This window comes from Cryptomeria japonica, chromosome 3 (assembly GCF_030272615.1).
Source record: "Cryptomeria japonica chromosome 3, Sugi_1.0, whole genome shotgun sequence".
NCBI classification, from domain to species: domain Eukaryota; kingdom Viridiplantae; phylum Streptophyta; class Pinopsida; order Cupressales; family Cupressaceae; genus Cryptomeria; species Cryptomeria japonica.
The window spans coordinates 754,119,039-754,191,127 of record NC_081407.1 but is presented as its reverse complement, the minus strand read 5'-3'; positions in this window follow the sequence as shown (position 1 = coordinate 754,191,127).

The window sequence follows — 72,089 nt, the reverse complement described above, 5'->3', positions numbered from 1 at the left end:
GCCCTTCGATATTTATAATCCCAACTTCCTGCTGAGTAGCTATCTCAAGAGATGAGTCCCTATGCGAGGAACTGTCTCCTATCACATCAGCAAATTTATTTACCTTACTCCATTCCTGCTTGAAATGCTCATCTAGGTGTGCATTCCCAAGGCTAGCTCTAAGCTGATTTACTTCCTAACGATAGACCCAAAAATTTTCCCTTTTCTTTCTGGGCCAGGATAAGGTTTTCATGCCCTCCAACAAAACCCGAGGAATAGGCTTCGTGGGGTTTAACCATTGTACTAGGGTATAAAATTTTAACCACGAGGAGTGATCCAAAATAGAAAAATCATCAGGACCCACATATTTGCTTGGGTCATCAACCCGAGGGTTTGGACATTCTGCCCATGAGTCTCAAGGCTCATGCCTCACAACATTTTTCCTTTTGCTTAAGCAGCCATCAGGGTCATAACTCCAAGAGTCATCAATTACCACGAAACCTAGTTGCACCATCTTTAAAGTTAGGGTTTCCTCAGCTGCTTTCCTTTTTATTAGGGTAATTGGGCCAATGGCCTTGTTATCCTCTATAATGGAGGTATCGTGCTTCCTAGCACCAATCACTTGCTCGACTCTCGCCAGCTACCTTGCCATTTCCAAAGCTAGGGTTCTTTCAGTCATGTAAGTAGGTAGTCAGAACATCTCCTTAGAGAAACCATGCATGTGGATGAAAGAGAAATCAGGGCCCATGAACTAGTCACAAGGAGTGCATTCATTCTGCATCCAGTTCATTTGAACTTGTGAGAAATAGGCTAGAGGTTCATTAGAAATCACTTCAAGATCCTTGAGCATGGGAGCCAAGAACAAATCTGAAAACTAGTAGGAATCATAAGAGGCAAACAATAGAGGCATCCAACAAGACACCAACATTACATTTCCTACCTCATCAAAAGTGGCCAAGCACATGAACTGTGCGAAGAAAGCTTCATTTTGATACAGAAGCAGATGCAGCAATATTGAAAAGAACCTGAAACATTGCAACTGTTGAAACTCGGATAACTGCTTGACCATGGCCTTAGCGATAGTCATGGAGAAGTCAAAGTGGAAAGGTTCCCTTTACTTCCTCCATTTAAAAAGAAAGCCCATCATGGAAGCTGTGATATCCTGGTCATTATCATGACCCCACAACCATGCCAAGGTAGACAAGATATCTCTGAGGTCATCTTGCTTCAGATCACTATAAGACAAAGGGAACTTTGGAAGCCCTGCTGACAAACATCGGTTGAGAGCATTTTGACATAAAGTTAACGCATCTCTCCTAGTGCTTTAGAATTTCTCCATGGACTTTTTTCGAGAAAACCTCAATGTTTTTAAAGATTGGGGAGCATAGCATTTCCCTAATGGCCTCTGGAGATATGATCAATTTCAGGTGTGAGCCACTAACAGAAAATGAGGTGGGATCAAAAACCTCTGCATAGGCGGCCATGAGCTTAGGATAGTAGGGAACTGAGGGGACCAAAGATTGGGGAGCACCACTCTTCTAGAAACACACCACGACAAAATGAGGATCATTTCTATGATGCAACATCCTTGAACAAGTAGGCTCTCTAAGGTTTTGGGGCTAGTTTCAGACCTCAGGGTCATAGATATTTTCTAAGGAATCCAGAACAACCAACAAGTTCCAGGTCATCATTTTCCTTTTGGATTTCATCTTTCGATACTCCTTCTTTGGTGGAATGGCATGAGAGGAGTAAGATAGTTCCTCAAAAATATTAACCTAGAAACCTCTGGGAGTAGCTTTTGCGGATGAAGCCTCAGAATTCATCAAGGCAGACAATCATCCTTTCCTGTTTTGCTAGTATACCAAAGATAAGAGATGGAAACCTGCATGTCTTCCTCTGGCCTTACTCTTCAGCAACAAAATGAATAGATTGATGACCTGGAGAACCATTGAACTTTTAAATGCATGACATGCCTTGTTTTTCATGAAAGCTAAGGCTCGGCTTACATGTGCACCAACTCAAAATACTACAGCGATCAACGTCCATGAATGAGGGGAGCCGTCATTCCCACTTTCCTAAAAATCTACTTGGTTGGTTTGGCATTCCTCAGGAAAAGTTCCTTAGGCAAAATCTTTCTTTAATCAAGAGGATCAGTTAGGAATAATGGTCGCATGAGCTAAAACAGGCTAGTAGAGCTTTCGCATTTAAGGATGACGTACCTAAAAGTATGTATGGCTCTTTGTTTCCATCCATTCCTCTTTTCGAGGTGACTGACGAGACATCAATATCTTGGAAATAATGCCATTCGCATGACATGAATTAATAGAGGTGTGATAGAGACATTGAAATGGAAAAAGGGTAAGCTCAAGTTGCCGATTTCTTACCTGCCAAGATTTTTGCTATAAATATGTCTTTTCACACATTCTTTCATCACAATGCAAGCTATAACAGTGAAGTTTCTAAAGAAATGGATACTCCAGTTTGGCTTGTCAGCAAAAGGGTGCAAGTCACTTTCTTGGGGAGCATATTACACTAGAGGCTGCAAGGGATGATGTGAAGGAAGAATACATTAATAATTGCTATCATCAAATGGATACTTGGGGAAGATTTCATCAGCAATCCAAACCGATACCAAGTGAATAGGGATATTTGCTCATGCTTCGTGGCTTCTCTACTGGATTACGGCTAGTCTAGGTTACTAACAACATAGCTGACTCAAGCACTCTTTCCTTTAGACTACCTGGGAGGCCTTGAAGATGTAGTCGCATATCATGTACCTTTCCTAGGACTCCTTGTGGCATCTGACTTAGAGCATTTCATCTTAAAGAATGAAGTAAAGTGGCATCCACTTATCAATGGCTTGAAAACCATGTCATTGTCTTCCCATAGGTACCGCGCTAAGCTAGCTGCAGAGTTTCTCTTGCAAGTACATATGATGGTCCCCATTTCAGAAGGCATGGACTGGTATACTGGGTTCAAGGACTATATCTTCCCAAGAGTCCTAATGCCAGATCAGCCTCCTAACCTAGTGGTTATATTCATGCATAGAGAGCCTGAGAGTTCTTCTGATTTGGAATGACCACGAGAAGAAGGGGACTCTGACACTGAGGAGGAAGATACTGAAGCTAGCCTCTGAAAAGAGTGGCAAAGCATGACTTGCACTTGAAACTACAAGATGTAAACAAGAGAGAGGCTGAGGGCCAACACATTTTGTAACAACATACGAGAAAGACTTAATATAATGATTTTACTTTTCTCTTTATCTAGTCTCTCTTTCTTAATGCTTCCTGAGCTGGAAATAATTAAAATAAATACACACCATACATATGCACATAGTATACACTATTTACATGGAAAAGGGGAAGGGACCCTTAATAATAGGGCTTAAGATGAAAACTGTTAACTGGGATGGAGAGGGAGCCTCCATTCCTATCCTCTAACTCAAAAGCATTGAAACCCTTACATCCTATCATGTGGAAAAGACCATCCCATAGGCAGTCAAACTTGGTGTGCTGACCTGGCTTCGCCATCCTTTCGTTGTACTTCAGAACAAGGTCTCCGAGGGTGAATATCACATCAGAACTCTTTTTACCATCAAACCACCTTTTTATGACTTCTTGCCTGTCCTGGAGAGCTATGAAGGTAGCCTCCCTTTCTTCTTCTAACTCCATAATCTCTACTAGCCTTATGGCCATTGGGCCATTTTCAGCGATATCCATAGATTTTAGCAACTGTAACGCCAAAATTTCTAGTGACAGAGGAAAAAATGCATCTTTCCCATATACCAGCTTGTATGGGGAGGTTTTGAGAATCTACTTGGGTGTTATGCAGTCAGCCCATAATGCACTCCTTAGGTGATGGTGCCACTCCCTCTTATATTCTGCACCTATCCTCTTGATAAGTCAGATCAGGTTCTTGTTGGTAGATTCTGCTAGGTCGTTCCCTTGGGGGTAGTAGTTAGAGGAGGTTTAGAGATAAATACCTCTGCTAAGAGCGAACTATGTGATTCGTGAGCCCATGAAGGCACACGCGTTATCTGATATAATGGTTTTTGGGGGGCCGTACCGACAAGTCAGTTCTTCTAGGAAAGCTAGCACTTCGTTTTTAGATAAACTCCACAGGGGAACGACTTCAGACCATTTGGTGAAATAGTCGGTGGCGGTCAAGATCCATTTATGTCCAGTTGAACTTGGAGGATTGATCATCCTAACAAAATCAAGGCCCCATTGAGCAAAGGGCTCTTCCACTAACACAGGCCTGAACGGCATGGCTGCTTTCTAACCCCTCCCCATATAATATTGACATTCTTTACATCCTCTTACTAGAGCATTTACATCTTTGAACATGGACGGCCAAAAGTATCCAGCTTGAGTACTTTTGATCGTGATTGTAGGTGTGGAGAAATGGCCTCCTAAGGGGTCGTAGTGAAATTTTTGGAGAATTTTAACAACTTGGCCTCGGTCCACACATCAAAGTAGAACTCCATCAAAATTTCTTTTAAAAAAAATTTCATTTATGAGGTGAAAACCATTGTTTTGGAGTCGATAGAATCTCCTTTTGGCTAGGGCAAGATTTTCGGGAAAGGTTCTTGTCTTCATGAAATTTTTCCTTTTGTCAATCCAACTTTCGCTAGGGGTGTTAGGCATAAACATAACTGTTTCTTCTGAGATGGCTTCAAAACCATGGGGTTCACTGTCCTGCGCTATATACTCACATAAACCTCTCCCACGGACCAACTTTGTGGGCTTGATGTCAACATCATATTCTATGATCTTGGTGATCCAATTCGCTCTTTTTTCTATGATGTCGCCCTCCTTGATGTCCTCTCTTACTACGGGATGAGCTACATACATTGTGGTCTTGTTGTAGGCAATGAAATGTCTGAATTTCTTCAGTCCTGTTACGGTAGCTAAGGGTTGCTTTTCTACAAAGTTATAGCGGAGCTCATAATCTTTGAGATTTTTTGAATGGAAAGCTATAGGGTGCTCTCCTCCCTCTTTGGTGTCCTTTTGAGTTAGCACCATGGTGATACTATGCCAACCAAAATAGACATACATTATGAAATCCTTCAACATGTCTGGATTAGATAACACTGGAGCTGAATAGATGGCATGCTTTATTTGGTCGAAGGCATTTTTGGCTTCAGCAGTCCATTAATATGGATATCTTTCTTAAGCATGAGGGTGATAGGTCTTATTATCCCAACAAAGTCAGAGATGAAATGACTGACAAAATTGACCTTTCCCAAGAAAGATTGCACTCCCTTTTTGTTGACTAGAAGGGGGAGCTCTTTAATAGCCTTGACCCGGTTAGGGTTGATAGAGACACCTTCTTTAGAAACTATATGCCCCAGCAACTTCCCTTGAGGAACCCCAAAAATACATTTTTGTAGGACTAACTCAAGATGATCAAAACGATTCTCCCGATGCTTAGAGAACATGGTTAGGTCATCTAAATATATCAAGATAATCTTATTTATTAGCTCTTTGAAAGCCAAATCCATGGCCCTTTGGAAAGTGGCCCCAGCGTTTGACAAACTGAAAGGCATCTTTTGATATGCAAATGTTCCCCACTTGGTGGTGAAAGTGGTCCTATGTTGATTCTCCATTTTGACACTTACCTATTATATCCTGAGAAAACATCAAGCATAGAGAACATTTCTGATCCAGCTACGGTGCTTAATAATTGCTCCATTGACGGCAAGGGATAATGATCTTTGAGCAATGCTCGACTCAGGTCCCGAAAGTCCACACAGAGTTGAATATCTCCATTCTTTTTCCTCATAGGGACCAAATTTGACACCCATTTACTGTGCTTTATAGGGTATATAATCCTTGACTCAATCAGTTTCTTCAACTCCTGAGCCATGAGGGATTTGATTTTGGGATTAATAGGTCTCTATTTTTGTCGGACTGGCTTAGCTTCATTTGTGAGCTTGATGGTATGCTAAATGATTTTAGGATCGTAACCTTTTAAATCATCATAAGACCAAGCCATGACACCTTCATACTTAACACCATATCAAACCAATTTCTCCCTCTCTTTGAAGGAAATGCCTTTGCCCACTTTGAGGATTCTTCCACTTCTGACTGACATTTCAGCATAATCTCCTTTATCTGTTGTGAGCTTCCACTTATCCTTCTTAACATCCTCATGATCAAACAAATTCTCTAAGGTGATAAAACCATTAGGGAGCTTGTTGGATTTTAACTGAATAATTTGGTTTCTGTAAGCTTCTTTAACCGTGGGTTGTAGGTGGTTGGCAAACTCTTTCGAGCTTTGAATAAATAGAGCAATCTGCTCATCACTTTAAAAAAACCTGCCAATATGTATCATTATCAGGAATAGCCAAATGGACCACCATACTGACTATTGGGTGGCTGACTAAGAGGTCTACAACTGGATCAAAATGAGATCCTATGGTTGCCATATGATCTGCTTCTGTATTTAGTGTCCGGGGAATACTTGTGATATTGAAAGCATCAAAACTTTCTATTAAATCCTAGACTCTAGAGCAGTAGGATCTCATATGGACTTGCTTGGCACTGGATATCCCTCAAACTTGGTGTACTACTAATTCAGAATTACTGAAGAGTTTAAGCTTCTTGATGCCCATTTTTTCTGCCATGTTCAGACCTTGAATTAGCCCTTCATACTCTGCTTCATTATTCGAACACATGAACTACAATCGGAAAGACCTTTGTATTTGATCACCTATGGGAGGGGTGAGACAAACTCTAGCTTTGGAGCCCATTTTGCGTTTGGCACTATCGAAGTGTAGGGTTCATAGCGTCGAAGATGGCTGATCTTTGGAGAATGAATCCTTGGTGAGTTTTGGGATTAGTTGATCCTCTTCAAAAATGCAACAAGTTCCTAGACTGGTGGCATGGTAACTAGAGAAGGGATTAGAGTCTATGAACTCATTTAGGAAAGCTTCTTGTTCATGTGGTATTTCCCTAGTTACTTCTTCATCTTCTAAAAGTTCAACCACCTTTTTCTCATCATGGGTTATAGAGGTGTGAGTAGGCTCGAAATTGATCAAGACTTGGTTAGCTATATGCTTGTCGTGAAGAGGTTCTGAAAGGATTTTCATCTTAGTGCCATGTCAGGTACGAAGGATTAGGTGGGACCAATCCAGGGACATATATCCTCCTATTTTAGTGGTGAAGTCTCGGGATAGACTAAGCCCAAAGATGGGAGGGATGTCAATGACCACTACTTCTTGGGATACTGTTATACTTGGTCATGCAAATAAAGTCAAAGGGAGGCTTTTGATGAGACCTATCATCTAGAGTTTATTCCCATCGAGCAACATTACCCTCTTACTTAAAGGGTCATACTGAATGTTTAATACTTTAGCAATTTGCTTGGGCATGACCGTGGTACTAGCACCAGAATCTATCATGGAGTTATGCAAAAGTTTATTTCCAACTATAAGGGTAAGGTAAAAAGGATTCATCTTAGGTTTACCTTCTCCTTGTGCAATGGAAGGTGAGCCTTCATTCATCAAAGTAGCAGGGGGACATGCCTTGCCAACTACTGGGTGATGATCCATTCCATTCGTCTAAGAGAGCGGCAGAGCTACCACGCCTGTATCCTTTTGATCATGGGACAATGCCTCCCTTAGCTGGCTTTTCTATTCTGGAATACTCAGGAGGTCCCAGAGAGAGACATGAGCTGGAGCTTTCTTCAACTACTCTACTACATCCAGCATTGGGGGCATGAAAACCTTAGGCTCTTTCAGTTTGTAAGGGATGAACTCCTTCCTGGGATAGGCGAAACTGATGAATAGTGTTTCCGGGGGGCTATTCACGGGTACTAACCTTATATTGCTGGCATCCTCCCTGGTCAAACACATTTTAGAGAAAAGGTTGTAGTTTGAATGCACCATAGGGGCTCCATCTTTCTGGGTTCCTCCATCAATAGTTATCACTGTATCGTCATCCTCCATCCATGAAAAAAGTGCGTGATCAGGGGTGATTTTTGCTTCTTGTTGTAATGACATTCCTTTCATCTGAGCAACAAAAGCCGCATTATCCATGCCTAGGGATGTATACACGGATTCATCTGGTATTATACCTAAGTTCCTTTGATCCATGACCTTTTGTTGCATTTTCCCCCTTGGGCAATTCCTTGGGCATGAGCATTGTTGCATGGAAAACACCAAGAATTGGTATCGCCTGCCAAATTATTCTGACCTACAGTCAATTCTCTACCACCATTTGGGTGGATGGCCTGTAATGGATTAGGGATGGGGACTATTTGGCCATTCAGCGGGGGATTTTTCTCAGCCCGATAATTAGGATGTTGATAGGGAGGCTGGTTTCCTTGGAAGTTTTGCTGAAAAGGAAGCTTGGTAGGAGAGACTTGGGCCCTTTTTAGGTTGACAATTTCATTGGAGAAGGATCTTAAGAGATTTTTCATATCATTGACCTCAGCAGCCAGAGAGGCAGTTTGGGGAGTAGCTTGAGGAGTGGGGAACAAATACATAGACTATGGAGTAGAGGTGCTCAGCGTGGCTTCCTCCATTACTTGGGTAGATATTTCGGGGAACACTAGCATTGTAGGGCGAGGTGCGAGCTTTCCAGCATCGATAAGGTTATTTTCAGCCTGAACTGCTAAGTCAAAAGCTTGCGGAAGAGTGTTACCCCCTAAGGATTGAATCATTACTGATATGTCAGAATTGAAAACTTTTAGATAAAATATGAAAGCCATATCTTCCGGGGGGTGAGCAGACAAAGGTATCCTTTGCCAGGTTTGCTGGAATCTTAGGTTGAAATCAGTTAATGCCTCTATAGGAGCTCTTTTGATCATAATGAGTTGGTGCATTAGCGATGATCTATCAGCTTTGTCTGAGAATCTCTGAAACAAGCAGTCTCCCAACTAATCCCAGTCCCCTATAGTACTAGGGCCTAGAGACCTAAACCAATCCAAATATTTTCCTTTGAAAAATGCTACGAGCAACCATAAAGCCACATTCTTCTCAGTGATGCCATGTATAGTACAAACAATAGCCACGTCCTGCAGATGTTCTCTAGGGGTTTTATGACACTCTCCCTTGAATTTGGGAATGACCTTTAGTGCAGCTATCGGAATGGCTCCCCAAACTATGGGTGGAGCTGGAGGAATGAGAGGGCTACCATTATCCCATGTCATGAAATTTTGGGGAGGGACTTGTGCCATTGCAGCGTGTATGATAGTGGGGAGACCCTGTGGGGGCGAAACTGAGGTGGAATGGACGGTCACCAATGGAGGAAAAATAAGATCAGGATGTAGGGTTGTTTGACTCCTGGTGACAGGCCTATGACTCATAAACTAGCTGGGATGTGATTTTTTAAAGTAATGGTCCCACCGGGCATGCCAGAAAAAGAACTGTTGACTCTAAATTTATCTTTGGAAACAAACAGCCTAATGGGAAATTCAGTGTTGGGGGACCAATTTGCGCAGGAGACACTGAATGACCACCAGGATTAAGAAGTCAGCTCTTCTTTAGGTTTTGAGGAAAGGGGAAGGAAACAAATACCTTTTAAAAGTGATGCTAAAATACTTAGGTGATACACCAGATCATTAAGAGACAATGAACTAACAGAAATTAAGAAACATCTAACTTCTAGAAGTCCATTCAACAATCTACAAGTTCTGATCCAGAACATAATCAAAAGCTACAACCAAATTTACTTGAACACATAAGGAAAACATTCATCAGGCATTCACTACATAACAAGTATAGAAACATAGTTTAATCAGTGAAATCTTGGATAAAATATTCCCAAAGTTTATCAGAATTTCCAACAACAATAGCACAGAAAACACTATTAATAGTAGGCCAAAAGAGACATCATAAAGGCTGCAGACACAATCTAAACAATCTTCTCATAGAAAGACCAAAATAGTTTTTTAAGGTTGGAAACAAAAGAAAACTCCTACTTAGCAAACTGGACTATTCTTTTCTTTTCTGTGTTCTCAAAAAATCTTTTTGGTGGAAAATAACGCCGCATTTAAATAGGCCACTACCCCTAAAAACAGCTTCCCAAAATGCCAAAATGGCACAACCTCCTTTGAACAGAAAACATGGTGTGTCTTTATAGAGGCCACACCCAACAAAACAAACCCTTCAACTCAACTTTTCACCCACAACGAATTGGAGGTTACCAAGAACTAAAAAAGATTATGCCAAAAGAGAATGGCCTATGGAAAAGGGGACAGCAGTAAGAAACCACTCGCATACTGCGCTAATGAGTGGGCCCACCAAGAAGAACAGTCAGCAAGCATTACCATTTGTTACCCCCACATTGCTTCAAAAACTAGATGCCAAAGACAAAACGAGGGAGCAACACCGAGCCACCAAGTGTCCCACGCACTCTACCCTGGTGGCAAAAAGGGTGATCACAACCGATCCCGCTGAAAAACTTAAATCAGGGGAAAAATAAAGGTGAACAGTAATTTCATCTATAATTTCAGCACAAGTCTTAGGTAGAATAATTGTTACATTAATAGTCTCTGGTGCCAAATCAATCCCACTCTTTTTCCTCCTCCTAGAAGTACCGGATGTAGCTAATGGTGTGGCCTTAGGTGCCTGCTTCTGTGATGGTAATTTGATGGTAACCTTCCTAATTGGTTGTTTCTTTGCTTCCACTTTAAGTTCTTTTGGTTTCTTCCTCACAACTCTTTTGAATGCTAATGGTGTGTCATCTGCAGGTTCAATGTGGACTACCAGATCCTTTCAATTTCTCCCTTTCTCTAGGAAAGCATCAATGAGTGTCTTAATGTCCTTTGAAACTTCCTGTAAAAACTTGCTTGCCTTACCTTCTTATTTTTCCCTCTTCTTTCAGTTGAAATCAGTTTCAACCTCAAGAGTCTTTTGTTGTGTTGTTCCACAAGGTTTTTTTGCTTCATCTATATCTGCATCAAGTAGAATTTTTGAATATGCATCAAGAATTAATGCATCCAACTCATAGCCCATTTCAGCTATCCAAATCTTTTGGGGCTTGACTGCCTCCATGAGGGTCTCATCTTTCTTGACCATGAAACATATGTTGGTAGATTATTTCTCTACTATATGCTCAAGTACTCTTATTCTAGACCTCATATATTTTTGAAAAGCCTTGAAGTAACCCCATACCTTATCATCTCTAAGACTTCCCAATACAGCAATTGATTGCTTTAGTAGTCTTCCTACCAAGATGTTAAAATCCCATTGCTTCCTTCATAAACTAGGAGTATCATTCAAAAAGTATAACAATAAGAAGACAAATAGATTTCCATAACGAAAGGTGCCCTTCTGACCTTTAATCTTTCCTAAATTGATCAATAACTCCTCAAGCATCCAGTCACAAAGATCTAACTTGATATTTTCTCTCATCATCCTATATGCAACTAAAATATATGAACTGGAAACTGAATTCAGTCTGTTAGAATGAGTTACCTTGTAGCCTATGATCATGTTGCCAAACTTGATATTGGTGTCGGTGATGGTTCCTACCTTCATCGATCTCTTGTCTAATGTGGCACCAATGATCTTCCTTACAAAGTTAATTGATACTTTCTTATCTGGATGTTGCCCTTGTTGGTATTTTGGTATGGTTTTTTCATTGATGTCAACACCTACTAATACACCTACTTTGAAGATCTAGCAACATTCACCAGCAAGCAAGTAAACTGTGCAACAGTTACTAGTATATGGTTCACCGGCAAGATATATTATTCACCGGTACTTGGAATGATATGGAAGACACTTGGTAACGTCAAAGACATCATGTGGACACTTTGTTTTGAAGAAATAATCATTGGTATATTCATAATTACATATTTTCTTTTACCAGCAAATAGGTCTAGGTTATCTAGGGTTACACCGACAGGTTTATCTTTTCCAGATCAGCATGGCACGCTATGGAGATGATTTATTATTGTTATGATTGATTGAAAAATAGGTTTTAAGGACCTGAAACCTTTACAACATAGAAAGAAAGATAGCAGGAAAAGGAATTAAAGTCCGCAAATAAAATGACTGGCCAAAAGACCAGCGAACAGAAAGAAGAACAAACCAACAAAACACAGCAAAGAGACCAAGGAGATACTACATAGCAATTTTCTTTAGCAGATCCACGACCTTTATCACTAGCTCATCATAGGTCACCCTGACTGCTTTTAGCTCCTCTAGCTCCTTATTCACTTTCTTTTCCTTCCTCTTGCCTTTGGTGTGGGTTCTGGGACCCTGGGCTTCCCCTATTCCTTTAGTGTCTAGGTCAATTTCTTGGATTTCCTTGTCGTCATCAAGCTTGCTGATGAGGGTATGGGTATTATTGGCCAAGATTTTCAGAATGCTAAGGCTCTGGTCCACAATATTCTTAAGGCACTTCTCAATTTTTTCCACTTTGATGACTATGTCCGAGAGTGTTTTTTCACTCGTTTCCAGTAGGGTTTTTTTGTCCAGCATCTCCTTTTCAATCTTTTCAAACCTAGGATTAAAAGCATCTCTGATGTCTTCCACTTTAGAAATAGTGTTTTTCAGATCCTTGATATAATTGGCCATTGTATTCCCCTCTCCAATGTTAATGGTCTCTAGAATCAAGACTCTATTGTAAAGTTTTTTATACTCATTTGCAGCTTTCTTATGCCCATCAATAAGCCATTCAATAGTTTTCATAAAACCATTCAAGGCCTCGGGAGGAGGGCTAGAAGAGGGAGTCACTTTCCTAGGGGTTACCTATTTTTTTTTAGGAATATGGAGGGCGAAAATAGTGTCGGCAGCCTTGAGAGTCTCCTTCATTATCTCCATGTCCAAGCTATGCTCGGCTTCCAGGGTCCTAGTTTTCTTGTCATCTTCTGGTTCCTTACCAGTCTCCTCTAGTTCCTTGCCAGTCTCCTCTATTTTCTTATTCTTTTTCTGGGTCTGGGCTTGGTTTTCACTTTTCTTCTTCAGCAACCCCTTAGGGTTCTTCTTCTCCTTAGAAAAATCAGAGTACTCTTCTTCCGAAGAGATACTGATCAAGGGTTTGCTTTGATGTTTTTTGCTCTGAGAAGAAGAGGGTCTTGATCTCCTCTTCTTACTACTCTCATACTCTGAATCATCAGAGCTATCCTCATTATCAGTCAAGGAATCATTGTCTGAATCCTCTTCCTCTAAAAATTTAGAATCAGACATATCTTCCTCAGAGTCCATAGGGAGCTGCATCGATTGATTTGACTGGCCTTTAAATGGTCATAAATGAGGACCATAAGACCTTGGTGCATTGCGGTATCACCCCGAGGATTTTCTTTGTAGGCTTTTAGGGAGGCATTCATTGAGCAGAGCAAGAAGTAAGGAAAATTCACCTGATCATTATGCCTAAAATGGTTTAACAGAACAAAATGATACCCATAGACTTTCGTAAACCTACCATCTAGAGTTATATACCGCATTAAAATAAAGAGAATTTCTTGCCAGGGTTTTGCAAAAGCCCTAGGCGGGTAATAGGGTTTTTTCTCTTTCTCTGTAACCAGGTACCTTTCAATGGCTTCCCTGCTGACCTTCCTGTCTCTATAGAAGTTGCAGCCCTCCCTGTTGAGACCCGTAGCTTTAGCTATTAAGTCTTCATCAATTTCCACCATTTGGTCACCCATTTTTAGCATGCCCTTCTTCCAATTTTTGCAGAAGAGGCTAGTAATCATTCCATCATGGTCGTGGAGTCTCTCTATGAATATCGAAAGACCACCCTTCTACAAAATTTCCCAAACCTCTTCTTTCTATTTCCACTCCTTGCAATTACTTGGCTCATATCGTCTCCTATTTCTGCCCATGGTGTCATTCTTCGTAGCCAAATTTTGAAATTTATAGAACTGGTAAAACAAAGTGCTTTTCGGAGCTAAAACAAATACCCAAAAAGTGTGTGTGACCTTAAAGATCTAATAGATTATAAAACAAGTTTTGTTGGCTTTGATGTTATAATGAGTGATTTTCTCATTATACAAGTGACTCGAAGTGCTTACATCAGTACTTTTCATAATTACCCTGTCAATCAAGAGTCTTTGGGGTACTTTGATATCTTTCATCAATTATGATTTGTCTGACATCTTCGAGAGATGATTTATTATTGTTGTAAATGCATTAAGTTGACATATTCAATCGTTTATTGCATCGGATATTATATTGTTTGTAAAATGTTTTTATTGTAATATTTTGTAGAGCCGACCTACTAAAATTGGTCTTAGGGTATGGTATAAATGTAAGATCTTATTTGTAAGATCAAGTGTGGAATGCAAAAAAGAATTAAGTGAAGGTATATACGAGATCAAGTAGGGATATACACGAAGACATCATTTGAAGGTGAAGTCAGGTTTTTGTAGAAGCATATCAGCATTACACTGGTACTGAATCCAACATATGAAGATGCTATTTTGTGTAGTAAATTCTTATTGGATTTAACCATCCAACTGTAGTCAATGTGACTCCCATTTTGTGATTGAGCAGTGAGCTCTAGGCTATTGGCCTTTATGCATGTGTAGACCCCATTTATGTACACTTACTATCTGTAGTAGTATCATCTGATTGTGGGTAAGGTTTCACACCGTGGTTTTTCCCCTTACATGGTTTCCACATACAAATATTGGTGTTATGTGTTGTGGATGAATTTATGTTTATGTTTCATGCATTGATCCTTACCGGTATAGCAATTTACTATTAACACTGTTTACTGACATAATTAACTGGTTTACCGGTATTAAGCATTAAGTTGGTTAATTACTTTTTGGTTTGAATTTATTTGACAACTGATTCACCCCCCCCACCCCTCTCAGTTGTCTCCGGGACCTAACAGCCCTACCGATGGCAAACTAGTAATTTCTCATATGGCTTCCTTAGTGATTTTGTAGGGTCTATCTAGCCATATGAATTCCCTATGTACTCTACTTAGTACATATCTGACTATTTCATCCTTGAATTCCAGAATATCCAAAATATCCAAAATATCAATGAACCCTAGATCTTTGATGTGTTGATATGCGAGTTTTATTTTACTAGATTCTCCCATGAGTTCATTCATATACATCCCCTTGATCTCTAAAGTGCCTAAGTCCTCTATATGGGAATGAATATAGGCCCTAACATCTTCTACATATACAACTCCCTCCAAGACATGAGGAAACACTCCAACCGAATCTTCCTTGGTAACCACATGTGGATACGATTTGAAAATTGGCCTAGGGCGGTCCTCAACTTCTACTATAGGAAGAGAGAGAGAGAGAGAGAGAGAGAGAGAGAGAGAGAGAGAGAGAGAGAGAGAGAGATGGTAGGAAGAGAGGGATATAATAGGATAAGGAGAGGGGGAAGGAGAGAGAGTTAGAGATAGAGAGAGAAGGGGATAGGAAGAGAGGGAGAGAGATAAAGAAAGAAATAAAATGGAAAGAGGGTGAGAATATGATTAAGAGAGTGAGAGAGAGAGAGAGAGAGAGAGAGAGAGAGAGAGAAGGGGGTAGGAAGAGAGTGATATAATAGTATAAGGAGAGGGATAGGGAGAGAGTTAGAGACACAGAGAGAAGGGGATAGGAAGAGGGAGAGAGCAAGAGAGAGAGAGAGAGAGAGAGAGAGAGAGAGAGAGAGAGAACAAGATAGGGAGAGGGGGATGGAGAGATAGTTAGAGAGAGAGAGAGTAGGGGGTAGGAAGTGAGGGATAAAATAGGATAAGGAGAGTGAGAGGGAGAGAGAGTTAGAGACAAAGAGAGAAGGGGTTAGGAAGAGAGATAAGGAAAGAAAGAGAAGGGAGAGAGGGTGAGAATAGGATTAAGAGAGAGAGAGAGAGGAGGAGAGAGAATATGATAAGATAACGAGAGGGGGAGGGAGAGGGGGGAGATAGAGAGGTAGGGGGATAGAAAGAGAGAAAAGGGGGAGAGGGTGATTGTTGGCTTGATGATGATTGTAATGTATTCATCACTTGTTGTAATTGATGAAACACTCTCACACACACATATGATTACATTGACTACTGGTGTAACTTTAATTGGTTTACACTATCAACTGTTATGTTTAAGGTTTATCTCTAACTAATACTCTTTATCAACTGGTATGTGCTTAAGAGATAAGTTGTGGCTACACTAAGTTGGAATCAAAATGAAGATGAAGATGAAGATGGAGATCAAGTAGAAGATTCTATGAAAATGGATCACATGTTTTGTTCCAGCTGGTATTTGATTTTGTGATGAGTTACCAGCACCATTTTCTTGGTGGTCATTTTTGTGATGAGTTATGATTATTTGTCTAGATACACTACACCTAGGAAATTGTGTTTTGATTTCCTTAGGCCGATATAAGATTTGAATGTCTATATTAAGAAATCTTAGTGAATCATTTGAAACTGATATTGATAGTGAATGATGTTATGTGAATATTGATGTAGACGTCTACAAATGGTCAACGCTTGTGGAGTCATACTTTAACATTTGCGCATTGTCTAATTTTAGGGTTCTTGCATTGCATTAACATTTCTTCTATGTTGCGGACTTGGTCTTTATCATTTGCAAGCATCGAGTCCTTCTTCTACATTCCTTATTTTTATTGCTTTAAAATTAGGTCTTGTCGATAGCAATCTTAAGTCATGATTTTGGTCGATCTTATCCTATCGCATCATGGTGCGTGCTCATTTATCATCATTTTGGACATCGTCAATCCTAATCGATGATAGAATTAGGGTTTTGTCATCTTGTCAATCTTTCAATCATCTTTAGCTCATTAGTAATCATTTGCGATTATCAACTTGTCAATCTCATCATTTTGCGATTGATTCGTCATCGATCCTTGTCCTTGTCAGCCTTGTCATTTTGTGATCGATTCGTCATCAATCCTTGTCCTTGTCAATCTTGTCATTTTGCGATCGATTCATCATTGATCCTTGTCCTTTTCAATCATGTTAATTTGGATTGATTAGTCATTGTTCGTCATCAATTGGTGCCTATCAATTTGATCTCCTTGTCAATCTTGGTCAGTTTGTCATTGATTTTTGTCAACCAATCTCAATCATTTATCAACATTGGTCTTTTGTCAATTAGAATCATGATCAAACCTACATTAATTTCTTGTTGTCTTGACCTAATTCCTTGTCCTCTTATTTCCAGGGTTTTATGATTTGTTCATTTAATCCTTTTCTTCTTCTTTGTGGGTTAAATATATCTATTTATTTAGTCCTAGGTCTCTTTCATGAATTAATTAATGGATGAAAACCTATTAATTAATTCACCTAATTTCTATCTCATCTTTTTCCTTAATTTTCTAATTTGCTAATTTCTCCTAATTCCTAATTTCTATTTCTCCTATTTTCTTAATTTCTTCTAATATTTCCCCTAATTTCATTCCCTCATTTTCTCCAATGTTTATGCTTCCATTTGTTGCAATCATGGAGGCTAATTTATCTCTTCCCTTTTGTCATGGGAATGGCATTTCAATCTTGTCATAATTTGTCATACATCTTGCATAGCAGCTTGTCATAATTTGTTCATAATTTGTCATACACCTTGCATAGAAAATGTGACACATTTGTCATAATTTTGCCACTCTTGATTTGAATTTCCTTTCAAATATCTTCATGCTAATCTTGTCCTCTCTCCAATTTGTCTATAACTTGGATGATTTTCTTCAATGAAAAGGGGAATCAATCACATTTTCAAGTAACCTTATGCTGCAAATTTCATCTCTCAACAACTTGCTTTCCACTTGCATTTTGCACTTGTAGGTGAGATCCACATCAACTTTGAAGGTGAAAGAAGAACAATGGAGCCACATGAAGGAGATATCTATGTCATTTTGCTTCGATGTCATTTGATTTGAATATCTTGTCTTTATGTCTTCATTGATTGGATTTAGGATTGCTTTCATAGCAGCTTTAGGTTTTGTGGTTGTCCTAATTGCTATTGTTTTGATGATTTTCAATTTCCTGATCTACAACTGATATACATAAAGAGTAAAATTTTTTGTTGAAGAGCGATAAGTGTTAAGATGAAGAGTAGTGTTGAATGTACTTACAATGATCTGATCAAGCAAATATTGTGCTACTCAGTACAGATCAAACCATTCTTGTTGTTTTCTAATCATTACAACAGAATCAAATCCCCTAATCAGGTAAGCTCTAACAAGATTCATTGTACAAATCCTCTAACAAGGTGATCCATTAATTTAGATTCTCAAATCCTCTAGCGAGCTTACTCCTAATAGGGTATAAGCTTCTAATCAGGCTTGGGATCTCTAACAAGATTCGCTCCTAGTAGAGCAATTTGTAAGACCTTAATTGGTCAGTGATCTATTACTGCAGTTCCATCACACCATGGTTTTTACCTATTTGGGTTTTCCACATATAAACACTTGTGTTATGGTGGATTGTTTACTTTTTGTGGATATTGTTATATCATTTTGGATAGCATCTATTTTTTCTAAATGCTTGATTAAATTCATCTACCGATTAGTGTTTGAAGTAGTGTTTTATTTGGTGTCACTAATTCACCTCCCCCTCTCAGTGCTTTTCAAGTCCATCAATTGGTATTAGAGCCTAACTTCTTTCAAGCCTAACCACTTAGAAGTGAGTCTTGAAACTACCATGGGAGACACAAGCTACTTCAAGATGGCTAGACAACTAGAAGCTAGTAGAAATGAAGTTGAATCCCTTAGGGGCAAACTAAAAGCTTCTCAAGTCAAAAGGATAGAGCTATCTAAAAAATGTTAGAAATATCTGATAATAGTTCTTCAGATGAAACCAATATTGAACCTTTAGTAGATGAAGTTGAAAAGGTGAATGACGAGAAACTGAATCTAAGGAGAGAGCTAGAAGGTCTCACTATCTGCATGAGTCGGGAACTTGAAGCCAAAAGAGCTGTTGAAGATCTTATCAAGGTAAGAGATCAAGAGATTATAAAGATCAAATGGGAAAAAGACTGTTGGCATATGCACACTCCAATAAGACATTGAAGGTGATTGAAGGTTTTCTCATTGATGGCAACCTTACAAACCTATGGCACTGGCAAGGCATTACACCACCATCAGTAGATTAGACTCTACACTAGCACTTAGACCATCGACACTAGTAGAGAAAGGAAGCATACTGGCACAAAGGTCAACAGGATTTTTGTTATATTATATTTTGTTTATTATTGTAAAAAATTTGTAAGCTGACTTGGTATCATTGTAGGACATTTGATAAGAGGTGGTAGAATGTAATTAGGTGAAATAAGGCAGACCTATTATGCAAATTATAGGATAAGGGTTTATTTAAGAAGCAGAGCAAAAACCGGTACTGGATCTAGCATTATAGATGCTATTCTGAAGCAGTACAAGATACTGGATTTGTATACTCCATCATTGTAAGTTAGTGAGACTTCCCATTGAGCAGTGAGCTCTAGGCACTTGGCCTTCCTGCATGTGCAGGCCCCTCTTATAATTAATATTCTCTTATCGGCTAGTAAGTGAATATTGTTGGTTACAAATCCCACCGAGGTTTTTCCCACACTGAGTTTCCTTGTTAAAATATTGTGTTATGGTGTGTTTCTTATGTGGTTGCTTTCATTTCTGTTTATTGTATTATTTCTTGCATACCGGTACATTGTTATAATATGCTCTACATGTTTTAAGTTAAGAAATTTAATTCACCGGTTAGATACTAATTCACCCCCCCCTCTCAGTATCTGTGCGAATCCTAATAATTGGTATCAGAGCCTAGTCTTCTATTTTTAGAAGCCTAACAACTTGAGGAAGATCTTGACACCAGTAGAGATGGAAAATTTGATGAAGCAACTAGAAGCAACTCTCTTAGACTATGATATAGATAAATTGAAAAACATAAAACTTGAAGATGATCTAAAGGCAGCTCAAGATATTATTTAGGCACTTCAAGAAAATCTCACCATTGCAAGAAACAATAGAAGAGAACTTTGTGAAAAGATTCAATTTGAGAATGATGAAAAGGAAACTCTTAATCATATGATAGGCAAGCTGAAGCAAGAGAACATGACAACAAATAATGAAATGTAGGATATGACAATGAGATTTTGCAAGGAAATTGAATTTAGAAAGAAGAATGAATCTTATCCTGTACCACCCTAGCAAGTGCGTACAATTTACGACGCTACAACTTTCAAATTAGGTCTTGTCGATAGCAATCTTCAGTCATGATTTTGGTCGATCTTATCCTGTCGCATCATGGTGGATGCTCATTTATCATCATTTTGGACATTATCAATCCTAATCGATGATAGAATTAGGGTTTTGTCCTCTTGTCAATCTTTCAATCATCTTTAGCTTGTTAGTAATCATTTGTGATTATCAACTTGTCAATCTCGTCATTTTGTGATCGATTCATCATCGATCCTTGTCCTTGTCAGCCTTGTCATTTTGTGATCAATCTTATCATTTTGTGATCGATTCATCATCGATCCTTGTCCTTTTCATTCATATCAATTTGGATCAATTAGTCATTGTTCCTCGTCAATTGGTGCCTATCAATTTGATCTCCTTGTCAATCTTGGTCAATTTGTCATTGATTTTTGTCAACCAATCTCAATCATTTATCAACATTGGTCTTTTGTCAATTAGAATCATGATTGAACCTACATTAATTCCTTGTTGTCTTGACCTAATTCCTTGTCCTCTTATTTCTAGGGTTTTATGATTTGTTCATTTAATCCTTTTCTTCTTCTTTGTGGGTTAAATAAATCTATTTATTTAGTCCTAGGTCTCTTTCATGAATTAATTAATGGATGAAAACCTATTAATTAATTCACCTAATTTCTATTTCATCTTTTTCCTCAATTTTGTAATTTGCTAATTTCTACTAATTCCTAATTTCTATTTCTCCTATTTTCTTAATTTTTTCTAATATTTCCCCTAATTTCATTCCCTCATTTTCTCCTATGTTTATGCTTCCATTTGTTGCAATCATGGAGGCTAATTTCTCTCTTCCCTTTTGTCATGGGAATGGCATTTCAATCTTGTCATAATTTGTCATACAAGATTTGTCATACACCTTGCATAGAAAATGTGACACATTTGTCATAATTTTGCCACTCTTGATTTGAATTTCCTTTCAAATATCTTCATGCTAATCTTGTCCTCTCTCCAATTTGTCTATAAATTGGATGATTTTCTTTAATGAAAAGGGGAATCAATCACATTTTTAAGTAACCTTATGCTACGAATTTCATCTCTCAACAACTTGCTTTCCACTTGCATTTTGCACTTGTAGGTGAGATCCACATCAAATTTGAAGGTGAAAGAAGAACAATGGAGCCACATGAAGGAGATATCTGTGTCGGTTTTCTTTGATTTCATTTGATTTGTATATCTTGTCTTTATGTCTTCATTGATTGGATTTAGGATTGCTTTCATAGAAACTTTAGGTTTTATGGTTGTCCTAATTCCTATTGTTTTGATGATTTTCAATTTCCTGATCTACATTTTCTAGTGAACCCGATGTGAACTAACCCCTTAACCATGTTTTGAGTGCTTTTGAGCTGTTTGTAGGTGAAAAAGTCAAGAAATAGGGTGACTCGGAGCTCTCTGGACACTTCTGCGCCTGTATTTGAGTTTTCAGCACTGGTGTTGAAGTTTTCTGTGCCTATGTTAATAATTCTGCACCTGTGTTGAAATTTTATGCGCCTGTGTTGATTGGTTCTACGCCTCTATTGAGGCATTCTACCACTGTGCAAGGCCAAAAACAAAGGTGAAATCAATTGTTTTTACTTGCAAATTTGTTTGTTTTCATTCTATTTCTTGCATTCTGGTTTTTCTTTGGTACTAATTCTTTGTGCAGAATCTTGGCATTATGTGTGACAAAGACTAAAAATGCAACTACTAACGAATCTTATGCAGGACGCGGTCAAAGGCTCTCATTAAAACATCTTGCTTGCAATTTTTAAAGTAGTTTCACATTTCATTTCTTAAAGGTTAATGAACACCATGCATGCTTTGTCTATTTTTAATTTGATTACATGTTTTAACCCTTAGAACTGGGCTTGCCTCTCGATTTGTCTGGCACTTCGCACAGGCATTGGTGAGAGGGAACAACCCAAAGTGGTGATGGGCTAAAGCCAAACTCTTTCAAACCACTCTAAATAACTGTGGATGCAACAAAAGTTGTAGACAACGAGTGCTGGAATGGTATTGCAATGATTTATTTGCCAGATCAATACCCACCCAAATGGATGCCCTTACTGGAATCTCTTGTTTTTAGATGCCAAAATCCTTCTATCTGTTGGCTTAGGCATTGTGATACACACATGCCAAAGACACCTCTCATGTACTCCTCAGTTAGAGATAGCAAGTTCTTGGGAAGTGATGCCCCTTGAACTTGAAGCTTGGTATGCCCGAGAAGTGAGTGCACTATAAGGGGGAGCCAGTGCTACCAAGTGTCTAGCTATCTGGTTGAGTGTTGTATTTTATGGTTAGAGGATTCAATAGATATTGCCCTTGCCAACCATAGGATTTGTTGTGAATGTGCTTGATTGTCTTGAGTCAAAGTCAAACAAACATTTTGTCTTCCGTGATTGTCAAAGGTTAAATCAAAAACAAACTTTCAAAAGTGCTCATAATCAACTTGGGTTTTCAAAATCAACAACCTTCAATTCAAAACAAAATCCAAACAAAAGTCCAAATTTGTCCAAGTATTCATCCAACATTTGAACATGGCTTGTCAAAACATTGAATATCTTTGTTTCAAAATTCATGTCACTTTAGGCTAGGTTTTGCATAGTCCAACTTAGGTCCTAGGGCATATTGTCATCTTCCTTCATTTTAGTCTTTTTCATTGCAAGCGTCCTCATTTTGCACTTAGGTTCAAAATCATTTCCCTAAGTTTGCATTTCATTGTCATATCAAAGCTAGATTTCCATTTAGGTGACATTCATGCATTATCCTTGTCATGCTAAAATTAGGTCTTGCCTAGGTTGCATTTTGCATATTCCAAGTCATTGGTCTTTGCATATCCTTATCATTGTATTGTCATCTTGTCTTGCCTTCATCTTGTCATATCATATCCTTAGATCATTTTCATGTTATATCCTAAGTCATTGTCATAATCATTGCCTTCTTGCATTTAGTCTCAACAATTTGGTTTGTCAAACTTGAAAAATCAAAACTTTGGATGATACCCTAAGTTGTTGTTAGGGAGTCTTGACCTTGTCTAAAATTTGTCCTTTCATTAATATCATTTTTGTCAAACCTATCTTAGTATCCAAGCATATAGGTGAGACATTGTCAATTTGTCCTATTGTCATTTGGCCCTTTGTCCTTTAAGGTCTTGGCTTCATTTCAACTTCCCAAGGTTGAGTCTTTAGGTTTGCATTCCAAAAAGTTTGTCCAAATCTTGAAAAACAACAAAAACATAGGTTGCATTCTTCCCATAGATTGCATTTTCATCTATTTAGGTTGCATTTAGTTGCATATCATACATCATCCTTTTAAAATCAAAAAAATCCCAAAAATATTGCATTTGCATAGTGACATGCCTGTTGAAACAAGGTCAAAATCTAAGAAGATGGGCGAACCAACATATCAACCCATTGACAATGTATCAAACTCACAGTTTCAACCTAGTCAAACATTACAAATTGAAGGTTTGTCAAACACATCATTACCACAATATGGAATGGTTCAACTTGGACCACCTCCATTATATGAGCCAGTGTTTGTACCCATGAAACCGGGATATGGGAGTGTTCCACCAATGCCAAGGGAAGATGCACCTTTTGACTAGAATCAACTAAACCTGTAGCATGAAATTCAAACTCAAACATTACATGAGGAACAAACTCTTTCACAAGGATTTGGTTCAAATCAAGGTATTCAACAAGAAATAAATCCAAACGTTTTACCAGATTCTTCATTAGATTCTGATGCTTCCGATGATGTTGATATGCTCCTTAAAGATCCGAAGTTGACAAAAAGGATGGATAAATTCTTGAACAAGCTCTTTAAGATGTTTCCACAATAATATCTTGATATGATGAGTAATGTGACCTCCTCAAATGAGCAAACTAATGTGCAAAAACAACAAGGTAGTGATCTGTTAAGTTTCTCTCCACATCCAAACAAAGAAAATGTGCAACAAGAACCTCAACACATGTTGTTGAGTAAGCATGCTTCAAAAACTTTGATAGTAACTATTCCACAAAAGTCAACATTCGAAACAATAAACAATCCATTGTTTAATGCAATACCTTTAACACAAGATCAAATGATGGCCACAAAAATGTTGACAGGTGTCCCTCAACAAGAAGTGATTCCTCAAATACCTAAAAGTGGATCCAAATCTAAGATGCAAGAAAGCTTTACGACTGGAATGCCTGATCTTATGAATGTTCAAAACAATTCTACAATGCAACAAAATTCATATGTCCCATCAAGTTCAATACGTTTGCCAAATACTCAAGTACCCGTTATGCAAAATATTGTGATAGATCCTTCGATAGTGGCAACACAAAGAGCCACAAATAGTGGTGTGCACCAACAACAAGTGTTGCAACAATTGAGGAATGCACAAAAGGCACAATTGAATGCACAAACAAGCAATGCACAACAACAACAATATCGCATTCAACAACAAGTTGCAATGTCTTCTGCACCATTACAAGTAAATTCAAACTTGCAACCACCACAGCAAGCCAATGCAAGTGCCATACCCCATTTAAAGGAGAAACAATAGGAACCTCCCAAACAAAGTTTTTTGCAAATGATGGGATTTACATCAGGACAACAACAATTGGCACAAAGTTAGCAAATTCTGATTCATCAACATCAATAGCAACATGTGCCTCAAAATGTGCTAGGAAAAACAAGCTATCATACATCACAACCACAACTGATGTCCATGCAATATCAACAACACCCTCAATTGCAATATCAACCAAGGCTACAAATGATGATCCCATCACAAGAAGCACAACAAAAGGGTCAATCTCAAGGCATGGCACAACCACAACAACAAGAGCTATATCAAGAACTTTATATGCCAGAGACACCAAAGACAACAATTTTAGAGCATCAACAGCCAATGGGGAGCACAATGTATCGACAAAGAGTACACCCAAGAATGAATGATGAACTTCCAAAATCTTCGCTATCTGACACAATTGCACAATAGCTTGAGAAGTTGCAATGACAAATCGACGCATTGCAAACCAAAGGGACAAAGAAAATTATACACTATAGTGTTGTAAATTATACGCACTTGCTAGGGTGGTACAATTTCACATCTAGTTTAGCACCCACCTTAGTGCATTTTACATTTTGCATTGCATTTCTCCTTTAGCACTTAATTAATCAAATTAATTAGGTCTAAGGTCCTATTTCATCATCCTTTACATCATAAAGTTGGGCCCTTTCATTAAAGCGTGCCCTTTTCATCTTATTCCTCCAATACATCACTCAATCAAAAACCCTAATTAAGTCCTATTTTGAACTTGAGGGCTTGGTTTCAGGGGTCAAAACATCTCGAAATCACCTGTAACTTCGGGATTCTCTCTAAAATCATCATATCCGACGGCTCTGAAAATTTGGTGAAAAGTTGTTGGGACTGTGGCGCCCAGAGTGCACATGGTCCTGGACATTTTTCCCAAAATTTTAGGAGCACAATCCAATCATAGAATAAAGCTTAACCCTAAGAAATTGGTGGGAAATTCAATCTCTAGGTCAGCCAAAAGATGAAATTACGATCTAGGGTTTCCTACATAAGAGCTCTCTTTCTTCATTTGAAGGGATCTGATTTTTGTTTTCAAGAACCTCATATGCAGTGAAAGAGAAGATCTTTGAAGACTTCAACAACATTCAACATCCCTCTATCAAGCATTTATCAATTTCATTCATCCATTTAGGGCTTGGAAGACATTGAAGAACAATAAGAGATTACCGACTGAAGATTGGCTTGTACTCCTCCCTTGAGGGTTGGGTATGATTTCATGTTGTTTCCATGTCTTTGCATAAGCTTCAATATATATATCCTTTATTCATGCTTTAGATCACTTTGCATCTTGATTTAGAGAATTTACATTATCATTTACAAGCAATTAGGGTTTACTTTCTAGGTTGCTCTAGTTTGCTTTCTTGCATTTTAGGACCTTGCACACACACTAGGTCTGCACACACAATACATTTTACAATACAACTTGGCTATTCGTGGAGGTGGAAATCACCGAAGTAGGGGTTTGACTAAGGCAAAACCCTATATAGCCGCCCATACCCTTTTCAGATATAAGTGCAGGTTTCAGGACTCGGACGACGCCGCAGGTGACAGATCCGAGAAGAGCAGGTCGAGACAGCACTCCACATCAAATTGCAGAGCAAAAGACCTAGAAAAGGGCGTTGGGCACCCTAGTCCTACCAGGACAGGAGCATTGGACACCCTGGTCCCTAGGACAGAGGCGCTGGGCACCCTGGTCCTCCGGATAGACAGCATTTTTTGACATTTCCGACAGTTTTCCAGAGTGCAAAATAGTAGTTTCAGGTGCAGTTTTTGGGATAGAATCAGGATAGTGGTGCCTGCACCCCCATCCCAAACATTTTCAATCGGATTTTGACTCTGGGTATGCATCTGCATTCTTGTTTTGTCCTTGTGTTTACAGCTATTCATTGTTTAATCTCAATTCTGCAATCTTGTTATTAGTTCTTTCTTGCATTTTGGGATTAGGGCTTGAACTTGCATCATTTGATCTTCCAATTTCAACAAAGGAATAGAAATCCTAATAGGTAGCCCATGGTTCTCTCTTTCACAAGAAGAAGTAGCCAATTGTGTGATACCTCTAGGCTCTTTCATATTCTGTAATGTGTGTCAAAAGCTAGGATTAGGGCATGTTAACCTAGTCTCGCTTTTTGCCCTACACATTTTGGTGAACCTGACGTGAAACTATCATTGCTTCCTCTTCCATTGCATTTGTTAGATCTAGATTTAGATTTAGTGTGTTTTCATTTCATTTTCATTAAAAAGAAAAAAAAAATGTGTGTTTCTTTGCATTGTGTGTTTAAATTTTATGCAACCTTTATTTCAAAATGTCAGATTTTTATTTGCAAAATGTTCATGCTTTTGATGATTATTATGAGTATAGCCAAGATGAATTAGATGAAGCTTTAGATGATTTTTTAAACCCTAAATATGTCAAACCTTCATTTTACCAAAAACTCATAAACCTTGTTACTATGCCATTTAGATGTGATGAGAAAGATAAGTCGAATGGTTCCTCTCAAGGGTACATTCCTATCAACTCTTCCAATGAATCTAGTAACATGGTTGTGTTCAATAATCCCCTCTATGAGGAGATGTCTTCTTTTGAATCAAAAGATAAACCTTTTAATCGATATGATCATGCTTTGTTGGATGATGCCCTTGATGACTTTGTGGCTTTATTGAAATCTTTAAACAAGAACAAGACTTCTAAATTGGTTAACATGATAAACTCAAATGAGCATAACGAGCCTCTCTTTGAAGTCCAAGGAGCTTATCCTTCTCCCACCTTTCAAGTTCCTAAATCACCTCTCCTTACTGTCCAAGGAGGGTATGATCATGATTCCTTTCGTACCTTGAATAAACCAATCATCACCGTGCAAGGAAGAAAACCTATAAGTCCTTATAGTTATGCCAAGCAAATAACTAGAGAGAGTTATCATGCGGTTGCCCATACTTATCACACCAGAAATAATAGGCAGCCTAATCCTCCTCCTGTTATTCCAGTTTCTCTTCCTAATCCTCAACCAATTCTTCCACAAGCTCCCTGTATTTCACAAGTTATGGGTAAGGAATATGATCTCATAGAACTTAAAGCTACCCCTGCTAAGATATCCCTTTGGGATTTGATTCAAACTTCTTCTACTCATCATGGAATATTACAAGATGCCTTGAAAGATTTGAATGTTCCTCCACTGAATACATCTAGTAATATAGCATCTTTGGTTAACTCTGTGATGAATCCTAAAGCTCAAATTGTGTTTACCCAAGATGAGTTGCCTACTAGTGAAATTCAACAACAATATGATCCCTTGATGATTGTGGTTATCATGAAAGACACTGCTATAAGACGAACACTAGTAGATAATGGCTCTGGCCTTAATGTGTGTAGCATTAATCTATTGCATAAAATGAATGTGGATACATCTCTCATTGAGCCTGACTCTTGTCCCATTCGAGGCTTTGACAATGTGGCTAAGACTTCATTAGGTATTATCACCCTACCTCTCACAGTAGGACCTATTACTTTGCCTACTCCTATCCATGTTATGTCAGGAAATTTAACATACAACTTGTTATTAGGGAGGCCTTGGATTCACAGTATGCAAGCTATCCCCTCTACATTGCATAGACAAGTTAAATTCATCTATAATAATAAGACATATACCTTGATAGGTGATACTAATTTCCAAGCTTGTCTACAAACATCTACTTCCGAAGGGGGTTATTCTAAGCCATCCTCGTCTAATGATGACTCTTTAAACAAGATACCTATCGATGAATCCTCGCTCTCTGATGATCAAAATTCTTTGGATGAGTCTGGAGCTCCTGAAGAGGATTCTTCTCGACTTGAATCTACACATAAGAAGGATTTTGATCTTGAGAAGGTTCTCAAAGAAGACGATTGGGGATCTCTTGATTTCAATCCCACCTTTGTAGGTGAATATAAGGTTCCTTCTAGAGAGCTTAAAGTTGAAAAGAAGGAAGGAGTTAAAAATCAATCAATCTTACCTGAACCTATGAGTAATAATTTTGTGGCTGCTTCTCAAACTTCTTCTCCTCACACCTCTAATTATGAAGAGTTTGATTCTTTGTCTTATGAAAAACCACCTCCTCTTTCTGAAATGGCTGATCGTTATGGTCGTGGTTTTCACATTTTTGCTAAGCATGGATATCATGGAAAAGGTTGTGGTGCTCATGAACAAGGGATAAAAGTTCCTCTAGAGACTAATTTTCACAATTATGCCTTTGGACTTGGCTATAATCCTTGCAAACGCACTAAATCTTTTAAAAGACCATGCATTAGTGTTAATGCTATTTCTACATCTCTATCAATACAATACCCCGAGTATATTGATGGGGATCCTTCGTGTGCCTGTGCTTTGGATGTCTTTCCTACCGATGATGCTTTAGCTGAATTTTTGGGAGCCTATGACACTCTTCCTCGTTATCATCACAATAGGGGACTCCCTTATTGTTTGAACACTGAAGCCTATTTTGGAAAGGAGATTGATAATGATGAGATTGTGAAAGAATTCCCTCAGTTAAAGGATACTCCTCAACAAAGTAATCTTCTCATAAGTGACACCACTGATGTTAAGATGGATCCTTGCAATAAAGAGAAAGTTATTAAAATCGAAAAATGTTTGGATGAAGAGGAACAAAAACAATATGAAGATTTATTGCATGAATTCCCCGAGATCTTTGCTTGGACATACTCTGACATGCCTGGTATAGATCCTAAGATTGTTACTCATAACATTGTCTTAGTTCTTGATGCTAGGCCCGTGAAATAAAAGATTCAAAAAATGAATCCTAAGGTGGCTCTGCTTGTTAAGGCTAAGATTGAAAAGTTATTGGAGGCTGGATTTATCCGCCCTATTGACTATTCTCCATGGATTTCAAATATTGTTGCTGTGGCTAAACCAGATAACAAAATAAGAATGTGTACCGATTTTCGAGATTTGAATAAAGCTTCCTTGAAAGATGATTTTCCTCTTCCCAACATTGACATGATAGTTGATTCTATGGCAGGACATGCCTTGTTATCCTTCATGGATGGTTTTTCAGGTTACAATCAAATTTTCATTAACCCTCAAGATCAATTTAAAACCGCTTTCACCACTCCTTGGGGTACGTTTTGTTGGATAATGATGCCTTTTGGACTTAAAAATGCCAGCACAACTTATCAACGAGCGATGACCCTTATCTTTCATGATTATATGCATAAGATTTTAGAGGATTATGTTGATGATATTTTAGCCAAATCTATTCTTCACATAGATCATGTTAAAATCCTTCATCAAATCTTTGAAAGAGTTTGTAAATATCACATGCACTTGAATCCTTGAAAATGTGTTTTTGGTGTGGATAGTGGAAAACTATTAGGATTCATAGTTTCGCATCGTGGGATTGAGGTGGACACTAAGAAAATAGATGCTATTTTCAACATGCCACCTCCTCGAAATGTGTCTCAACTTAAAAGCTTACAAGGAAAGATTCAAGCTATTCGTAGGTTCGTATCTCAACTTGCAAATCGTACCTTTCCTTTTACTCAACTTCTTAAAAAGGATATCACTTTTCAATGGAACGAAGATTGTCAGCAAGCATTTGAAGATTTAAAAGTGTATTTGGCTAGTCCTCCTATTCTTCAACCTGCCGAACCTTCTAAACCTTTCCTTTTGTATACAGCTGCTTCCTCTCATGCTCTTGCAGCATTGTTGGCACAACATGATAAAGATGGTAAGGAATGTTCGGTTTATTACATAAGTCGTACCTTACTCGATTATGAGACCCGCTATTCTGTGATAGAAAGACAATGCTTGGCCTTGGTGTTTGTGACTCAGAAATTGAGACATTATCTTTTAAATTCAGAAGTCCACGTCATGGTAAAGTTTGATCCTTTGAAGCATCTTTTCTCTAAAACTGATTTATCAGGACGCCTAGCTAAGTGGGTTATGATGTTAACTGAATTTGACCTTAAATTTGTTTCACAAAGAGCAATTAAAGGACAAGCATTGACCAATCACTTAGTTAAGGCCCCTTCACCTTTCTCCTTCCCTAATTCTGAGTCTTTTCCCGATGACTTCATTCTTTCTATAGAGAAAGATGAAACTTGGGAATTATACTTTGATGGTTCTAAGTGTCGTACGGGATCGGGGGTAGGTGTTGTCCTGATTTCTCCTACAAGGAAATCTATTCCCTTATCCTATCGTCTAAATTTCCTATGTACCAATAACATTACTGAGTATGAGGCTCTTATATCAGGAATAAAAGCAGCCTTAGAATGAACATAAAACACATACATATTTATGGAGATTCGCAATTGATTATAAGACAAGTAACAGGACTGTATCAAGCAAAACAAGACAAATTATCACAATATAAAGATCTTGCTATCTCTTTATTACAAAAATTTGATTCTTATACCATGGAACCCGTTCCTCAAAAAGACAATCGACATGCAGACACAATGGCATGTGTGGCTTCTCTTGTATCTTTAGAGGACCCTGTGGTTGATCTTAAATTTGTTATTCACAACCTTATTTCTCCAGCTATTGTAGATGATTCTAGCTTGGTAACATATTGTGACTTTGTAGATTCAGACGAATGGTATTCGCATATCGTAAGATATTTGACCGATGGTACCTTTCCTGATTCTGCCAATAGGAACACTAGGGCTAGAATCTGCAAGTTGTCTGCTAGGTATATCATTCTTTCTAATGTCCTTTACCGAAGGGGTTATGATGGTCTTCTCCTTCGTTGTCTTAACAAATTGGAAATCCCTGTTGCTCTTGAAGAGGCACATTTAGGTGCCTGTGGGGGGCATTTCGGAGGCAAATCCTTGGTTCAAAGATTGCTTCGTATGGGATACTATTGGCAAACTATGCAGAAGGATTCTTTTTCATTTGTTAAGAAATGTCATCAATGTCAACAACACAATAATCTGATTCATGCTCTTGCCCAAGAACTTCGTTCTTAAGTAGCTTCTTGGCCTTTCTCCACATGGGGTTTGGATCTCATTGGTAAAATCTCTCCTCCTTCATCTCAAGGACACACCTTCATTATAACCACAACAGATTACTTTACGAAGTGGGTAGAAGCTATTCCCCTTCGCTCTACTACTGCTGAAGTGATTTGTCAATTTCTTTTAGAAAACATCATTTCTCGATTCGAGATACCTTCTACTATAATCTCAGATAATGGGACATCATTTAAGAACAAGGATGTGAAGAAATTCCTCGAGAAGTATCATATCAAACACCGATTTTCTACACCATACTATCCTCAATCAAATGGTCAAGCCGAATCATCCAATAAGATAATTGAACAAATTCTTCGCAAAACTGTGAATAAGCATGGTAAGGATTGGAGTAACTAGCTAATCTATGCTCTTTGGGCCTACCGAATGAGTTTACAAATTGCTACAGGAACTACTCCTTATAATATTGTTTATGGTGCTGACGCTATTATGCCTTTAGAGTTAGAGATTCCATCACTTAGGGTTTCTCTCAAGGGTATAGTAGATGATGATTCTTATAGAGAACAACAAATTCAACAGCTTGAGATGCTTTATGAACAGCGTATAATGCTCTTGAGCATATTCAAGCGTATCACAAAACTCTACAACGAAGCTATAATGATAAGGTTATTCAACGTTCCTTCTCAGTAGGTGACTTAGTCCTCTATGAGAACCAGCGCAATGTGAATGCCTTACCTATAGAAAAGGGAAAATTTAGTCCTAATTGGCTTGGACCATATATCGTTATTGAAGATTATGGATCAGGTGCTTACAAGATAGCGGATGTAGACGGTATGCCTCTTAAAGAACCTATAAATGCTATGCACTTGCGTAGATATTATGCTTAATTCTTCATTCCTTATTTATCTTCTTTTCAGTTCTTCAACATTGGGTAATATGTTAGTATCTCCTAATTAGAGCAAAATAGAATTAAATGTTATGGTGTTTAATCTATATTGCTTCGTTCTTGACAAGCGTGTTTCTTTACTTTATAGTTTGTCTTGAATTCATTTATGTAAATTGTAAAAGATTTACGTTTCCATTATGCTAGCATATTATAAAATGTCTTTATGTGTTAAGTAGAATCGTATCATGTTGTGTTTAAGTTCAAAATTAAATCACATTAGTTATATGATTCTTAGACTTAATGCATATTTCTTCCCTATCATCAATGTAGTACTTGATTAAATATTTTAATTAAGTCACACATGTATCAATTTAATCATGGAGCATTGAGAAATCAATCACATGGAAATCAAATCCTGAATATACATGTACACCTACCAAATGTATTAGATTTAATCAAAGCAAAATATACATTGTTTTAAGCATTAAAGATAACACATTTGGGACAAAAGCGAAGCATGTATATATATATATATATATATATATATATATATATATATATATATATATATATATATATATGTGTGTGTGTGTGTGTGTGTGTGTGTGGATCGTATACAAATATAGGTCACTGTACATCCAAAATGTGACCTATCCTACATCATAAAATCATCTCCCATCCCTAGGGCTGGTGGCTGGAGAGTGTCGACTAGATGCTCCCTCCTGATCCGGCCATGCAGGTGAACCCATAGGTGTGTAGCGCGATATAGACCGCGAGTGACTCCGAGAGGAACTCCTACGATCCCTATCCATAAGGATCACGCGATAGGAGGAAGCCTCGGCCTGAGCAGTTGCTAGATCTCGCCACGCCCGCTAAAGGTCCTCTGATAGGACTCTCTCTCTCTCCCTCCATATGTCTACCTATACTTGGAATGGGGAAAATAAATCCTCATGTCGACCCGCATTCCCCTGAGGCCTATAAGCAATCTGTGAGGTACTCGGGATCTGTGCCATCATGGCAATGTCTGTCACTGCTTGCTGAATCAGGGAATGTCACTCCTGCACATTAGCTGTAGCAGTAGAACAGATTTTTGTTAGTACCATTCTATATCATCAAAACATTAATCAATCAATATAAGCCTACTATACCTGGATCTCCCTCACACCAGTAGGGATCATGATACGGTAGCATCTGTGACTGGGATCTACTAGGCTCCCCTCGCTCAACTAATCTGTGCACGATGGGTGTAGGCTGGGTGGTACTAGGAACAGGTCTCCGTATCACCTCGTGTTCCCCCTTTTGGGGAATAAGAGGAGGATCCAGAGCTATGGTATCATCTCCTGAATGGTGGGGAGCTGCATCTGACCCTCCTCATCATCTCTATCCTCCTCCTCCTCCTCGTCCTCCTCGTCATCCTCATCCTCATCCTCATCCGTATCTTCACCTACATCCTCCTCATCCTCATCTCTATCCATGTCCTCCTCCTCCTCCTCGGCACTAGGCTGATCTCCTGGGGGTGGATCAAGATCTCCTACCTCCTCATGACTCTCTCCCTCCTCTGGTTCCTTTGACCTAGATGTCTGGTCCTCATCTCGATCTCCATGTCTCCATGGGTCTGGATGGCCTGTCGGGTGATCTGGTGGAAAGATATGCCCTGGGTATGATCTCATAAACCATGAGACATACCCGTACTGTGCTCCAGGCTCTGCAGAATAATCAGTGACTACATCCTGATCGGATCCCTCTATATCTATAGTCTCGATGTCATCTATCATCGGTCTCACTACTGCTCTAGGTTTGGGAAGGACTCATGAGTGTCGAGTATAGATGGGCACATCTGCTGGAACACACTGGTCTAGCCCAAACTGCCTCCGTACTCGGTCAAAGTAGAATGGGACTATGATATGGGAATATCGTCCCCGTAGTAGGCGGTTCCTCTGTAAGCATGCTAACTGTCTCTCCATCCCATCCCATCTATGCATCTGTAGATAGGGTCTCCACACGGTCACCTCGGCTGTTGGTCTATCAAATATCACTCTCCAATATAATAGATCTCCAAATCTCCACTCACTGGTAAGTGGATAAGAAAACACCCTAGGTCACTCGCTAGCCATACTCATCAAAAAGCTGACAGGCCTGGTGCATGTGAAGTGCTCAAATACCGACACCTACAGAAGTGTGCATGTCATCAAGCTGCAACCCTGTCCAAACACATACTCCTCAAGGTCATGATAGAGATGTGCAAGCATACTCTGACCCCAAGCATACACTTTCCTGTGCCTCTCCATAGCTCTGATGCACCATGTGAGACCCCCATGCATATGCGTACCTCACCCATTAGGGCAGATGGCTAGTGCTATGATGGCAATCATAAGGCGTCTCACAAGGGGTACCTCTCCTGTAGGATGTAAGAGCCAGCTGACCATGATGTGACCTCTTGTCTCGCTCGGCATGACTCTCCCTATGCAATATACCTGCTCTCTCTTATGGTCCTTTGCTGATTGATCGGTCGCATATGTAATAGTAGCTCCTCTGATAGGAAGACGAAGTATGTGGTGCACATCCTCAAGTGTAACCGTCAGCTCCCCTACTGGAAGATGAAATGTGCATGTGTTAGGATCCCATCGCTCCGTCAATGCCATCAGCATCATAGGATGGAACCAAATGGCTGGCATGAGGATCGTATACCATAATCCCATGATCGACAATGTGTCTCTCTCTGCCTGAGTCAGCCGTAGAATCTGATCTCGCAAACTGCGAAGAATATGTCCCGCCGTATGCTCTCTCATGTATGGGAGACCCTGCAACACAAAAACATAATTGTAATCAGTACTCAATCATCAAAATCACTCATGCAAACTGTCGAACATCATATGCTAACCCTGAAATCCCTTGCCAAGCTCTGATTGGGACTATGGCGCCTTGTTAGGGACCATGGCGTCCTGTCAGGGACCATGGCTCCCTGATTGGGACCATGGCGCCCTGTCAGGGACCATGGCGCCCTGAAGGGACCATGGCACCCTGAGGGGACCAGGGCACCCCACAGGGACCATGGCACCCTAGGTGGGGCCCGGGTCAGACTTCAAGGCCTGCAAACAATCATAGAAAGTCAAAATGCAGAAAATCAAAAGTCAACACTCAGTCAACTCACCTCGTCCAATGGCTCGTCATCGATCACGACCTGGCGCAGGATCTCAATCCTCGTGGGACGCTCCGATCATTGTGAAGGCATGATGATGGCTATGTGGGCTCCGCTACAATGAACAGTATTCTGAAATCAACAAAGTGACAAATGCAAATGTCACTTTCAAAGTATATACTTTCATTTCTTTATCTTTACTTTCGAAACCCTAATTTTCGTCTATCATTCATTTCATCATAACTTGAGTTTAGGAGATGCGATTTTCGAGCCGTTTGTTGCGTAGGAATCGTATTTTCATTCCCCTACTCTTGGGATGTTCCAAAAAGTTCTCTAATGAAGCCTATTCAGTGAACATCCCTCATCAATACTCTCTTACACAATTTGTCGTAAGTAAACATGCTACCCTGTTTCACCTCCCTAATAAGAAAGTCGTAACAGGGGGGGGCATATAGCTACTCACAAATTTCATCACTTTCCTTAGTAAGCATTAGGTGATTTTGTGATCTAACATGTGTTTTGTAGGGTGCAGTTCCTAACTGTGTACTGCAGATACCGCTGGGGGCTTCGTCCGACAACTTATGGATATATCCTTTTTCAAATGATGTTTACTTTTCTATACTTTAGCTTGCATATGCACGTAGTACTCATATGACCGCTAAAGTGGGGGCTAAATGTAGCATCATAAATTGTATGCACTTGCTAGGGTGGTACAATTCCACACCTAGTTTAGCACCTGCCTTAGTGCATTTTACATTTTGCATTGCATTTCTCCTTTAGCACTTAATTAATCAAATTAATTAGGTCTAAGGTCCTATTTCATCATCCTTTGCATCATAAAGTTGGGCCCTTTCATTAAAGTGTGCCCTTTTCATCTTATTCCTCCAATACATCACTCAATCAAAAACCCTAATTAAGTCCTATTTCGAACTTGGGGGCTTGGTTTCGGGGGTCAAAACATCTCGAAATCACCTGTAACTTCAGGATTCTCTCTAAAATCATCATATCTGACGGCCGTGAAAATTTGGTGAAAAGTTGTCGGGACTATGGCGCCCGGAGTGCACATGGTCCCGGACATTTTTCCCAAAATTTTAGGAGCACAATCCAATCATAAAATAAAGCTTAACCCCAAGAAATTGGTGGGAAATTCAATCTCTAGGTCAGCCAAAAGATGAAATTATGATCTAGGGTTTCCTATATAAGAGCTCTCTTTCTTCATTTGAAGGGATCTGATTTTTGTTTTCAGGAACCTCATATGCAGCAAAAGAGTAGATCTTTGAAGACTTCAACAACATTCAATATCCTTCTATCAAGCATTTATCAATTTCATTCATCCATTTAGGGCTTGGAAGACATTAAAGAACAATAGGAGATTACCGACTGAAGATTGGCTTGTACTCCTCCCTTGAGGGTTGGGTATGATTTCATGTTGTTTTCATGCCTTTGCATAAGCTTCAATATATATATCCTTTATTCATGCTTTAGATCACTTTGCATCTTGATTTAGAGCATTCACATTATCATTTACAAGCAATTAGGGTTTACTTTCTAGGTTGCTCTAGTTTGCTTTCTTGTGTTTTAGGACCTTGCACACACACTAGGTCTGCACACACAATAAATTTTACAATACAAATTGGCTATTCATGGAGGTGGAAATCACCGAAGTAGGGGTTTGACTAAGGCAAAACCCTATATAGCTGCCCATACCCTTTTCAGATATAAGTGCAGGTTTGGGGACTCGGACGATGCCGCAGGTGACAGATCCGGGAAGAGCAGGTCGAGACAACTCTCCACATCAAATTGCAGAGCAAAAGACCTGGACAAGGGCACTGGGTGCTCTGGTCCCTGGGACAGAGGTGTTGGGCACCCTGGTCCTCCGGATAGACAACATTTTTTGACATTTTCGACAGTTTTCCAGAGTGCAAAACAGCAGTTTCAAGTGCAGTTTTCAGGATAGAATCAAGACAGTGGCACCCGTGCCCCTGTCCCGAACATTTTCAATCAGATTTTGACTCCGGGTACGCATCTACATTCTTGTTTTGTCCTTGTGTTTACAGTTGTTCATTGTTTAATCTCAATTCTGCAATCTTGTTATTAGTTCATTCTTGCATTTTGGGATTAGGGCTTGAACTTGCATCATTTGATCTTCCAATTTCAACAAAGGAATAGAAATCCTAATAGGTAGCCCATGGCTCTCTCTTTCACAAGAAGAAGTATCCAATTGTGTGATACGTCTAGGCTCTTTCGTATTCTATAATGTGTGTCAAAAGGTAGGATTAGGGCATGTTAACCTAGTCTCGCTTTTTCCCCTACACATACACAGATCAAGATTTATGTCCTAATCCATTTGACAAGAGCTTGTACATGCCTCCCTTTCCTAAGCATTTTGAGGCACCTAATTTTGAGAAATATAAAGGGAAAGGCAATCCAAAAGACCATATTCAAGCATTTTTCATAGCATGTACTGAAGTGAGCTATGACGAAACATATTTGATGTGCTTATTTGCACAAAGTCTCATAGGACAAGCCATGGATTGGTATTTGCATTTTCCAGGAAACATAAAGACATGGCCAGAATTGGCTCAAAAGTTTATACCCCACTTCACATTCAACATTGACAATGAAGTGAGCATGTCAGATTTATACAACACAAAGCAAAAGCAAGGTGAACCATTGGTGACTTTCTTACAAAGATGGCGAAGCTTGTATAGTCTTTCTTCCCTAGATATACCTGAAGAACAACAAGTGAACTTATTTATTCAAAATTTTGTCCCAGAAATGATGTATGAGCTCAAATTGAAAAGTCCTAGTACCATTGAGAAGCTCATTAAGAAAGGGATGAACATTGAAAATGCTCTTGTAGTAAGGGACTCATTAAGCTCAACAAAGACAGTGACAACACAAACAATTCAGGGAACAAAAATAGATTTTGGTACAAAAACAACAATGTCACTAATGATGGAGTTGTCGACACAAGAGAAGTGAATGCAAATCAACCCAAGTTCACGACAAAGAAATTGAGTGCTCCTAATATGTTGGCTATGCAACAAAATCAGACACAAGTAAGCAATGTTATTCAACAACCACAATACCAACAATATAATCAACAACAAGGTCAATAACAAAACCAGCAACGAAAACCTTTCAGATCAAGGGATGGGCCTCCTCGATAGTTTACGCCATTGGGAGAGCCTATTGAATTAGTAATGAAACAATTGATACAAGAAAATTTTATCAAGTTACCAGATGTCAAGAAAGAACCATTGGTAAAGCCGCATTGGTGGAATGATAATGCATATTGTGAATACCATTGGTCAAAAGGACATAAAACCACATTGTGTTTTGAATTGAAACATATGATTCAAGAATTTTTAGATCAAGGAGAAATTCAGGTAGAATCACCCAACGCGACCTCTAACACTGATCATACAATTTTCAAAACTCCTTTGCTTGATCATGAAAAGGATAAAGCATCTTCTTCAAACTCTATCCAAACAATGAATATTAATTATACAAATACTGGCTATAACAATGTCATCAATTGTTTTTGAGCATCAAATGAGTATGTTTCCACCATAAGATTAAAGGGACAAGGTCCTTCTTGCGTAGTCACCACTCATAGATCCAAAATACTCCTAAAAGGAGCTCCTGCAATTCCTCCCAAATCAACTCCTACGAGTCAGTATAATCTCCTAGATCATCTAGGAAAGACACCTGCACAAATATCAATTCTTGAGTTGTTGAAAATGTCTCCTATGGATCACGTAGTCCTAGATAAAGCTTTAACTGAGTCCACCATCCTGACAATCATTGATGTTGACTAGTTTCAAGCCTAAATTGGACATCTTGTTGTTTGCCAACATGTTGCCTTTTCTGATAACGATATCTCCCTTGATAAGCTCCCTCATAATGATCCTTTACATCTTGAAGTCTTTTTCCATAATTGCAAGATTCGATGAGTCTTGATAGATGGCGGAGCAGGTCTTAACATCTGTACCTTGAGAGTAGTCGCTGGTCTTGGTTATATAGAAAATGACATTAATTCTTCCAGAAGAATAACAATCAAAGCATATGATGATACTGAGCACCCATCTAAAGGGGTAATTTCATTGCCTATCAGAGTAGGTCCAGTGACAGAAAACATTTCCTGTAGGTCCTAGACCTCGATCTCCCTTATAATATGATTCTTGGCCATCCGTGGATCCACGCAATGAAAGCAGTTCCATCTAATTATCATCAGTGTGTAAAATATCCTTACAATGGGACTCAGATAACAATTCCAAGAGATCGCAATCCATTTCAATTTTGTGCTAATCTAAAGGATTCCCCGCAACAACAAGTCCTAGTCAATAGAGAGGCCCACTCACATAATTATGTGGATCCTAATAAGTTGTTAGACGTTGTCAAAGGAAAATTGAAGATATAGGACCAAGGATGTAGAGAGTATTCAATGGCTCAAACATTCCTCATTGGGAATTTACAAATATCTCCAAAATCACATGGCAAACCACATTTGTTGCAAAAGGAACCTAAGATAGTCATTCAATATTAGCCCCCCACTACATTTACAAAATGGGGTGAACTTAACAAGGAAACTTTGGATGATGATGTAACAGATTGGCTTTATAAGAATCAAACTAATACACCACCTATCAAATTGCCAGTGGAGTGGTATGGAAAAGGGTTTGCTATAATACAGAAAAAGGGATATGATGGTTGCAGTGGTTTGGGCCTTGACAAGAAAGGAAGACTAGAACCTATTATACCTAAGATGCAACATCCAACTTTAGGGTTAGGTTTTGTACCATTGTGAATTGGAACCTCGTCTACCAAAGTGACCACATGTGGAAAGGGGCATGACTCTGATGATGAAACAACACCTAAGGATATCCAACCTGAAACTGATTCCAATGAATGGGAGTGGAGTTCCTTTTCTTCTAGCTCCTATGCCCTTGAAAATGTTTTCCTTGACCCTAATGATTTGCCCATGGAAGACAAACATGAAATAACTCCCCCTCCCAAAATGTGTCCTAATGCTTGGATAGAGTCATTCTGGGACCCAAGCTCTGAATCAGATACGAGCAGTTCAGACAATGATACCACAAACATTTTTATCCTTACCATCTCAACCCTAACATTCATAGCTTATCCAACATGACCAATAAGAACCACTCAAATTGGATTGTTTTCAAAATGATGAAGCAATTGTAGAATTCCTTGGACTATGGGAAGGCATACCACAAGGTGATCATAAGGCAAGGTTTTCTATTGATTTATATTCCACAGCATATTTTGGGGAGTCAACTCCATCTTCTAGTCAGAAAAATGAAAAAGAAAAAGAAAAAGTAAAAAATCAAAAGAATGGGTCTTTGAGTGGAAACCGTAAGGCACTCTCTGATCATGGAAAAGTAAAAATAAAAGACGTACCTATGGGTGAAAACCTCTCTAAGGCACCCAAAGGTGGAGGATTGGACATACCCTCGTCAAGTCAAGATAAATCAACATTGCCAGTGGAAATGACCGAAGAGATAAATTTGGGTACACCTGACAACCCTAAGGTCATTCATTTCGCTGCTTCTCTATCAAAACAAGAAAACATAGATTTTGTCAATTTCTTTCTCAAGAAGAAGATCATTTTTGCATGGTCTTATGCAGATATGCCCAGCCTTGATCTAGAATTAGTCCTTCATCACTTTCCATTAAAACTAGATGCCAAGCCCATCAATCAAATAATCAGAAAGATGCATCCCCAGGTGGCTCTCTTAGTCAAAGTAGAACTCAAAAAATTATTAGATGTGCGCTTTATCAGACCAATTGATTATGCAAATTGGATTTCAAATTTGGTACTAGTTAGCAAAGTAACTAGGGGCATTAGAATCTATACAGATTTTAGGGATCTCAATAAAGCATGCCCTAAAGATGACTTTCCACTGCTGAATATAGACATCATAGTTGACATGACTACCAGATATGAGATGCTATCATTGATGGATGGTTTTTTCGGATATAATCAAATTTGCATTGCTCCTAAAGATCAACATAAGACTACATTCACATGTGCTTGGGGTACCTGCTACTGGAATGTGATGCCCTTTGGCCTTAAAAATGCTAGAGCAACATATCAAAGAGCTATGGCAACAATTTTCCATGATTTTATGCATACTTTGATGGAAGACTATGTTGATGACCTATTATGCAAATCCGTCACAAGAGATAGTCATCTAGCCATCCTTGGCCCAATCTTTGATTGAATGGAAACCAACAAGCTCAGACTCAACCCAAAGAAATGTGTCTTTGATGTCACAGCTGGCAAATTATTAGGGTACATTATTTCTCACAGAGGCATAGAAGTAGACCCCCAAAAAGTTAAAGCAATAATGGATATGCCTCCTCCTTCCAATCTCCATCAACAAAGAAGTTTGCAAGGGAAGTTATAGTCAATCCGTCAGTTTATAGCTCAGTTGGTAGACAAATGTCATCCCTTCCAACATTTATTGCATAAAGGTGTCAATTTTAAATGGACTAAGCAATGTCAATCAACATTTCAAACTCTCAAGGATTATCTGATGTCGCCACCTATTCTAATGCCTCCTATAGTAGGGAAGCCATTCATATTGTATATCTCTGCAACTGAAATGGCACTGGGAGCTCTCTTAACCAAATAAGATGAGAAAGGCAAAGAACGGGCTATTTATTATATTAGTCGGACACTAGTGGGCTATGAACTAAATTATTCAACTATTGAAAGAGCATGTTTAGCAGTGATATTTGCAACACAGAAGCTTTGACACTATATGTTAAATCATCAGACATTGATAGTTGCAAAAATTGATCCCTTGAAATACTTGCTTAGCAGGGCAGCTTTGACAGGTCGCTTGGCAAAGTGGGTTGTGATCCTAAGTGAGTTTGGTATTGAGTACATTGAGAGAAAGGCAATAAAAGGACAAATCATAGCAGATCAACATGCAGAGGCACTTATTCATGATGATCATCCAATGCTGACAGATTTCGCTGATGAATCAGTATTTGCTCTTACTTCTTCTAAGGAATGGCAATTATACTTTCATGGATCTCACACAAAGTATGGCTTAGGAGCAAGTATATTGTTTGTCACCCCTCAAAGAGATGCTATCCCAAAGTCATATAGGATCACTTTCCATTGCACCAACAATATTATAGAATACAAAGCTTTGGTCATAGGACTCAGAATAGCAATCCAATGGAACATTACACATTTGCAAGTCTATGGAGATTCCTAGTTAGTCATCTGTCAAGTGAATGATGACTATGAAATAAAAGATGAAAAGATTCTTCCCTACAAGCATATGGTGGATTTCTTCAAGACAAAATTTACTGATATCCATTTCAGTCAAGTTCCAAGAATTCAAAACAAGTCAGTAGATGCTATGCAAGCTATTGCTTCCATGTTAAATATGCCCCACAATATGGACTGATGTGAAGTTTTGGTCGAACAGTTGCTGGTGCCTTCTTTTGAAATTTTGACAGTAGATGTGATGTGTGTTCTTGTTGGTCCTAATTCCCCGTGGTACAATGACATCTATCGGTATTTAAAGTCCCAAACCTTACCACCTAACCTTTCCTCTAACCAACATCGAGCCTTCATATGCCAAACTGCCAAATATGTCATCATCGCAAACACCCTTTACCGTCATTCCTTTGACCACACCCTCCTCAGGTGTTTGGATTCTAACGAGGCACAAACGGCTTTACGCAAGGTTCATGATGGTATATGTGGGGGCCATTTCAATGGTCTGAGTCTAGCTAAAAAGTTGGTTTGTGTTGGATATTATTGGCCCACCATGGAAAAGGATGCTCATGATTTTGTCAAGAAATGCTACAAATGTCAAATACATAGAAATTGCATTCATGTGCCAGCTCAAGAACTTCACTTTGTCATATCTTTGTGGCCCTTTTCTCAATGGGGATTGGATCTTATTGGCAAGATTCACTCAACATTTGCAAATGGACACAAATTCATCATCATAGCCACAAAATACTTTACAAAATGGATCGAGGCTATCCCTATGACCTATATCACTGGTGTTCAAATTTCAAAGTTTCTACTAAATTATATCATATGCAGATATGGGGTTCCCCTTGCAATAGTCATAGATAATGGCCATCCATTCAAAAATAAAGATGTCAAGGAACTCTGTGAAAAGTTTTGCACCCAACACTGTTTCTCCAGTCCTTACTATCCACAAAGTAATGGTCAAGCCAAAGAATCAAATAAAACCATCATTAAGATCTTGAAAAAGGTTGTCAATGATGCTAGTCGAGATTGGCATGTATAGTTGAATCCAACACTATGGGCTTATCGCACTTCCATCTGCACACCTACTAGTGCAACACCTTATTCCTTGGTGTATGGTGCGGAAGCCATTTTACCCTTGGAAGTGGGAATTCCCTCTTTGTGTGTTTCCCTGCAACATTTGATTGATGATGAGATGCACAGAGTCTCTAGGCTGCATCAGCTTGAGATGTTAGATGAGAAACATCAGACAGCCCTGACACATTTGCAAGCATATCAAAACTGTCTTCGTCACTCTTATAATAAGAAGGTCAAAGGGCAACACTTCGAAGTGGGAGATTTGGTCCTAAAGGCCAACCCGAAGAATACATAATCTACTGACATCATCAAAGGAAAATTTGAGCCTAAATGGGTTGGGCCTTTCATAGTTACTGCAGCCTATGGTTTAGGGGCATATCAGCTTGCAACCCCAGATGGTGAACCTCTATCAAATCTTGTTAATAGCATGCACCTTCGAAAGTACTGGGCATAGTTTTTCTGTCAATAGTTCTTCAATATGATCTTGAAAAAAACAAACAAAAAAATCAAATCAAAAGTCAAAAAAAAAAAAAAAAAAGCTACATCCTGCATTCATTGGTTAGTACATTTGCATTATATCAAGCCCATACAAAGCATTTTATCCATTTCATCTTATAAATACATCAAAAACATAAACAACATTCATACATGTTCCAAAGATAGTACATAGACAATGCATAAGACATCTATACATGGAAAGTAAACATAAGCCATAACACATTGCATCCCATCATATAGCTACATATCATATCATATATCAAAAAAAAAAAAGTAAAGAAAAATAATTTGCCCTCTAGTGAAAACCTGGCAAACAGGCGCCTTGGGCAAGTACCATGGTGAAAACCTAGCAAACAGGCGCCATGTGTAACAGACTATTGCTCCATTATCTATCATGACTCCTAACTGTACTTTCCCCCCCGCAGGTTTATCACGATTATCCTTGCCCTGACCCAATGTTCTGTTCTAGGCCTATGATTGGTCAACATCATTGTCTAGCATACTCAGGTTTCCAGTCCTTGTGCATATGTTTTGGTCCTGGTCGCTGTATATGTCTTTCAAATTTTCATTTGGTGTGCGCCCCTTGTCATGATCAATTACTGGAGTTATTGCTGCATGCGGACTGGAGCTTTCTTATCATATAATGTCCTCAAAAAATCCCTAAAAATCAAATAATGTACTGAAAAAATCCCTAAAAAGTCAAAGAAAGTCCTAAAAAACAAAGAAAAAAATTATAAAAAACTCGAAATTCCTACAAAGTGAAAAACATCAAAATCCAAAAATAATTTCTTTGGCATTTTGCATTTTGTCAATAAATGGTCCCCTTTGTGCATAGATAGATTGCTAAGCATACATCCAACGACAATCAATCAAACATTGTGCTTTAATGAAATCACACATTAACAGATAAACTATTCGACCAAGAAAGCATTCAACCTAATCACAGTTGTCACATCAATCAAAATAGCATCAACATTACCATTGGTCCTTGTCAACATTATCATGGGTCTTATATAGGGTGTGGTATACTCAAAACCAAACTGTGTCCTATCTTCAACGAGGTACCACATTCCCTGAAACCAGATAGCATGATCATTCTTGTTTTCCATTTTTGACAATGACAATCAGACTGTTTGTTTGACTTTGTTGAATTTCTGCATCTTATCTTTTACTGATTTATCTTTGGCTTCGATCATTTTCCTATGTTGCTCAATGATGTCACTGAGTGATTTAGAGTGACTAGGATGGTTCATGGTCCCTTTCCTTTTTTTGTTGTCTTTGTTGTTTGTGGAATGTTTGTCACAAACTGGGGCAACTATATCATTGGCTGTCTGTGATAAGTACGTTTGCTTTGTGAACGTCGCACATACCTCGACCCTTGATGTATGCACCCTAGGATGCTTCACTCATTCCTTGTGTGTGATGTGTCTATCTTTTGCAAAAGGGGTTGTGTTCTAGCTCTAACCTTCAATGCCATGATGCTTTGCATCCGCTTTGCTACAATAAATAAAGGTTCTCACCTACTTATGTGCATTTGTGAAAGCAAGTTTTCCTTCATCTCTAACTATCCTCTGTCTAATTTCTTCTTACTAACATTTCTTCTGTCAGTCTTGGCAGTCCATTCGGTCTAGTTCTTTGATCTCCCAAAAAAAATAAAAATAAATAAATATCAAAGTACAAAATTGGACTGTCTGTCCTATGTATGGCCCACAGGCTGAGTACATAATGTCAAACTATATATGTCTCTGTCATAAGGAGCACATGCCTCTATCACTGGGTGCTCCCTCTATCCTCCTCATCCCTACCATGTTTCAAGGATGAAGCCCCTCCTATCCCTGGTCCTGGCTATGGTGGTCTCATAGGTCCACTCACCCCCATGCTGCTCACTGACCTCTGAGAGTGTGGCCTGCTCTCTGTCCTTGACCATGACCAATATGATGCTTCTCTCTGCTCTAGTGGAACTGCACTCTCATATAAAGTCCTCAAATGGCACATCTCATCTCCTTCCTCTAATAACATCTATGCCATCTCACACGCACTAGCATCCCTAATCGACCCAACATACTCGGTCACTCTCTGTTCTGCTTGCTATGCCTAGGCTATCATTGTATCTCAAGCCACTATCAGCCTAGCTATCTCTACTCTGTACCTATCCCTCTCAATTGACCACTGCTCCTGCTCTACTCTCCACTGATCCTGCTCTGTCCTCAAGATAGCATTATGTCTCTCTAATGTAGCAATGTAATCATGTTGACTCACTATGGTGGCCCTACATATATGTATCTCCTCTATGCTAGATGTCTCCTGCCCTATGGGTATATCCTGCAATGACTCATGATCTACTAGATCTGGCTCATCTCTCTACACGCACCTAGGACTCTCCTCTCCCTCATCGTCCTCCTCAGCCTCCTCATCCCCCTAGTCCTCATCCCCCTCATCCTCATCATCTCCCTCCTCATCATCTCCCTCCTCCTCTCCCTCATCATCATCCTCCTCCTCTCCAGTGAGTGGGAAGTCCTCCTATCTCCTAGGTACCAAAATATCAGGATCCATCAATGGCATTGGCTGCTGTCGTGCAAACCATCGCTCATACTCCTCTGTCGTCTCGACATCTACAACATCTAATCTCCAATCCCACTATCTCTATTGTAGTTGTATGAAGTCAGCATATGCTTTGTGTGGCTGAATCATTTTCCCCCACTGACTCGTCTCTCTGTGGGATTGGGAAAAGTGTGCAGTCCCTAGTACATCCTACCTCTCTCCAAACTGTCATCTCACTCTCTCTGGTAGATACATCTCAATCACTCTCTGGCGACTCACTGGTCGCCTAATTAGGTATCTCTCCTATCTACAATATGGTAGCTCATTGTCATCATCTGACCATCTAGGGAAATCATGATATGGCCTCCATGTGAAATCTCTCAACATGTCTAGCTCATGTTGCCAATACAATATGTATCCGAATGGACCCTATCTCAACGCTCCCTCATAGTAGTACACATATGGTCGATGTGGTACTACCTGTCTCTATACAATCGGCCGACATATGGCTATGTGCTCAAATGCCCATACCTATAAAAGTGTGACCCCACAACTCAAAGTCTATACCCTCTGATATACTATCTGATGCAACTGAAAATATAGCATGGCAAGCACACATGGTCCCTATAGACATCTAAAAATGGTCAATGCTTGTGGAGTCATACTTTAACATTTGCACATCGCCTTATTTAAGGGTTTTTGCATTGCATTAACATTTCTTCTATGTTGTGCACTTGGTCTTTATCATTTGCGAGCATCGAGTCCTTCTTCTGTATTCCTCATTTTCTCACTTTCGAATTAGGTCTTGTCGATAACAATCTTCAGTCATGATTTTGGTTTATCTTATCCTGTCGCATCAACGTGTGTGCACATGTATCATTATTCTAGACATCGTCAATCCTAATTGATGATAGAATTAGGGTTTTGTCCTTTTCAATCTTGTCATTTTGCAATCGATTTGTCATTGATCCTTATCCTTGTCAATCTTGTCATTTTGCGATCGATTTATCATCAATCTTTGTCCTTTTCAATCATGTCAACTTGGATCAATTAGTCATTGTTCCTCATCAATTGGTGCTTATCAATTGGTCTCCTTGTCAATCTTGGTCAATTTGTCATTGATTTTTGTCAAACCAATCTCAATCATTTATCAACACTGGTCCTTTGTCAGTCAGAATCATGATCAAATTGACCCTACATCAATTATCTTTTGTCAAGACCTAATTGTTGTCCTTGCATTTCTAATTCATCTTCTAGGGTTTTATGATTTATTCATTTAATCTTGTTGGTCATTTTCTCTCTAGGTTAAATAATTTATTTATTTATCCTAAGTCTTCTTGTCACAATTAAATATTTTTTTAATTGGCTAATTAATTCCCCCTCTTTTTGTGAATTAATTAATGAATGAAAAATTATTAATTAATTCACCTAATTTTCACCTCATTTTCTAATTTGCTAAATTCAATTTCCACCTAATCAATTCCTCTATAGTCTCTCCCTATTTTTGTGCTTCGGTGGAAGCATGAATTTCTCATGCATCATACCATTGCATAGCAAGATGTCATAGGCTTTTAGTCCTCTAACCTTTGCATTGGCAATATGTCATAATTCATGACATAGAAGGTGTCATAACCTTCTTCCTTCAACTCAATTTTGCCATTTTTGAAATCAATTGCCTCTAATATCAATTTCATGCTAATCTTGTCCTCTCTCCAATCTATCTATAAATTGGATGAGTTTCTTCAATCAAAGGAGATCAATAAAATCACATTTTTGAGTAACCTTATGCTACAGATTTCATCAACAACTTGCTTTCCACTTGAAAATGCACTTTGTAGGTGAGAACAACATCAAATTCCAAGGTGAAAGAAGAACAATGGAGCCACATGAAGGAGATATCTGCATTTGGTTTGCTTTGATTTCATTTTGAATATCTTGTCTTCATGTTTTCATTTGTTGGATTAGGATTGTTTTCATTACAGTTTTAATTTTGTGATTGTCCTAATTGTTATTTGTTTTGATGAATCCTCGAATTCATAGTCTACATTTTTTGTGAACCCAACATGAAATAACCATTTAACCATGTTTTGAGTGCCTTTTGAGCTGTTTGCGGGTGAAAAAGTCAAGAAACAGGGCAACTCAAAGCTTTCTGGACACTTTTGCGCCTGTGTAGGAGGGATCTGAGCTTATGTAGATGAGATCTGCACCTGTGTAGGAGTGATCTACGCCTGCATTAAGGAGATTTGCACCTGTGTTGATGAGATATGCGCCTCTGTAAGGCTAGAAACAGAGGTAAAATCAGTGTTTTTACTTGCAAATTAGTTTGTTTTCATTCTGTTTCTTGCATTTTGGTTTTCCTTGGTACTAATTCTCTATGCAGCATCTTGGTGTTATGTGTGACAAAGACTAAAAATGCAACTACTAACGAATCTTATGCAGGACGCGGTCAAAGACTATCACTAAAACATCATGCTTACATTTTTTTAAAAGTAGTTGCACATTTCATTTCTTAAAGGTTAATGAACACCATGCATGCTTTGTTTGTTTTTGTAGCGTCCTAAAATTGCGACACTTGCAATATCGACTGCATTTCGGTCTTCACGATGGCGACGCAACACGCAACCTGAATGGAGACCCCAAAACTTGCTCGCGACACTGAAAATTGCATTTTTCAAGCACCCTGGCCTGAACCTCCTTGCACCCTGTTGTCCCGGGAGGTGGGACCAGAGCGCCCAGCGCCCGGGTCCCTGGGTCCTATTTTGGGCCCGGTCTCCTAAGGGGCTCGGGTCTTTTTGTTTGCAATTTGGAAATTACATTTCCTGGTCAGCCTAAGGTTGGGAAAATCAGTCTATCAGCCCTAAATGACAAGTATATAAACTACATTTTCCTCTTTCATTCGATATGATGGAAAAGGCGTGGAAATTATACTCAAGCATTCAAGCATTCAAGCATTCCTTCAACCAATTGATCATTTGAAGTCTCCATTCAAGGCTAAGTGTTGCATTCAAGACAAGGATTCAACCATTGAAGAGGAGATCACTTACTACATGCTACATACAACATACTACATACAACAACATACAACATCTATACCTTCGCACATAAGGATACAAACATCCTTAGAACAAGGTATTAGTACTTGTTTTACAGTCATTTACATTTACAGCTCTTGCTCATTTCTTGGTTAATTCCAAAACCGGGGTTTGACCTAAAGGCAAACCCCTAATCCCTAACCCCCCAATCGTCTTCGCTTTTCTGTGTGTAGGTTGCAGGTACGCGGCTGAAATTGAAGATCTGGAATCCTTGTGCAGAGACGAACCGATCCCCCTTAGTTTGACGGATTTTTCGGAGGACCGTGGCGCTGGGCGCCATCGTCCCGACAACTTTTGCTCAAATTTGCAGGACAGTGCTGTATCGACATTTCACTGCTAATTCCAGGTTCGCAGCTTCATACTATATTCCTATCTTAGTTTATAAGAGAATCTTTGTCACTTTCTATGTATTCCTAGCTTAATTCTTTTATGCACATTCTTTACAAAAGAGGGTAGCCTTGCTTTCTTAACCCTTGAAACACATTTAGCATCCAATCTTGCATTGCGTGGGATTGGATCTTATGGGTTTCAACCCCTCTTTTGAATGTAAAGTCTCTCCCCTAAGTGAAAACCATCGAATCCTAGCGAACCTCCCTTCTCTCTCCTCGGAGTTGGAAGAGGGGAGAACAACTAGGGTTCGATCGCGATTTTCTGCTTTACAGTTTTTAATTTGATTGCATGTTTTAACCCTTACAATTGGGCCTGCCACCTGATTTGTCTGGCACTTCGCATAGGCATTGGTGAGAGGGAACGACCCTAAGTGATGACAGGCTAAAGCCAAGCTCTTCCGAACCACTCGACATAACTGTGGATGCAATGAAAGTTGTAGACAATGGGTGCTAGAATTGTATTGCGGCAATTTATTTGCCAGATCAATACCCACCTGAATGGGTGGCCTTACTAGAATCTCTTGTTTAGATGCCAAAATCCTTCTATCTGTTGGCTCAGGCATTGTGATACGCACATGCCAAAGACACCTCTCATGTACTCCTCAGTTAGAGATAGCAAGTTCTTGGGAAGTGATGCCCCTTGAACTCAAAGCTTGGTATGCCCGAGAAGTGAGTGCACTGTAAGGGGGAGCCAGTGCTACCAAGCATCTAGCTATCTAGCTAAGTGTTATATTTTATGGTTAGAGGATTCAACAGATATTGCCCTTGCCAGCCATAAGATTTGTTGTGAATGAGCATGATTGTCTTGGGTCTAAGTCCAAACATCTTGTCTTTTGTGATTGTCAAAAGTTGAATTATACAATTGTCACAAAATATCATGTGTCAAACAAGTCAAAACATTGTCCAAACAAGGTTGTAAAAGGAGAACATTCATCCAACAAAATTCAAAACATTTTCAAAGCATGGCTTTCAAACACATTGAAATAAAAAACTTTGTCTCAACATTCATGTCACTTTAGGCTAGGTTTTGCATAGTCCAACTTAGGTCCTAGGGCACATTGTCATCTCCCTTCATTTTAGTCTGTTTTCATTGCAAGCATCCTCATTTTGCACTTAGGTTTAAAATCGTTTCATTAAGTTTTCTTTTCATTGTCATTTCCTAAGTCATTGTCATAATCATTTCCTTCTTGCATTTGGTCTCAAAAATTGGGTTTGTCAAACTTAAAAAATCAAACACTTTGGATGATACCCTAAGTTGTTGTTAGGAAGTCTTGATCTTGTCTAAATTTTGTCTTTTCATTAATATCATTTTTGTCAAACCTAGCTTAGTATCCAAGTATATAGGTGAGACATTGTCAATTTGTCCTATTGTCATTTGGTCCTTTGTCTTTTAAGTTCTTGGCTTCATTTCAACTTCCCAAGGTTGAGTCTTTAGGTTTGCATTCCAAAAAAAGTTTGTCCAAATCTTGAAAAACAACAAAAACATAGGTTGCATTCTTGCCATAGATTGCATTTTCATTTATTTAGGTTGAATTTAGTTGCATATCATACATCATCCTTTTAAAATCAAAAAAATCCCAAAAAATATTGTATTTGCATAGTGATATGCCTATTGAAACAAGGTCAAAATCTAAGAAGATGGGCGAACCAACATATCAACCCATTGACAACATATCAAACTCATAGTTTCAACCTAGTCAATCATTACAAATGGAAGGTTCGTCAAACACATCATTACCACCATATGGAATGGTTCAACTTGGACCACCTCCATTATATGAGCCAGTGTTTGTACCCATGAAACTGGGGTATGGGAGTGTTACACCAACACCATGGAAAAACACACCTTTTGACTAGAATCAACCGAACCTACAACATGAAATTCAAACATTGCATGAGTAACAAACTCTTTCACAACGATTTGGTTCAAATCAAGGCATTCAAAAAGAAATAAATCCAAATGTTTTACCAGATTCTTCATCAGATTCTGATGCTTCCGATGATATTGATATGTTCCTTAAAGATCCAAAGTTGACAAAAAAGATGGATAAATTCTTGAACAAGGTCTTTAAGATGTTTCCACAAAAATATCTTTGATATGATGAGTAATGTGACCTCCTCAAATGCACAAATTAATGTGCAAAAACAACAAGGTGGTGAGCTATTAAGTTTCTCTCTGCATCCAAATGAAGAAAATGTGCAACAAGAAACTCAACACACCTTAATGAGTAAACATGCTTCAAAAATGTTGACAGTGACTATTCCACAAAAGTCACCATTTGAAACAATAAACAATCTATTATTTAATACACACCTTTAACACAAGATCAAATGAGGGCCACACAAATATTGACAGCTGTCCCTCAACAAGAAATGATTCCTCGAATATTTACAAGTGGATCAAAATCTAAGATGCAAGAAGGCTTTATGACTGGAATGCCTGATCTTACCAATGTCCAAAAAAATTCCACAATGCAACAAAGTCCCTATGTCCCATTAAGTTCAATATATTTTCCAAATACTCAAGTACCTATTATACAAAATATTGTGACAGATCCTTTGATAATGGCAACACAAAGAGCCACAAATAGTAGTTTGCACCAACAACAAATGTTACAACAATTGAGTAATACACAAAAGGCATAATCAAATGTGAAAACAAGCAATGCACAACAACAAAAATATCGCATTCAACAACATGTTGCGGTGTCTTCTGCACCATTACAAATTAATTCAAACTTGCAACCACCACAATGGATTGGATAAACAACATAGCAAGTCAATCCAAGTGCCATCCCCCATCTCAAGGAGAAACAATAGAAACCTCCCAAACAAAGTTTTTTGTAGATGATGAGACTTACATCAAGACAATAATAGTTGACACAAAGTTAGCAAATTCTGATTTGTTAGCATCAACAACAACATGTGCCTCAATATGGGCTAGGAAAAACAAGTTATCATACATCACAACTACAACTGATGTCCATGCAATATCAACAACACCCTCAACTGCAATATCAACCTAGGCTACAAACAATGATCCCACCACAAGAAGCACAACAAAAGGGTCAAGGTCAAGGCATGGCACAACCACAGCAACAAGAGCTATATCAAGAACTTTATATGCCAGAGACACCAAAGACAACAATTTTTGAGCATCAACAGCCAATGGAGAGTAGGATGTATCGACAAAGAGTACACCCAAGAGTGAATGATGAACTTCCAAAATCTTTGATACCTGACACATTTGCACAATAGCTTGAGAAATTGCAATGACAAGTCGATGCATTGGAAACCAAAGGGACAAAGAAATTGTACATGGATCAAGATTTATGTCCTAATCCATTTGACAAGAGCTTGTACATGCCTCCCTTCCCTAAGCATTTTGAGGCACCTAATTTGGAGAAATATAAAGGGAACGACAATCCAAAAGACCATATTCAAACATTTTTCATAGCATGTACTAAAGTGAGTTATGAGGAAACATATTTGATGCGCTTATTTGCACGAAGTCTCACAGGACAAGCCATGGATTGGTATTCGCATTTGCCAAGGAACATAAAGATATGGTCAGAATTGGCTCAAAAATTTATTTCCCACTTCGCATTCAACATTGATAGTGAAGTGACCATGTCAGATTTATGCAACACCAAGCAAAAGCAAGGTGAACCATTAGTGACTTTCTTGCAAAGATGGTGAAGCTTGTACAGTCATTCTTCCCTAGATATACCTAAAGAACAACAAGTGAACTTATTTATTCAAAATTTGGTCCTAGAAATGATGTATGAACTCAAATTCAAAAGTCCCAGTACCATTAAGAAACTCATTAAGAAAGGGATGAACATTGAAATTGCTCTTGTAGCTAAGGGACTCATTAAACTCAACAAAGATAGTGATAATACAAATAATTCTAGGGACAGAAATAGATTTTGGTACAAAAACAAGAATGTCACTAATGATGGAGTTGTTGACGCAAGAGCGGTGAATGCAAATCAACCCACGTTCAAAATAAAGAAATTGAGTGCTCCTAATATGTCGACTATGGAACAAAATCAAACACCAGCAAGCAATGTTACTCAACAGCCACAATACCAACAATACACTCAACAATATAATCAACAACAAGGTCAGCAACAAAACCAACAATGAAAACCTTTTCGATCAAGGGATGGGCCTCCTCGATAGTTTAGGCCATTGGGAGAGCCTATTGAGTCAGTAATGAAACAATTAATACAAGAAAAGTTTATCAAGTTACCAGATATCAAGGAAGAACCATTGGTAAAGCTGCATTGGTGGAATGATAATGCATATTGTGAATACCATCGATCAAAAGAACATAAAACTGCATCGTGTTTTCAATTGAAACATATGATTCAAGACTTGTTAGATCAAGGCGTAATTGAGGTAGACCCACCCAACACGACCTCTAACATTGATCATACAATTTTCAAAACTCCTTTACTTGATCATGACAAGGGTAAAGTGTCTTCTTCAAACTCTACCCAAACAACGAATCTTAATTATGCAAAAACTGGTTATAACAATGTCATCAATTGTTTTTGAGCGTCAAATGAGTATGTCTCTACCATAAGAATAAAGGGACAAGATCCTTCTTGTGCAATCACTACTCATCGATCCAAAATAGTCCTTAAAGGAGTTCCTGTAATTCCTCCCAAATCAACTCATACGCATCAATATAATCTCCTAGATCATCTAGGGAAGACACGTGCACAAATATCAATTCTTGAGTTGTTGAAAATGTCCCCTGTGGATCACGCAATCCTAGATAAAGCTTTAATTGAGTCCACTGTCCTAACAGACATTGATGTTGACCAGTTTCAAGCCCAAATTGGACATCTAGCTGTTTCCCAGCACGTCACTTTTTTTGATAACGATATTTCTCTTGATAAGCTCCCTCTTAATGATCCTTTACATCTTGAAGCCTTTATCCATAATTGCAAGATTTGACGAGTCTTGATAGATGGCAAAGCAAGTCTTAACATCTATACCTTGAGGGTAGTCATTGGTCTTGGTTATACAGAAAATGACATTGATTCTTCCAAAATAATTACAATCAAAGCATTTGATGATGTTGAGCGCCCATCTAAAGGGATAATTTCATTGCCTATCCGAGTTGATCCAATGATAGAAAACACTTTCTTGTAGGTCCTAGACCTCGATCTCCATTACAATATGATTCTTGGTCATCCATGGATCCACGTAATGAAAGCAATTCCATCTACTTATCATCAGTGTTTATAATATCCTTACAATGGGACTGAGATAACAATTCCCAGAGATCATAATCCATTTCAATTTTGTGCTAATCTAAAGGATTCCTCGAAGCAACAAGCCCCAGTCAATAGAGGGGCCCACTCACATAATTATGTGGATCGTAATGAATTGTTAGATGCTGTCAAAGGAAAATTGAAAATACAGGACCAAGGATGCGGAGAGTATTCCATGGCCCAAACATTCCTAATTGGGAATTTACCAATATCTCCAAAATCACATGGCAAACCACATTTGTCGCAAAAGGAACCTAAGATAGTCATTCAATATCAGCCCCCCACTACATTTACAAGATGGGTTGAACTTTACAAGGAAACTTTGGATGATGATTTCATAGATTGGCTTTATAAGGATCCAACTGAGACACCACCTGTCAGGTTGCCAGTGGAGCGATATGACAAAGGGTTTACTATGTTGTAGAAAAAGGGATATGATGGCTGCAGTGGCTTGGGCCCTGACAAGAAAGGAAGACTAGAACCTATTATACCTAAGATGCGACATCCAACTTTAGGATTAGGTTTTGTACCATTCTGAATTGGACCCTCATCTACCAAGGTGACCATGTGTGGAAAGGGGTGTGACTCTGATGATGAAACAACACCTAAGGATACTTGACCTGAAACTGATTCTAATGAATGGGAGTGGAGTTCCTTTTCTTCTAGCTCTTATGCCCTTGAAAATGTTTTCCTTGACCCTGATGATTTGCCCATGGAAGATAAACATGAAATAACCTGCCCACCTAAAACATGTCCTAATGCTTGGATAGAGTCATTCTGGGACCCAAGCTCTGAATCAAATATGAGCAGTTTAGCCAGCGATACCATGGACATTCTTATCCTTACCATCTTGGCCCTACCTCTCCTTAAAACCAATGATGACATACCCCTTGTCTATCCATAGCTTATCCAACATGACCAACAAGAACCACTCAAATTGGATTGTTTTCAAAATGACGAAGCAATTGCAGAATTCCTTGGACTATGGGAAGGCATACCACAAGGTGATCATAAGGCAGGATTTACTATTGATAACTAGATTCCACAACATATTTTGGGGAGTCAACTCCATCTTCTATTCATAAAACTAAAAAAGAAAAAGTAAAAAATCAAAAGAATGAGTCTTTGAGTGAAAACCGTAAGGTGCTCTCTAACCATTGAAAAGTAAAAATAAAAGACGTACCTATGGTTGAAAACCTCTCTGAGGCGCCCAAAGGTGAAAGATTGGACATACCCCTATCAAGTCAAGATAAATCAACATTGCTTGTGGAAGTGATCGAAGAGATAAATTTGGGTACACCTGACAACCCTAAGGTCATTCATTTCGCTGCTTCTCTATCAAAACCGAAAAAGATAGTTGTTGCCAATTTCTTTCTTGAGAAGAAGATTAGTTTTGCATGGTCCTATGCAGATATGCCCAGCCTTGATCCAGAATTAGTCCTTCATCACTTGCCATTAAAATCAGATGCCAAGCCTGTCAAACAAAAACTCAGAAAGATGCATCCCCAGGTGGCTCTTTTGGTCAAGGTAGAACTAAAAAAATTATTAGATGTGGGCTTTAACAGACCCATTGATTATACAGACTGGATTTCAAATTTGGTACCAGTTAGCAAAGTAACTAGGCGCTTCAGAATCTGTATGGATTTTAGGGATCTCAATAAAGAATACCCTAAAGATGACTTTCCACTGCTAAATATAGACATCATAGTTGACATGACTGTCAAATATGAGATGCTATCATTGATGGATGGTTTTTCTGGATATAATCAAATTCGCATTGCTCCTAAAGATCAACATAAGACTACATTCACATGTGCTTGGAGTACCTACTACTGGAATGTGATGCCTTTTGGTCTTAAAAATGTTGGTGCAACATATCAAAGAGCTATGACGACAATTTTCCATGATTTTATGCATACTTTGATGGAAGACTATGTTGATGACCTATTATGCAAATCTGTCACAAGAGATAGTCATCTAGCCATCCTTGGCCCAATCTTTGATCGAATGGAAACCTACAAGCTCAGGCTCAACCCAAAGAAATGTGTCTTTGGTGTCACAGCTGACAAATTATTAGGGTACATTGTTTCTCACAGAGGCATCGAAGTAGACCCCCAAAAAGTTAAAGCAATAATGGATATGCCTCCTCCTTCCAATCTCTGTCAATTAAGAGGTTTGCAAGGAAAGTTACAGTCAATCCACTGGTTTATAGCTCAGTTGGTAGACAAATGTCATCCCTTCCAACATTTATTGCATAAAGGTGTCACTTTTAAATGGACTGAGCAATGTCAATCAACATTTCAAACTCTCAAGGATTATCTGCTATCGCCACCTATTCTAATGCCTCCTATAGAATGGAAGCCATTCATATTGTGTATCTCTGCAACTGACATGACACTGGGAGTTCTCTTAGCCCAACAAGATGAGAAAGGCAAAGAATGGGCTATTTATTATATCAGTCAGACACTAGTAGGCTACGAGCTGAATTATTCAACTATTGAACAAGCATGTTTAGCAGTGGTCTTTGCAACACAAAAGCTTCGACACTACATGTTAAATCATCAGACATTGCTAGTTGCAAAAATTGATCCCTTGAAATACTTTCTTAGCAGGGCACCTTTGACAGGTCGCCTGGCAAAGTGGGTTATGATCCTGAGTAAGTTTGATATTGAGTACATTGAGAGAAAAGAAATAAAAGGACAAATCATAGCGGATCAACTTGCAAAAGAACCTATTCATGATGATCATCCAGTGTTGATGGATTTTCCAGATGAATTAGTCTTTGTCATCACATCTTCTAATGAATGGAAATTATATTTTGATGGATCCCATACCAAATTTGGGTCCAGAGTAGGTATATTGTTTGTCACCCCTCCAGGTGATGCTATCCCTAAATCCTATAGAATAACTTTCCATTGCACCAATAATATTGCAGAATAGGAAGCTTTGGTCACAGGACTCCGAGTAGCGATCCAATGGAACATTACACATTTGCAAGTCTATGGAGATTCCCAATTAGTCATTTGTCAAGTGAATGATGACTATGAAACAAAGGATGAAAAGCTTCTTCCTTAAGCATATGGTGGATTTCTTCAAGACAAAATTTACTGATATCCATTTCAGTCAAGCTCCAAGAATACAAAACAAGTCCACAGATGCTATGGCCACTATTGCCTCCATGTTAAATATGCCTCATAATATGGATAGATGTGAATTTTTGGTCGAACAATTGCTTGTCCCTTCTTTTGAAATTTTGACAGCAGATGTGATGTGTGTTCTTGTTGGTCCTAATTCCCCGTGGTACAGTGACCTCTATTGGTATTTAAAATCCCAAACTTTACCACCTAACCTTTCCTCTAACCAACGTCGAGCCTTCATATGCCAAACTGTCAAATATGTCATCATCGCTGACACTCTTTACCATCATTCCTTTGACCATACTCTCCCCAGGTGTTTGGATTCTGATGAGGCACAAATGGCTTTACGCGAGGTTCATGATGGTATATGTCAGGGCCATTTCAATGGTCTAAGTCTAGCTAAAAGGTTGGTTCATGCTGGATATTATTGGCCCACTATGGAAAAGGATGCTCATGATTTTGTCAAGAAATGCTACAAATGTCAAATACACAGAAATTACATTCATGCGCCAACCCAAGAACTTCATTCTATCATATCTCCATTGCCCTTTTCTCAATGGGTATTGGCAAGATTCACCCGATATCTGCAAATGGACACAAGTTCATCATTACAGCCACAAAGTACTTTACAAAATGGGTCGAGGCTATCCCTATGACCTATATCAATGGTGTACAAATTTCAAAATTCCTACTGAATTATATCATATGCAGATATGGGGTTCCTCTTGCAATAGTCACAGATAATGGTCGTCCATTCAAGAACAAAGATGTCAAGGAACTCTGTGAAAAGTTTCACATCCAATACTATTTCTCGAGTCCTTACTATCCACAAGGTAATGGTCAAGCCGAAGCATCAAATAAAACCATTATTAAGATCCTAAAAAAGGTGGTCAATGACACTGGTCGAGATTGGCATGTATAGTTGAATCCAACACTATGGGCTTATTGTACTTCTATCCGCACACCTACTGGCGCAACACCTTATTCCTTGGTGTATGGTGCAGAAGCCATTTTACCCTTTGAAGTGGAAATTCCCTCTTTGCGTGTTTCCCTACAACATTTGATTGATGATGAGATGCATAGAGTCTCTCAGTTGCATCAGCTTGAGATGTTAGATGAGAAATGTCAGATAGCCCTGATGCATTTGCAAGCATATCAAAACCATCTCTGTTGCTCTTATAATAACAAGGTCAAAGGGCAACACTTTGAAGTGGGAGATTTGGTTTTAAAGGAAAACACCAAGAATACACAATCTAATGACATCATCAAAGGAAAATTTGAGCCTAATTGGGTTGGACCTTTCATAGTTACTGTAGCCTATGACTCAGGGGCATATCAGCTTGCAACCCCAGAAGGTGAACCTTTGTCAGATCTTGTAAATAGCATGCATCTTCAAAAGTATTGGACATAGTTTTCTGTCAGCAGTTCTTCAAATATGATCTTGCAAAAAAATACAAAAAAATAAAAAAAGTGAAAAAAATACAAAAAAAATCAAAAAGTGAAAAAAAAAAATCAAATAAAAGAAAAAAGGTGATAAAAATTGCAAAAGGGTAAAGAAAAATAATTCGTCCTCTTGTGAAAACCTGGCAAACATGCACTTTGGGCAAGTACCATGGTGAAAACCTGGCAAATAGGTGCCATGTGTAAAAGATTATTGCTCCATCATCTATCATGACCCCTAGCTATACTTTCCCCCTACAGGTTTATCATGCTTGTCCTTGCCCTGACCCAATGTTCTGTTCCAAGCCTGTGATTGGTCAACATCATTGTCTTGCATACTCAGGTGTCTAGTCCTTGTACATATGTTTCAGTCTTGGTCACTGTATATCTCTTTAAAATGTTCATTGGGTGCGCGCCCCTTGTCATGATCAATTACTGGAGCTTTCAAATTGCATAATGTCTTGAAATAATCCAAAAAAAATTGCATAATGTTCTGAGATAATCCAAAAAAAATCACATAATGTCCTGAAATAATCCAAAAACATTCATACAATGTCCTGAAAAAATCCCTAAAAATCACATAATCTCCTAAAAAAATCCCTAACAAATCGCATAATGTCCTGAAAAAATTTAAAAAAATCAAATAATGTCTTGAAAAAATCCCTAAAAAGTCAAATAAAGTCCTGAAAAACGAACAAAATTTTTTCGAAACATCAAAATCCAAAAACAATTTCTTTGGCATTTTGCATTTTGTCAATAAATGATCCCTCTATGAATAGACAGATCGTTGAGCATACATCCAATGACAATCAATCAAACATTGTGCTTTAATGAAATCATGCATTAATAGATGCACTTTTCAATCAAACCAGGCATTCAAACCGATCAAAATTGTCATGTCCATCAATCAACATCCATATCATTTGTCCTTGTCATTGTTATCATGGGTCTTATATAGGGTGTGGTATACTCGAAACCAGATTGTGTCCTGTCTTAGATGGGGTACCACATTCCCTGAAACCAAACATCATGATCATTCTTGTTTTCCACTTTTGATAATGACGATCAGACTGTTTGTTTGACTTGGTTGAATTTGTGCGTCTTATCTTTTTACTGATTTATCTTTGGCTTCGATCATGTTCCTATGTTTCTCGATGATGTCACTGAGTGATTTAGAGTGACCGGGATGGTTCATGCTCTCTTTCTTTTTGTTGTGTTTGTTGTTTGTGGAATGTTTGTCACAAACTGGGGCAACTATATCATTGGGTGTCTATGATAAATATGTTTGCCTTGTAAACAGTGCACATACCTCAACCCTTGATGTATGCACCCTAGGATGATTCACTCATTCCTTATGTGCGATGTGTCTATCTTTTGCAAAAGGGGTTGCGTTCTAGCTCTGGCCTTCATTGCCATGATGCTCTGCATCCACTTTGCTACATTAAATAGAGGTTCTCTCCTACTTATGTGCATTTGCAAAAGCAAGTTTTCCATCATCTCTAACTATCCTTTCTCTAATTTCTTCTTACTAACATTTCTTCTGTCAGTCTTGGCAGTCCGTTCGATCTAGTTCTCTGATCTCAAACCTATTGTCTTTTGTCATTCTTATCGATCAATTGGCCTCTTTTTTGGATTTTTCCGGCCAATTCCTCAAGGGGGCATGCATATGTCATTGTTATTGTCTAGGGCATTTTCATTATTGTTCTTTGAAACAACGCTTAAAATTGCATTGTCTCAAAGAGGGGCAAAATGTAGACATCGAAAAATGGTCAATGCTTGCGGAGTCATACTTTAACATTTGTGCATTGCCTTATTTTAGGGTTCTTTCATTGCATTAACATTTCTTCTATGTTGCGCACTTGATCTTTATCATTTGTGAGCATCGAGTCCTTCTTCTACATTCCTCATTTTCTCACTTTAGAATTAGGTCTTGTCAATAACAATCTTCAGTCATGATTTTGGTTGAACTTATCCTATCGCATCAACATGTGTGCATATGTATCATTATTTTGGAAATCGTCAATCCTAATCAATGATAGAATTAGGGTTTTGTCCTTGTCAATCTTGTCATTTTGTGATCAATTTGTCATTGATCCTTGTCCTTGTCAATCTTGTCATTTTGTGATCAATTCATCATCAATTCGTCATCGATCTTTGTCCTTTTCAATCATGTCAATTTGGATCAATTAGTCATTGTTCCTCGTCAATTGGCACTTATCAATTGGTATCCTTGTCAATCTTAGTCAATTTGTCATTGATTTTTGTCAAACCAATCTCAATCATTTATCAACACTGGTCCTTTGTCAGTCAGAATCATGGTCAAATCGACCCTACATCAATTATATTTTGTCAAGACCTAATTGTTGTCCTTGCATTTCTAATTCATCTTCTAGGGTTTTATGATTTATTCATTTAATCTTTTTGGTCATTTTCCCTCTAGGTTAAATAATTTATTTATTTATCCTAAGTCTTCTTGTCACAATTAAATATTTTTTTAATTGGCTAATTAATTCCCCCTCTTTTTGTGAATTAATCAATGAATGAAAAATTATTAAATAATTCACCTAATTCTCTAATTTCATCAATTTCTAATTTCCTAATTTCCAATTCATTTTCTAATTTTCCTAATTCCTAATTTCCACCTCATTTTCTAATTTTCTAAATTCAATTTCCACCCAATCAATTCCTCTCTAGTCTCTCCCTATTTTTGTGCTTCGGTGGAAGCATGAATTTCTCATGTGTCATACCATTGGCATAGCAAGATGTCATAGGCTTTTAGTCCTCTAACCTTTGCATTGGCAATATGTCATAATTCATGACATAGAAGGTGTCATAACCTTCTTCCTTCAACTCAATTTTGCCATTTTTGAAATCAATTGCTTCTAATATAAATTTCATGCTAATCCTGTCCTCTTTCCAATCTATCTATAAATTGGATGAGTTTCTTCAATCAAAGGAGATCAATAAAATCACATTTTTGAGTAACCTTATGCTACAGATTTCATCAACAACTTGCTTTCCACTTGCAAATGCACTTTGTAGGTGAGAACAACATCAAATTCCAAGGTGAAAGAAGAATAATGGAGCCACATGAAGGAGATATCTACATTTGGTTTGCTTTGATTTCATTTTGAATATCTTGTCTTCATGTTTTCATTTATTGGATTAGGATTGTTTTCATTACAGTTTTAAGTTTGTGATTGTCCTAATTGTTATTTGTTTTGATGAATCCTCAATTTCCTAGTCTACAGTCCCCATGCGTATACAGTCCCCTCTATCACCATCCGCTCTAGCACTCTTCCCCATCCAATAGGGAATCCATGTCCTCGTCTGTCACCTACTAATAGGCATGCCATAACCACTGCTATCACGACATGTCGCTGATCATACTCTACTACCATGGTCTCCCAGTGGATCTTTCTCTCTATGATATCAAGGTCATCGGCGTCACACTTGAATAATCTGCACAAAGAGTCTCTCCTTGTCGTTGGGTCATACACCACCATCTCCCCATGAATCATAATGCGGGGGATATGCCACACGCCCTTTAGTGTCACAGTCGCCTCTCCAGTCGGAAGATGGAAAGAGGAAGTCTCTGAATGCCATCGCTCTGCCAATGTGGTGAGAAGTCCTATGTTTTCCCTAATCTCGGGCATGTACGTAATGTAGTATAATCCAAGTCCTGCTAATGTGTCTTTGTCAGTACTCTTGAGTCTGTATCACAACATGAAGCAGTCGGGTTTGTTCTCCCATGTGATCAATGGATACTATTGACTTTGCATCACAATTGGGGCATAATTTGTTAGTTTTAGGGTTTTTTTCCTAAGGGCTACATTTTCTTGTTTCATGCACCAATCAGGGTTTTCTTATCTATTTTTTACCTATCCTACCCTTATCCCTCTTTTCAGGATCATTTGTGTGCTACTTTCGGTCAAACTAGAGTCATAAGCGCATAATTGTGCTTGCGCACACTGTCTTGCACTTGTGCAGCATCAAGTTGCACCTGTGTACCTTACACAAGCGCAGAACATCACTACATAGGCATAGAATGTGCCCACATAGGTGCAGATCTACATTTTCCCTCCCCTATGGGCCCTGCAATGTCCCGCAATCAAGCAAAATTCATGAAATTGAACATATGGGTTTTTGAGCTACATACCGTTGCTCCCGCATCATCCAATTGTCTGTAGATGCGTACACATTCCCGAAGGTGATCATCTCTCTGCAAGGGTCCTTTTTCCCAAGGAACGACTCCTCCACTTTGGCCAGTGCAAATGAACTCTTTTCCTTCTCCTTGTCTCCTATATAGATCTTTGTCAGTACCTAGATGGACATGCATGCTCTCCATCTTATGATGGTCATGTTCTTTTGCGCCTTCCACTGCTTGTCTTTTGTGCATCTAACCTTTGATTTTTGATCCATTCGAACCTATCGTCTTCTATCATTCTTATCGATCACTTGGCCTCTTTTCTGGATTTTTCCAGCCAATTCCTCTTGGGGGCATGCATATGTCATTGTTATTATCTGGGGCATTTTCATTATTGTTCTTTGAAACAACGCTTAGAATCGCATTGTCTCAAAGACGGGCAAAATGTAGACATCTAAAAATGGTCAACACTTGTGCAGTCATACTTTAACATTTGCACATTGTCTTATTTTAGGGTTCTTGCGTCGCATTAAAATTTCTTCTATGTTGCACACTTGGTCTTTATCATTTGCGAGCATCGAGTCCTTCTTCTACATTCCTCATTTTTATCGCTTTTGTGCAGGGGAAAAAATGAGACTAGGCTAACATGTCCTAATCCTACCTTTTGACACACATTGTGGAATACGAAAGAGCCTAGAGGTATCACACAATTGGCTACTTCTTTTTGTGGAAGAGACAGCCATAGGCTACCAATTAGGATTTCTATTCCTTTGTTGCAAATGATAGATAGAATGATGCAAGTTCAACTATTAACCCTAAAGTGTAAGTATGAACTAGTAACAAGATTGCAGAATTGAGATTAAACAATGGAAAGCTGTAAACATAAGGACAAGATAAGAATGTAGATGTGTACCCGGAGTTAAAATCTGAGTGAAAATGTTCGGGATGGGGGTGCGGGCACCACTATCCTGATTCTGCTCCTGAAACTGCTGTTTTGCAACCTGAAAAGCTGTCAGAAATGCTGAAACTTATTGTCTGACAGAAGGACCAGGGTGCCCAGCGCCCCTATCCTAGGGACCAGGGCGCCCAACACCCCTATCCTGGCAGGACTAGGGTGCCCCACGCCCCTGTCCTAGCTTTCTGGGCTAGAATTTGGTGTGAAGTTCAGTCTCTGTCTGCTTCCATCAGATCTGCAACTTGCGGCGTCGTCTGAATCCCGAAACCTGCACTTATATCTGAAAAGGTATGGTGGGCATCTATATAGGGTTTTGCCTTAGTCAAACCCCTGCTTTGGTGATTTCCACCTCCACGAATAGCCAAGTTGTATTGTAAAAGTAGTGTGTGTGCAGACCTTGTGTGTGTGCAAGATCCTAAAATGCAAATAAGCAAACTAGAGCAACCTAGAAAGTAAACCCTAATTGCTTGTAAATGATAATGTAAATGCCCCAAATCAAGATGTAGAGTGATCTAAAGCATGAATACAAATGATGTAATGAAGCTTATGCAAAGACATGAAAACATCATGAAATCATACCCAACCCCAAGGGAGGGGTACAAGCCAATCTTCAGTCGGTGATCCCTTATTTCTCTTCAATGCCTTCAAAGTCCTAAATGGATGAATGAAATTGATGGATGCTTGATGGATGGATGCCAAATGTTGTTGAAGTCTTCAAAGATCTGCTCTTTCACTGCCTAGAAGGTCCTTGAAACCAAAATTCAGATCCTTTCAAATGAAGAAAGAGAGCTCTTATATATGAAACCCTAGGTCTTAATTTCAACTTTTGGCCAACCTAGAGATTGAATCTCCCACCAATTTTTTGGGGTTAAGCTTTATTTTATGATTGGATTGCACTCCTAAAATTTTGGGAAAAATGTCAGGGACCGTGTGCACTCCGGGCGCCATGGTCCTGGCAACTTTTCACCAAATTTTTAGGGCCGTCAGATATGATGATTTTAGAGAGAATCCCGAAGTTACAGGTGATTTCAAGATGTTTTGACCCCCGAAATCAAGCCCCCAAGTTCAAAATAGGACCTAATTAGGTTTTTTGATTAAATGATGTATTGGAAGAATAAAATGAAAGGGGCACACTTTAATGAAAGGGCCCAACTTTATGATGTAGATGATGATGAAATAGAACCTTAGACTTAATTAAATTATTTAATTAAGTGCTAAAGGGGAAATGCAATGCAAAATGCAAAATGCACCAAGGCGGGTGCTAAACTAGGTGTGAAATTGTACCACCCTAGCAAGTGCGTACAATTTACGACGCTACAGCTTTCAAATTAGGTCTTGTTGATAGCAATCTTCAGTCATGATTTTGGTCAATCTTATCCTGTCGCATCATGGTGCATGCTCATTTATCATCATTTTGGACATTGTCAATCCTAATCGATGATAGAATTAGGGTTTTGTCCTCTTGTCAATCTTTCAATCATCTTTAGCTTGTTAGTAATCATTTGTGATTATCAACTTGTCAATCTTGTCATTTTGTGATCGATTCATCATCGATCCTTGTCCTTGTCAGCCTTGTCATTTTGTGATCAATCTTATCATTTTGTGATCGATTCATCATCGATCCTTGTCCTTTTCATTCATATCAATTTGGATCAATTAGTCATTGTTCCTTGTCAATTGGTGCCTATCAATTTGATCTCCTTGTCAATCTTGGTCAATTTGTCATTGATTTTTGTCAACCAATCTCAATCATTTATCAACATTGGTCCTTTGTCAATTAGAATCATGATTGAACCTACATTAATTCCTTGTTGTCTTGACCTAATTCCTTGTCCTCTTATTTCTAGGGTTTTATGATTTGTTCATTTAATCCTTTTCTTCTTCTTTGTGGGTTAAATATATCTATTTATTTAGTCCTAGGTCTCTTTCATGAATTAATTAATGGATGAAAACCTATTAATTAATTCACCTAATTTCTATCTCATCTTTTTCCTTAATTTTCTAATTTGCTAATTTCTCCTAATTCCTAATTTCTATTTCTCCTATTTTCTTAATTTTTTCTAATATTTCCCCTAATTTCATTCCCTCATTTTCTCCAATGTTTATGCTTCCATTTGTTGCAATCATGGAGGCTAATTTATCTCTTCCCTTTTGTCATGGGAATGGCATTTCAATCTTGTCATAATTTGTCATACATCTTGCATAGCAACTTGTCATAATTTGTTCATAATTTGTCATACACCTTGCATAGAAAATGTGACACATTTGTCATAATTTTGCGACTCTTGATTTGAATTTCCTTTCAAATATCTTCATGCTAATCTTGTCCTCTCTCCAATTTGTCTATAACTTGGATGATTTTCTTCAATGAAAAGGGGAATCAATCACATTTTCAAGTAACCTTATGCTGCAAATTTCATCTCTCAACAACTTGCTTTCCACTTGCATTTTGCACTTGTAGGTGAGATCCACATCAACTTTGAAGGTGAAAGAAGAACAATGGAGCCACATGAAGGAGATATCTATGTCAGTTTGCTTCAATGTCATTTGATTTGAATATCTTGTCTTTATGTCTTCATTGATTGGATTTAGGATTTCTTTCATAGCAGCTTTAGGTTTTGTGGTTGTCCTAATTGCTATTGTTTTGATGATTTTCAATTTCCTGATCTACAACTGATATACATAAAGAGTAAAAATTTTTGTTGAAGAGCGATAAGTGTTAAGATGAAGACTAGTGTTGAATGTACTTACAATGATCTGATCAAGCAAATATTGTGCTACTCAGTACAGATCAAACCATTCTTGTTGTTTTCTAATCATTACAACAGAATCAAATCCCCTAATCAGGTAAGCTCTAACAAGATTCATTGTACAAATCCTCTAACAAGGTGATCCATTAATTTAGATTCTCAAATCCTCTAGCAAGCTTACTCCTAATAGGGTATAAGCTTCTAATCAAGCTTGGGATCTCTAACAAGATTCGCTCCTAGTAGAGCAATTTGTAAGACCTTAATTGGTCAGTGATCTATTACTGCAAATAGTTAACTTGTGAGTTCCATCACACCATGGTTTTTACCTATTTTGGTTTTCCACATATAAACACTTGTGTTATGGTGGATTGTTTACTTTTTGTGGATATTGTTATATCATTTTGGATAGCATCTATTTTTTCTAAATGCTTGATTAAATTCATCTACCGATTAGTGTTTGAAGTAGTGTTTTATTTGGTGTCACTGATTCACCCCCCCCTCTCAGTGCTTTTCAAGTCCATCAATTGGTATTAGAGCCTAACTTCTTTCAAGCCTAACCACTTAGAAGTGAGTCTTGAAACTACCATGAGAGACACAAGCTACTTCAAGATGGCTAGACAACTAGAAGCTAGTAGAAATGAAGTTGAATCCCTTAGGGGCAAACTAAAAGCTTCTCAAGTCAAAAGGATAGAGCTATCTAAAAAATGTTAGAAATATCTGATAATAGTTCTTCAGATGAAACCAATATTGAACCTTTAGTAGACGAAGTTGAAAAGGTGAACGACGAGAAACTGAATCTAAGGAGAGAGCTAGAAGGTCTCACTATCTGCATGAGTCGGGAACTTGAAGCCAAAAGAGCTGTTGAAGATCTTATCAAGGTAAGAGATCAAGAGATTATAAAGATCAAATGGGAAAAAGACTGTTGGCATATGCACACTCCAATGAGACATTGAAGGTGATTGGAGGTTTTCTCATTGATGGCAACCTTACAAACCTATGGCACTGGCAAGGCATTACACCACCATCAGTAGATTAGACTCTACACTAGCACTTAGACCATCGACACTGGTAGAGAAAGGAAGCATACTGGCACAAAGGTCGACAGGATTTTTGTTATATTATATTTTGTTTATTATTGTAAAAAATTTGTAAGCCGACTTGGTATCATTGTAGGACATTTGATAAGAGGTGGTAGAATGTAATTAGGTGAAATAAGGCAGACCTATTATGCAAATTATAGGATAAGGGTTTATTTAAGAAGCAGAGCAAAAACCGGTACTGGATCTAGCATTATAGATGCTATTCTGAAGCAGTACAAGATACTGGATTTGTATACTCCATCATTGTAAGTTAGTGAGACTTCCCATTGAGCAGTGAGCTCTAGGCACTTGGCCTTCCTGCATGTGCAGGCCCCTCTTATAATTAATATTCTCTTATCGGCTAGTAAGTGAATATTGTGGGTTACAAATCCCACCGAGGTTTTTCCCACACTGAGTTTCCTTGTTAAAATATTATGTTATGGTGTGTTTCTTATGTGGTTGCTTTCATTTCTGTTTATTGTATTATTTCTTGCATACCGATACATTGTTATAATATGCTCTACATGTTTTAAGTTAAGAAATTTAATTCACCGGTTAGATACTAATTCACCCCCCCCTCTCAGTATCTGTGCGAATCCTAATAATTGGTATCAGAGCCTAGTCTTCTATTTTTAGAAGCCTAACAACTTGAAGAAGATCTTGACACCAGTAGAGATGGAAAATTTGATGAAGCAACTAGAAGCAACTCTCTTAGACTATGATATAGATAAATTGAAAAACATAAAACTTGAAGATGATCTAAAGGCAGCTCAAGATATTATTTAGGCACTTCAAGAAAATCTCACCATTGCAAGAAACAATAGAAGAGAACTTTGTGAAAAGATTCAATTTGAGAATGATGAAAAGGAAACTCTTAATCATATGATAGGCAAGCTGAAGCAAGAGAACATGACAACAAATAATGAAATGTAGGATATGACAATGAGATTTTGCAAGGAAATTGAATTTAGAAAGAAGAATGAAGAAGATTTGACTTGAAGATTAAGTGATGCAACAAATGAGAACACCAGACTTAGCTATGAAAATAAATTATTGAAGACAGATCTGATGCATAGCCAAAATGATTTAAATGAACTCATGAGAGAGAAAGAATTATTGGAAAGAGAATGGGATACTACAAATCAGCACAAAGATAAATTCAAGAAAATCTCAGAAGAACTTGGTGACTTTTTGAAAAATCAGAAACCTAATGGTGACACAAATGGGATTGGCTTTGAAGTTGGTGAAAGCTCCGATACTGCAAACACTCAGGATCATAGCAAACCGGTAAGGCAACCTAATGCTTATAAATTCAATGGAAAATTATTTAACTGTAATAAGTATGGTCATAGAGCAAATCAATGTAGATCTAGAAATTATCAAAACATCAACACACCCACCGGTCAATGTTCAAAATGCAACAAAGTTGGTCATAACTTTGAAAATTGTAGAATGAATGTAAGATGTTATGTTTGTGGAATATTTGGACACTTATCTAATCAATACATAACACAAACCGACATAGGTTATGGAAAGGCTACTCAAAAAAATAATGTGACTTGTTATGCTTGTAACAAGATTGGGCATATTGCAAAATTTTGCAGAAGTAAAGGATCGCCAGCAAACAACAAAAGTTCTAGCTTGAAAGGAAAAGAAAAAGTTGAAGAGGTAAAGCAAGAATTCTCAAAACAATGGATTAGAAAGTCAAATAATGTTGGAAATACTCCTCCATGGGTAGAACCAATCAACACTCCACTGGCAGGATAGAGTAGTGCTCCACCAGTAGGACAAAGTAGTACTCCATCGACAGGAAGCTCTTCATCAAATTGAAGAAAGTTTTCCTTGAGGGTTTGGTAATCAAATGAGACATATGCTATTATTCCCTCGGTTGAAGTGAGAAGTTGAAAATTACTTCTATACCGATAGACAATGTTAAGTAATTACTTAACCGACATACATTTATTGTGGTAGTTGGTAAAATTGACATTATAAATCAGTGGTTTTGGCTCCATTTCACTTCACTACGAATTCAAACACTCACAGAGTGCAAAATATCTAGAGCTAAGGCATTTAAAGCAAAGAGGCAAGAACACTTTAGCAATCAATCCATCCTAAGGCACAAAAATTTATTTATCATCATGGCATCCACCTCTGCACTTGAATATATAGCAAACCCTACTATAGTCGAGGTTGTAAAATGCCCTAGGCCCATATTTCAACTAGTTTCCGAGATAGCAAAGAAAGATGACAATATAGGTGCTTTTTCCCAAATTCCAAAAGGAGTTGTTTATGCTGAAGACCTTAGAATATACATCCATTGCAACATAGAGGAATTAGGAGATGAAGAGATTAAAACCATGTATAAATCTATCATATGTGATGATTTCGGAAATGTAAAACCAGAACATAAAATTGTTGAAACCCTAGGATTTATTGAAATCCTTTGCCTTCCTGAATTTTCCAAGGATGTGATTAGGATAGTTTTGAGCTGGGTACATGGTGAATTTTTCTAGTTAGATGCAATTCACAAAATTACCAAGGAAGCTGTGAAAGTTGTCACAGGGTTACCTTCCACTGGTAAAAGACCGGACAAGACTAAAAAGGTCTCAAACAACCTAGTAACTAAACTAACTGGTACAACATCTGACAAAAGGTCCTTGAGAGTCAATGATGTAACCGACACAAATGTGATATTCATCAGCATGATTTTAGGGTATAAGGCTACTCATGCAAACAGACTTAACTCAGTTTCAAGTGTATGCATTAAGAGTGCTT